This window comes from Dipteris shenzhenensis, chromosome 28 (genome assembly GCF_047967505.1).
Source record: "Dipteris shenzhenensis isolate YYH24624 ecotype China chromosome 28, Dip_SZ_1.0, whole genome shotgun sequence".
Classification (NCBI taxonomy): Eukaryota; Viridiplantae; Streptophyta; class Polypodiopsida; order Gleicheniales; family Dipteridaceae; genus Dipteris; species Dipteris shenzhenensis.
Window position 1 is genome coordinate 7,027,860 of NC_141623.1, and position 72,089 is coordinate 7,099,948.

Below are 72,089 nucleotides of genomic sequence, written 5' to 3' on the forward strand. Positions count from 1 at the left end.
GCGGGCCACATAATGTGACCATTAAGGATTAGGGTGGCTAGGTGACTTGAAGGGTTTCCACTTTTTTACCATTTTCCATGGCTTGGGAGGGGGTAGAACATCCTTTTTTACACACAAATTGGGAAATATGATCTAGTTCCCTAAGTATTTAGTTCTCAAAATCTTAAGACAAAACACCACACATGCCTTTTGCACATAATGGTGTGATCTGATCAAAAATTGGAGTTACTCATAAAAACTTTGTTTGCGGCTGACTTCAGGGTCATAGTGCATGTCACACTTTTTCACAAACAAACACTATGACACTAAATTCACAATTTCTCCCTTGTTAGGAAACTTGATAGGAAGTGTGTTTACATATGGTGGAACTTAACTTGATTTTTTAGAATTTTTTGAAAGGGTTATATAAAAATATTAATTTTTGCAAATTTATGAAGGACAAAAAAGGCACTTTTTTTTATAGTATTATGATTAATTTAAAAAATCCAATTTAATAGAGGGTTAGTGGACACAAAGGTTATGTGCTGGAATTGAAAGATTACAAATTTAACATTTGGATTTTGAGAGATCTGAGATTAATTTTTACTTTTACTTGTTAGATGAGTGGTAAATAAAAAATAAAATAAATATAATAATTTATGCACATAACTAATTATGTCAAAATTCACATATGTTAACCTCCTCCATGTGATGAATCCAAGGAAAAAATTTTGGTTAAAATTGACATAGGGAAGGGTCAATTTTGGCCTCCCATGTTAAAATCCCCCCTTTTAGGGAAAAGGGGCCAACCAAGCCTAATTAGGCTTGGAAAGGTAGGCTTGGTAGATCACTAATCCTAGTGGTCACCATTTGGGGGCTAGCATGGTGCACATGTGGAAGGCTAACTCATTAGACATCTCATCTAAATTGTGTCATCCTACCATGTAAGCAAGTTTGACTATGGTCACCCATGCCACCTCCCCACCTCTTGCCACCTCACACATCATCAATGTCCACATCATCAGCTCACCCTCTTCCACATCATCACATGAGCTACCACATCACCTCTTCCACATCATCACATGAGCTACCATATCACAATGATTTGCCAGCTCACCATTCTACAATTCTGCCACCTCAGCCACGTGTGCCACATCATAGGCATGGTTGGAGCCTAGTCATCAATTAGCCACCACCTCACTCTTCTACCTCATCTTTGCCAACTCATCATTGCCACCTCGTGCTGCCATGTCATAAAGCCATGTCACATGCTTGGTCACCTCAACTTGCCACCTTATGCATGATGACCTTAGAGGCATGACACATGATGTGCCACCTCAGCAGTAAGCATGGAGCCACATCACCCATTAACCATGCTCATGCATGCCCATACCAATCTTCAAATCGCATGGTTATGCCAATATTCATGGAATTTCCCACTCTAAAAAATATGCGTGGAATTTCCCCCGTCAAAAATTATGCGTGGAATTTGATTCAATAATTAGCATAGGTGAATTGTATTGCTACATAACTATACCAATACACCATTTTTAAAGCATAGGTTAACGTATAATATTTGCAACATAATCAAGATGTTAGTACATGGCATTAGGTTGATATGGAAATAAAATTAAGTGAAATCATAATACTTGCATAACATAATCAAAATGTTAGGACATACCATTAGGTTAATTTGGAAATAAATTAAAATTAAACTAATAATATACCATTATATTATGCAAACATTGAATCCGATAGGATTGGATTCCTTTAAAATTAGTGTAAAAAATTAAAATTATGTCAAATTAGAAGAGCCACTTATTTTGGCAAATCACCACAACCACTAGATTTAGCCAAACTAAATCCGATCAAATCCAATCAAGATTCAGATTAGAAGAGCCACCAAATCACCACAACCACTAGATTTAGCCAAACTACATCCAATGAAAGCCAATCAAATCCAATGAAGATCTTGTCCAACCTCTCTGCAAGAGACTACTTTTTTAGAACTCATTTCATGCATCCTTGTTTGGAGCCTCTCCATTCTTGCCTTCCCATCACTTGTCACTTTCTCCTACCTTCATTGAGATGGGTTCTCAAAGCCATAGATCTGATAGATGTGATAGAAGCAAGAAGCCCCCTACTCATACTCTCGTGGATGAGGAGAGGAAGAGGAAGGCACATCAGTGAAAGAGAGCCTCGAGAGTGAGAGCGAGAGCTCGTGCTGATGATGCACCCTTAACCCCACCTCCACCTCCACCCCCAACTCCCTCCCTCCCTCCTCCCCCCCCCACCACCTCCACCTCATCATCCCCTCCCCCCCCCCCCATCCCATGCATACTCTTTCCCCTCCCCCTTCCCCCCATACACTCTCCACCTCCTTACACCCCTTCACCTCTTCTCCCTCCACCCTTCCTCACCCCCCTCCCCCATCCACTTCCCTCCTTCACTCCACCGGTCTCCATTTGCCTTACATCCCTCCACCCCCCTTCTTGTTTCCCCCCTCCATTATTCCATCTAGCTCTTCCCCCTCCACTCTATCTCCCTCCCCTCCCCCCCCACCTCCCCCCTCTCGCTCTACTCCCTCCACTCTACCTCCCACTGAGTCCCTCCCCCCTCCCCCTCCCTCCTCACCTCCCCCTTGTGATGGATCATGACGTGACTTGCCTAGGACTACCATTCGTCATTGTGCTAGTAGGATAGTGGAGTCATTCTTTAGTGACATTACACCAGCTTCATAGTCAGCTCTACTATCTTGCTTGATCGATCACCTTTTCTTGGTGGAGTGTAGGAGGCTTGCTGGTCTTGTTGCATCCAGAGATAGGGCACTATGTAGCGAGGTCCTTTCTAGTGTTCATCGGTCCTATGCATCCATCAAGCATAGAAACACTGCAGATGCCTTGGCACCACGTCATGCCATTGTGGCTGCCATTACTAGACCACAAATGACTGGCCATGTACGGTGCGCACCACATCGCGTCTCCTTGACATTACATCGTGCACATTGCAAGCAAGTATGATTAGGAGGCAGAGTCTAGAGGACCATGATGTTGATGCTCTTTGGGCTTCGAGTGGTTGTCCACCTTGTAGCGATCGACTATTGGATGATCACACTTGGATGATCACACTAGATCCATCATATAGCAATTTTGGGAGGAGCATTACAGGGCATCTCCAGTGTTCAAGAAGGCAGTGCGAAAGATGTGTCATGTGGTGTGTACATTGAGCATGGTGCATGTTTTTTGGATTGTATCTAGACTGATTTGTACCATCAGTTTGTAGAGGTGCACACCGAGGTCAAGATTGGGCAAAGGTCATTTGAACAGTGTAGGCCATGGTTTGTGCGGTGCTCTAAAGAGTGTGACACGTTGTTGTTGTCACTATCATGTTGATTTTAGATTGATGTATGATGTATTTCATTCCCTTGATGGTCACAGGGGAGTGGTTCCTACTAGCCCTCGTGACTTCATTCATGCCATATTGTGTGTACGAGATGACAATTTGCACAGGTCCTAAACTCAATGGTTTCCATGCTCTTGTGAGGTAAAACTCCCATTCGACATCGGATGTGGGCACGACCAAGTGAGAGGGCCCCATTTTCACCCTATGCACCTCGTTGCATCTGTGAAGGATCAAAATAAGGAATGGGTCATTAGGATTTGCATGTCCATGTGTTTGATCAAGCTCAAAATTTGCAGAAGTCCTAAACCCAATGGTTTCCATGCTCTTGCAAAGTTTGAGTCCCATCTGACACTGGATGTGGGCATGGCAAGGTCAAAGGCCCCATTTTCACCCTATGCACCTCGTTGCATCAGTGAAGGAGCAAAATAAGGAATGGGTCATTGGGATTTGCATGTCCATGTGTCCGATCGGGCTCAAAATTTGCATAGGTCCTAAACCCTATGGTTTCCATGCTCTTGCAAAGTTTGAGTCCCATCCAACATCAAATGTGGGCATGGCGAGGTCAAAGGGCCCATTTTCACTCTATGCACCTCGTTGCATTAGTGAAGGAGCAAAATAAGGAATGGGTCATTAGGATTTGCATGTCCATGTGTCCGATCGGGCTCAAAATTTGCACAAGTCCTAAAACCAATGGTTTCCATGCTCTTGCAAAGTTTGAGTCCCATATGACACCATATGTGGGCATGGCGAGGTCAGAGGATGCATTTTCACCCTATGCACCTCGTTGCATCAGTGAAGGAGCAAAATAAGGAATCGGTCATTAGGATTTGCATGTCCATGTGTCCGATCAGGCTTAAAATTTGCACAAGTCCTAAACCTAATGGTTTCCATGCTCTTGCAAAGTTTGAGTCCCATCCGACATCGGATGTGGGCACGGCGATGTCAGAGGGCCCATTATCACCCTATGCACCTCGTTGCATCAATGAAGGAGCAAAATAAGGAATGGGTCATTGTGATTTACATGTCCATGTATCCGATCAGGCTCAAAATTTGCATAGGTCCTAAACCCTATGGTTTCCATGCTCTTGCAAAGTTTGAGTCCCATTCGACACCAGATGTGGGCATGGCGAGGTCAAAGGTCTTTCACTCTATGCACCTGGTTGCATGAGTGAAGGAGCAAAATAAGGAATGGGTCATTAGGATTTGCATGTCCATGTGTTCGATCGGGCTCAAAATTTGCACGTCCTAAAACCAATGGCTTGCATGTTCTTGCAAAGTTTGAGTCCCATACGACACCGTATGTGGGCACGGCGAGGTCAGAGGGCTCATTTTCACCCTATGCACCTGGTTGCATCAGTGAAGGAGCAAAATAAGGAATGGGTCATTGGTATTTGCATGTCCATGTGTCTGATTGGGCTCAAAATTTGCACAGGTCCTAAACCCTATGGTTTCCATGCTCTTGCAAAGTTTGAGTTCCATCTAACATCGGACGTGGGCATGGTGAGGTCAGAGGACCCATTTTCACTCTATGCACCTCGTTGCATCGGTGAAGGAGCAAAATAAGGAATGGGTTATTAGGATTTGCATGTCCATGTGTCCAATCGGGCTCAAAATTTGCAGAAGTCCTAAACCCAATAATTTCCATGCTCTTGCAATGTTCGAGTCCAATAATAATTTATTTGTGCTTAATAATATTAAAAGTATAGCTAGAATGGTAGAATTTCATCAAGTTGAACTCTCATTTGAAGAGTTGTTATGGGTCTTTCTTTTTGTTGTTTGGAGGAAACTTAAGTGCTTTTTGCATTGCTTTGCTGATTTTGTGTGCTAAGACAAGCAAAGAGGAGATAGATAAAAGTGAGCATGGAGCCTATGGGTCCCTATAACATGTCACATGAGGCTAGAGTGTGGACCATTAACAGTATAGAGTCCCTATGACTAATATTTTAATATTATTAGTGTGGACCATTAACAATATAGAGTCTTGAACTTAGATATTACAAATCTTGGTCCCTCCTAAACCATAGAGTCTCCTCTTTGCTACTTCAAACTCTCATCAAAGTAGTTTTGAGAATATTCTAGAACAACTTCTAGCATAGCGATCAAGCTTCAAACTTGTTCTAACTATAAACAAAAGCACAACTTCACTTTTTATTCATAAAATTCAAGCTCAAGTTGATATTGTGTTTATTAATAGTTGTCTCACAAGATAAACATATACTATTGGAACAGTTTGTGTATCGGAAGCCAAACATCTAGCTTGTTGTCCAAAACTTAATTAAATTGAAGAGTGTTGTAGTCATGGTGGTCCTTGTGCCATAAGTGCTGATGGTGTAGATACAATTGAGAGCAAACATATATATATATATTACCTTTGTTTCAAATTCAAATATTTAACTTCGTAAAGCATGTATACACATTGGCGAGGGATGTATGAACATACCATGATCGAGGTTTCCTTCACACACGTATGCATGTGAGGCATGAAGAACCATACCTCGATCAAGGTCCACATGCAACACCTATGCATGTGAAGGATCCATGAAATGACCACGATCGAGGTTTTCTCCGCCAACTCAGCATGCCAACTTACCTCAATCGAGGTACTTCTACGACCATGCAAGAATACCACATAGGATTTGCCTTGCCAAATGCTGAATATATGCCACATCAACATACCTCGTTCGAGGTAATTAGAATGCCAACTCACTGCCACAGGTGCAAGATGTGTCATCCATGCATACCACAATCAAGGTATGAAATACCATGATCAAGATATGAAATACCACGATCGAGGTATTAAATACCATGATCGAGGTAGGAAATACCACGATTGTGGTATGAAATACCTCGATCGTGGTATTTGACTTGCTAGCTCACTGGCACTAGTGCTGCCATGGGTGCCCAGAGTGTCGTGCCCAGATACCATGATCGAGGTTTTTGGATGCGCACGTAGGCTGCCACACACCTCGAATGAGGTAGGCATGTTGGATGACACATAATCATGTTCAAGGTCTATTTGTGCTAAGCTATGATTTATGCACAATACCATGATCAAGCTTATTGATCCTCCTGAACCTCCACTCGTCAACTCTGGAACCTCCACGTGTTGAAGCTCGATTGCATGCAATACCACGATCAAGGTAGTGCAATCCTTTGTATTTGCGAGTTGGGGGTGTTACACTTTGCCTGGAGTGGTCAAAAAGTGGACACCCTTATCTTGCTACCACCCAATGATCTCACTTCTTATTCTCTTTTGAACTTATGTTATATCTTAGAATACATGTCATGGTGGACTTCTTGCTTGGAGTGGAGGCGAAGGCATCGAGTTATGATGCATGAATTGTGTCTTGTTTACTTATCTTTATTGGTCAATCCCATGCAGAGGGATTGATGATTTGCAAGGTTATGTAGTGGATTTTATCCCCTCTAGAGAGGTTGTGAATATCTATGAAGACACATTGGATTGACATTGGGTTTTGTTATAGGATGACATCTCTAGTTAGGGACCATATTTAGATAGGGGTAGGAATGATTTCATGATAGTTTATCTACTTTATACAAGTGTTGAATTGAAGTATTATGTGTCTAGGTTGAAGTAGGTGCATATATAAAATTCATCAAGTTGCTAAGAAGATGTTTATATATGTGTACTTTGTTTATTGTAGTCCAACTTTTGAAGTCTTTGTTTCCTTTGGGTTGTCCCACAATATAAATGGATTGCTAATCCACCCCTTGTAAAGGATGGGAAGAGATTATATACAAAAAAGGGGGGATACAAAATTGCTACAAATTGTGGGTGTTTGTGGGAAAGACAAAGACTCAAGCTATAGCTTTTATTTGACAGATAAACTCATGTGCCATGCTTGAACCTTTAAGGTCCTTTTATTCCATAAAGAGAATGTTTTGCCTGTGAGGAAAAATTTAGGTTAAAGCTCCCCTAGTAAAGTGTTAAAGAAGATTTCCTTTCAAACTTTTTGAGAGTTTTCCTCTAGAAAAAGGAAGAAGAAACAACTAAAGGGCTAGACACCCTTGTCATTGAAGAAATGTACTCTCACCTTCACCATCTACTAAAGCTAGCTGAGACTTATTGTCAATCCCTAGAAAGGATTCACACAAAAAGAAAGAGCTCCATGAATATTGTGCCTAAACGACCATGGTATCAGAACAAAGGTAGTGGAAATGTTCTCTAAGGGAGTAGGATGCTCCCCTATGCACAATGCAGCTAATAATTCCTTAGAGTGGGCCACATAATGTGACCAAGGAGGATTAGGTTGGCCTCACCTTTAGATAAAGGTTGAGAGAGAAATGACTTTGTAGTCGATTTTCGGATTGTGGGCTACTCTTCTTCCTAAGGTGTGTAATGATCTCACTCCTTATTCTCTTTTGAACTTATAGAATACATGTTGTGATGGACTTCTTGCTTGGATTGTAGGCAAAGGCATCGAGTTACATGATGCATGAATTGTGGCTTGTTTACTTATCTCTGTTGGTAAATCCCATGCATGGGGATTGATTATTTGCAATGTCATATAGTGGATCCGATCCCCTTTAGAGAGGAGAGACTTGATTGTGGATCCGATCCCCTCTAGAGAGGAGAGACCTGATTGTGAACATTGTAAGAATTGGAAATTGTGTGATCTACTATGATATGGAAAGCAATAAATGAGTCAGTTGGTTGCACACAACAAGGAAAGAGGACACAAAACAATCTTTTTAATGACACAAAACCATTTATTCACATGGCATTTGAACATTAAACAACCAATCACAATTGAACATCTGCAAAGGCAAGAAGTATTTCTTATATTATGAAAATGCAACCTGCAACCAAAGGTACACCTTATACTACATCACCAAAACTAGCAGTTCTAACAAAAAGTTTCAGCATAATCTATCTACCTTAGACATCCAGAAAACATAATGGCACCACACACACAAGCAACCAATAAAAAACTCTTATACACAGTCAACATACGCACACCATGCATACCTAGCTAAGAAACACATTTTAACATAAAACAAGCGAGTACAAGTACTCGTGACGCACTGCCCTTAGTGGCTATTTTTAAAGTAAGTAGAATGTAATTGTGGTTTAACAACGAAGAATAACAATAAAAAATACAAATACACGAACAAACATGAGCAAGAAATTGAAATAGACATTGCATCGAAATAAAAACAATATGGCAAAGAGAGAGAGCAGGGCTAAGCACAAGCGAGTTGACATGTGGCACCAAGGTGAGTAATAAGGAGGCAACAACGTGTGATAAAAGTATTGGAGGGACACTTTTGAAAAAACGTGTAAGGAGAGCATTATGTGCAGGGAAGTGCTAATAAACTAAATAACCACTAAACTACATAAAAAATGCATGCAAACTTCCAAAAAATCAAACTTGTAGGCATACTTACCTCATGACTAACACTCGTTGATGCACCATCCCATCCCTTGAAACCTTGATGCTCAAAAAATGCTCAAAGTTGGCATTTCTCAATCAAGAAGCTCTCAAAGGAGAAATGTCTCCCTCGGGCATTTCCCTTAAAGCATACAATTGTGTTGTACAAACATAGAATGAGGTTCTGGCTTGCGTAATACATGTGCATGTCTACTGAGCAAGTTTGTCTATATCGGATGGAAGCTATTCACACGTATTGCATAGATGATGTTAGAAAACCCACGCTTTTGTTTGGAGTGTGGATATATGGTAACTTAACAAGATGATGTTAGAAAACCCACGCTTTTGTTTGGAGTGTGGATATATGGTAACTTTTGTTAAGAGTGGGCATACATGGTGGTAGGAAATAATTAGCTCTTTATAGTAATGCAGAGCGATTACAATTACGTTTAGTTTAGTGAGCTTTCGCTTCGCTTTTGCATTTTCAGTGAGCTTTCTATGCTTTTGTTGAAAAAGCTCACAAAAAATTGAGGGTTAGTCACCTCAAAATTGGGGACTATCGACTATAAAATGGTCCTCAACCTTCTTTGCCGCGTGAATCTCATCGCACTCTACTGATGAGCTCCTCAAATCTTGTTTTCTGGCCGCTACCGGCTTCCGATGATTTTGCCGACCTGCTCGATGACGAAGTAATTTTGCTTCAACCCCGAGATCCTCTCAGGATTAACGACGTAAGATCTACTTGCTGCTTACAATCGGAGAGTTTCCAGAAGTGACATTTTCGTTACGTTACTAAATGCATGCTTTGCGGAAGAGGATCTGCTATTAAAATTTACGTAAGATCTACGCGCTTTGACGTGGAAAGGAGTCTGCTATCTAAGATTTACGTGCTTTGTTGAAAGGAGTCTGCTGTTCAAATTTACGTAAGATTTACGTGGTTTGTGCTGTTCCAATTTTCAATTCCCCGATTACGCTTCCGTCTTGCAGAGCTGTCAAGTAATTGCACAAACCGGGGAATACCCTTCAGAATCCGGAAACGGGCCTTCCTGCCATAACAACCGCGGGCCAATGGCGAGTTCGCTGAATTGTCGCACTGGAGAAGCGCACACGGCTCTGATAGGGGCAGCTACAATATCCAGGAATATTGTAGAGGACGTCAATGCTGGAGTACTGAGGATAGGCTCAGGCAGAAGGAGGCGACTGTCCGAGTTTGAAAAAATTTGCAACTCGGATCCCAGCTCGTCGCAGGAGGATGAAACGAACATAATATACTCCAGGGAAGAAATGCTCCAATGGTGCAATAGTGTACTGCCGGAGCTGAACTTGGACGTCTCGGTTTTGAAATCAGATGAGTGTAATGACTGGTGGCATGGCCGACTCACAACAAAACAGAAATAAAACAAGGGCATGTCCAATTCTCATTTTTCGAAGAACAAAACTGTTGCTAGAGCATTATACATTCATCATAGGTGCACTATCAATTTGTAATGGAGAGGATCCTTGGGCTTTCTTGGGTATACTCACATCATCAACTAGAGATGAACAGTCTACATGTGTCGTTACATCACTACTTTCAATTGGACAAAAACCTTTTGCATTCATATCCTCCATCGTTGTTTTTGTTCTTTCGTACACTTACTTCTAGGTTCACAACATGATTTATGCTTTATGCCACAATAGTACAAATTTAATGTCACTTGTGCAAGCATGTGTTTTCTCGTCTCCATGAACAAATTTGCATGATCTTATATCACGTTAGTTGATCGCAACTTTGTTTGTTTTGAGGTACAAATGCCACATTTTGAAAATGAGATGGATTTGCAAAGTGACACTTGATTAAAAACTATTCTCCAAAACTAAGTGTAGAGTGTGAAACACTTTTGTATCCTGAAAATTGAAGGTGTGGTGTTGACTTCATGCAAACCTACTAAGTGTAGAGTGTGAAACACTTTTGTATACTGAAAATTGAAGGTGTGGTATTAACTTCATGCAAAATATATTTGCAGTTATATACACTTGCCAAAACATGCGGAGTATCGCAATCTTCATCAAATATTGATAATGTTCACAGTTCTACTAAGTACTTCTATGGGGCACAATCTTTGCATTTTAGCCCACATAGCCATCGATGATTGCTTTGGACATATCCATATAAGATACCTTGTTTTTAAATTTTATTATGATGGTAGGAAACGATAATACTTTGCACAATTCTTTGTTTTCTTCACAATGGTGCTCACAAGTAGTCCTTATAATTCCATGAAACTATTGGAGGGGAGGTCATTATTAGAGTTCTTTTGCAATCTTTCTTTATAGGGTGGTTGGGAATTCTTCCTACCTTTAATTATGATTTGTTTTACTTTTCCTTCCTTCCCTTAATTCAACTACCACTATTTGAATGGGAGGGTCAATCCATCTCCTATTTGTGCTTGTAAACATGTTATGGTGAAGGATTAGTTCTCTTTCTATTATTTCATACCTTAGTTTAATTTAATAGATGACCTCTTTTTCTAAAGTTTTTCACCCTTGTGGCTCGGGGGGAAGCATGACACTCCTAAAGGAAGAGATTGTGCTTTTATCTCGCTTTTATGAGCTCTTTCATTTCTGGATTATACTCATTTAAGCCTTTGTCTTTCAATGTACAACCCCAAACATCCCCATGTTGACTATGGACCATCTAATCACCCCCACCCTTTTGCTTAATTAGTACAGTCCCGAACTTACAATTAACATAGCAAGGTCGTAACTAACTCTTTCTTCCCTAAACCATGACATTTTGTTGGACATGTTTGTGTTGATCTATTGATGGAGACATGTGGCTAATCTCGCTAGTAACACTATGAATCTTAATACTTCACCACCCCAACCCAAAAAGAGGAAAGCCTACATAGTTAGCTATAAGCATATATTACCATCCCCATTATTGCATACTATAAAGAGCTTATGAATCTGATTGGTCTTTACATGGTGCAGGGGTTTACCCTCATCTTGAATTGCCCTCCATGTTCTAATTTCCCATGCAATCATGGGATCTTACAAAACACTTCTACATAGTCACAGGATTTTAGGTTTTCTTCTTTTTCCATGCATGATCACATTTCCTACACCTTTGATCGTCACTCTTTTGACCTTTATTTGTTTGGACCCTTTCCTCGATACATTATCTTCTTCGTTCATGAACCCAAAAAATGACCAAAATAATGGCCTTGAAAGGGACCCCCAAGCAATGTCTCTCTAAAATCACACACAAGTTTACGTAAATAATCAATTAATTAGAAAATGGACACCCATGATGCCTTGCACCAATAACACAAAGCTCCTTAATGAGTCTATGAATCGGTCACATCTCAGTGCAAGGAACCTTGTCAAAATAGAAAACAACCTCATATAAGCAATTGAATTTTAATTTCCATACAAAGGGTAAAAAAATAGTATAGTGAGGAATTCAAGACTAGAAAGTGGCTTGGCCCTATGTCAATTTTCCTTCTCTCTCTTGATCCCTTATGGGATGATGCCACCTAGCTGCCCTTATCCACCCTGAAGGAATTGGAGAGCAATTGACCATTTTAAGGAATGTTTGTCTTCTGAAGGCAAAGTTTGGATCTCACTCCTATAGGCTCCAAATGATCTTCCTCTTACTTTCTAATGCCCTAGGTCCCGTAGCATTTCTAGATCTTTATCAACTCTTCTATTCAGTTCTCTCCCTCTCATGATCTTGGTGCGAGGAGGGAGACTCATGTCATAAAGTTTTTATAGGGTAAGATCTCCTCTTTTGAATCATCTTATCTCATGCATATAGAATTATGGAGGGAGTGAGTTCCTTGATTATTTAGGTACGCCTTATATTATAGGGTACAAGGCATCTCTCCGTCTTGTCCACGTACTCCTAGTTGCATGTTGGCCTCACTTCAAGTGATTACAAGTCTACCCTTCCAAGTATGGGGCTTCTTTGACATTTGCATTTGTAACTTGGACCAATTGGACCATATATGTTACTAATTCCTTAGAAATTCAAAGAGTTAAAGGCACAAACTAATCCCTTGTTGACCCATGCCTTTTTCACTTTCTCTCTTTTCCATAAAGGCCTTTGAATGTTTTATTTCATGGGGGCGAGGGGGTTTTTAGTGAGCTAGAATGTTGCATTCACCTCCCTTTAGAAATGAGGATGTCCTCATCCTTGAAATGTGGGAAATTCCTTCTTCAATCGATCTTCCATTAGCCTAGTGTGGGTACTTTTCCATTCAATTATGTATTCACATGTTAGATAATTCCTCAAGAAGTTTTTTTAATATCAAGATACTTTGAGACAAGCTTAAAAGTACAAGCAACATTCACAACTCAACAGTTTTCAATGCATGGCTATTATCAAGGATATCTTTTTTCAATAGGCTCACATGGAGCATATCATGAGTTCTATTACCACCAAGTAGTAAGAGCATCTAGGAATTTTGGCACTTACCAAAGTGCCATTTTTAGAATTCTTGATATTAAAATCTTCTACCATTCTAGGGGGGGGGAAATAGTATAAAGATTTTCTTTAAGATGGACACACTTTTGGGAATAATGTACTTGCAATTGTCTATATTTTTAGTTTGCTTCACAAGGTTAAACCTAAAGAAACTACTTGATGATCAAACTCAAGTGACCAAACTCAAGTGTGTGCCTCTAATATGTGGAGTACAATGTGCAATGCTCCTTTTAAGGAACAAACTTAAGTTTGATCCTAAAAGAAAAGTAAATAAAAAAGATTAAAATATTTATTTAAACTTATTTCTTTATTGAAAAATAAAATTACCATTTCTACATATAAAACAACATTTTCCTCTCCACATACTGGCATTAATTCTTATCACAATAATGAACAATGAAAAATACATGAGTGATTTAATGCATTTAGAGCTGTAGAATCTTTGATTGATTAGAGGTGTATCCTTTTGCAATGGCAATCTTTTGACCATTTAACATTTTATTTTCCTTATGGCCTATGCAAAGTTTGTAATATCTAGGTGCATAGGGTATTAACCCTTAGTAATTTTGAATATTAACCAACCTAAGCATCTGACTAGCCAAGTGCCAAGGCACTGTGAATTGAGCATCCAAGTAGTGAGCGAGCAAGTGAATACCATGCAAACGAGTCCAATGAGTGAAAATGGCTAATATGATTGTTGAAAGCTTTTGAAAGAAAGTTAATATGAGCACCTGAGTTTGGATGCTTCTTTATATTATTAAAGTGTGATGGACCAATGCAAAAGGAAACAATTGTGTCTGAGTGCAAGTTTTGGAAGGCAGTTAATAGGAGCACCCGTATTGTTAAGCTAGTATCTCTCAAGGGAGAGAGATAGGTCAGTGGCTCAAGACAAGGTGTGTGTGACAGCTATTGCACCAACATCTTGTTGCACAAGCATGAATATTATAGGTATGGTTGTTTGTAATGAGTGATAATCCTCTTCTTTCTTATGGTAATACAAGTTGGTTAAGTTTCATACACATCTCTTTATATGTTTGAATTAAGTTGTTCCCTTATATCCATACAACTCTATCTACACTTTTAGTCACTAATTTAAACAATTCTCATCCCCCATAATCAGGCACCAATAGGACGTTATTGAGTGCCAAGCAATACATGGCAACTACATGAAACAAGTGCCCTTGCAAGCACCAAGCACTGTGTACTCACCAAGCACAAAGCACTGTCTACTCGGCCAAGCCCCAAGATACCATAGGTCAACTGTGGGGTGAGGGGAAAAGACTACCAACATGTGGAGATCCTATTGAGGATTGCTCTAGAAGGAGAAGAAGTCAGTGGAATGAGAAGTAGTAGTCATCAGGCATGAGTGCACAGTCACAAAGAGAAATAGTCGTGCTGATGTCCAACAAGTAGCAAGCAGTAGTAGTTGCTTGCAATAGCATATTATTATAAACAAGTGATCCAAGTGTCTAAATATGACTTGCATCTTTCTAAGACCTACACAAAAATAGGTTTCCAAATGGAGGATTATTCCCAAGTAGTCTATAGATTACTTCAAGGTCATCTAATTTCTAAGGCATGCTTGAAATGTCACCAAAGATACACATCCAGGTGAGAAGAGCACCCACATTGAGGTAGTAAAATTTGGTGGAATCCAACTAATCTAGGAGTTAGAATGAAGTTGGAGCTAGAGGATGGATGTCCAATGACAGAGAACAAGAATAGGAGATGGCCCATAGTAGTGGAAAGCACAAGGAATGAGAAGACCCAGCCATGCTCACGAAGAGATGGTGTCTAATTATAACATCAAGACCAGGAGTGAAGCAATCGAGATAGCTATGGAAGGGCCCTTGAGGTGGTTGCATGAACCCTTGAGGTGGTTGCATGAAGACTCCAAGCAGTCTTCCATAGAAAGCTAAGATTTCGACTACGAGTACCATTTTCATGGGTAGAAGCACACCGATGCATGTTTTCTACGCTTATGCATGATGGGTGGTCTAAAATAGGGAAATATGCATGATCCCAAGAAGTCCTATTAATAGAAGCATGCCGCCGTCATAAGGATGAGTAAATTGGGCCAATCCCACCTTAGGGGGTTCATCTCACAAAGTTTTAGTATACCACATGCATTCAAAAGGAGGGGTATTTTAATTCAACTTTTGGGGGAAAAAATTAACAAGATTGCAATAGCAAAAGGGGGTTTTCTAAATACCCCTTGAAGGCACGTGGTATGCAAGATTTCTTAGTAGTGCATCCCCAAAGAATGCCACTTGGGCTCGAGGGGCAAGGACCGATTTAATGCTTTTTTCGTAAGCACCTATTATTTCACTAATTCTTTTAGTATGTAATTTTGGAATGCTTAGTGTAAATCATTGAAACTAACACGTATTCTTATAAAGTTAGGAAATGAAAATAAACAGGCAGTGCATGGATGATGAGTACTCATATATGTATCAGAATGGTATGCAAGCTTACTCTCACAGAGAGCAGGGAATTTGTGCCGTTTATTAATGTAAGAACTTATTGCACTAATTTATTTTTCAAATGCTTGAATTGAACAACTATAAGACATACTAACCTCTAACACATGTGCTTGGATGCTGGAGATGGATACTTGGCACAAGCCCACCATGAGGATGCCCAAGCTAGAGAAGCAAGTGGATGGGACGATGGAAAGAGCGACAAAGAGGAGGATCGGAGCAGCGACTGTAACTAGAATCTTGTATATAGGATGTAGATGTGAATAGGCTAGAGTACATAGGAAGATTTGGTACTCAAACAAGAGATTATAGGAAATTTTATACTCACAACGTAAACCATATAAAATAGCCAATATATTGTAATATAGACCTTTATATAAAAGGAAAAATTAGGGCTTTGACCACAAGCCCTAATCTGCCCTAATTTTTTTTGCAAACAGACACCAGTATTGGATGCCACCTGAATGTTCTCTTTCCCATTAATGCCTGATAATTAGAGGTCCCTTCTTAGAACTAGTGACTAATCCTTGGAAATCGAGTGATTATATTGACGTCGGATACCTCCATTACCTCTGAGAGGGTTGCTTAACACTTTAGATCAATCTCTGATATTTTGGCATTGCTCTTGAGTAACTTGATGTGCTCCAATAAGAACTCGCATTCCATCTTGGTATGACCCTCTTTCTCACAAAAAAAACACTTGATCTTGGTGGACGTCAATCTTGGCATTGACCTTTGTTATCTTTTCCTTTTGTTTTTCCTTTTCCATAGCCCTTCATTAGCTATGGTGGATTGGCTTCCTGAGCGTAATTGACATTAGCTACGGTGGATTAGCACTCGTCTCTTGGATTGGCTTCTTGAGCCTATTGACATCCGTAGTGCATTTCTTGGAATAACAACACTCAAACTTGGTTCACTTGATCATGCTCAAACTTGCACACAACTCCATACTTGGTTTTGTATTTCTCCTTGGTGTGGTTGTAATCCCCAGTCGTTTAATGAGATGATCTATCTCCTCATGAGAAAGAACCTTGGTGAATAAGCCAACAACGTTTTCTCTTGTCAGACAATAAGCTCGCTCAATCAACTTGTCCATGATTAGCTCACTGATTAAGTGGCAGTGAACCTATATGTGCTTCATCCGAGCATAGAGCACTAGGTTCTTCGTGATCAGAATGCAACTCTAGTTGTTGCAGAACATCTGCACCAGTTCATCCTATATAACCCCCATATCTTCAAGGATCCACCTGAGCCATAAAGACTCGCATGATGCCATATAGGCTCTATACTCTACGTCCATAGATGAAAGAATGATTGTGGGTTGCTTCTTACTCAACCAAGAAATGACTACTGACCCAAGTAGAAAGTAGTAGCCAATCGTGGAATGTTGATTGTTCCTCTTGCTTCCTTGACAAATGTGGAAGTACATCCACCATGCCTGCCTTGCGGATCTCCTCCAGAATGGTGTAGCCAGTGTGTATGAACCTCTTGTGCCATAGCTAAGAAACCCCAGTGTCCCCTTGTACCATCATTGCACTAATTTTGTAGAGTCCTCCCTCTTGAACTCCTTCACCAATCATTTTATCTATTATCTTGTTAACCAATACATCCTCGTCAAAGACGGCACTCATCTTATACTTTATAACCTGGGTGACGAAAAGAAAACCTTACAAAGATCTAGACATATAAGCCATTTTCCAATACCTTGTCTCCACCCATGGTTGTTGTGAAAGAGATGCTCCCAGTGCCTTTATCAAGTAGCTCCAACTATCCCCCACACTAACGAATTAAACCGGCACTAACTCCACGAATTGAACCATCATATGCTTCGAGACTATGTCAAGTGATGAGCACTTCTCAATTACCCACTTGCTTAATAATTTTTCTTTTAAATTTCCATTTATTCTAAAATATTTAAGATAGTATGTTCTGCAAAAGAATGAAAATGTTTTCCTCCTATTCAATTAGGTCACAGGGGCTAGGTCTAGCATTTGAGGGTGGCCCCCTTGCTTGGGTTTATGGGCATTAGTGGCACGCAAGAGTGATGCCCTCTCTCAAGAGGGACATCAAAATCCACACCCCACCTGCATATCCGGGACCAATCAAATGCGCAGATTGTAGACCAATCTAGCAACCATCCAAGAGAATGTCTGAGGGCCTTGGGGGTGAACCGGGAAACATGCTAAGAGACATGAAGATAAAAGATAAGACGATAAATTAATAAACCTCTGAGTTGAGGTTAATCAAACTCAAAAATGGCTCTGGCGTAGCTCAATGTCTAGGGCTGCCTGCTAGAAACCTGCAGGTAAAGTGAGAATTCAATTCCAGCAAGTTTGAAATTTTAGGGGTTTTGTGGCACGCGGCAAGCTACAAAGGCTTAAGCTAGCAGTAGGGCTACCTAGCCCAGCCACTCGCCCATAGGAGGGAGCAAGTGGCAAAGAGGAGGACAAGTGTACGGATTAGCCCACCATTTGGTGGGCTAAAAGGGGCAAGTTTCCCTCTCCCTCATGGCACACATTTCCATGCCATTTCAGCTCCTCCTGCCTCTTTGGTGCAATAGCTCTCCTCGCTTCCCCATCTTGGTAAAGCCAGCTTTACTCTTAGGCCCTCTTAGTGATGCAACGGTCCTCTCTCCTCTGCCAGGCTTCTCTCTCTACAGCAGCCACTTTCTCCCTCTACAATTCCAGGCTTCTCTCTCTACAGATATCTCCGCCTCTCTTCACCTTTGGCAGCAGCAACACTCTCTCTCCATACCATTACTCCACGTTAAGGCTCTCTCTCTCTTCCCTGCATCACTTTTTCAGAGTCTCTCTGCAGCCCCAAGATCTCACCCATCCAAGCAAGAGGAGCTGCAGTTATACCAAGGACTCCATAACCAAGGGAGCAAAAGTGGAAGGGAGTCTGCATCTGAGAATTGCTTCTTTGCAGTACATTTACACAAGTACATTTACACATTGTGATTTTCCTAGAGATCTAGTGCATGCGCCTAATGTGAGATGAAGTTGTGATTATGCAAGCATCTTCCTTGCGGATTGAGGTGTCCATGGAGTTATGTTCCTACTAGTATCAGCTTTTGAGTCATTCTTGGTGTATAGCTCCACTTGTCCTGCAACTGTAACTAAGTCCTTTGACTACGTCCTTGTCAAGAGTTTGAGTCCAAGTTTGTAAGGCGCATTGCACCTGTGTCTTGTACCTCCATTTGAGCAATAAAAAGAACCTGGATAAGGGTAGGGGCATCTTAACCCCTCAACCTAAGTACAAATTCAAAGAAATGCCAAATTGTGTATATCTCTTGTTATTACTCTCTATTGAGCAATTTATCAAGTTACTGCAAACTCTCAATTATGCAATCTCCATTCCAACATGCACCTATGAGCATCTTGAAAAAGTCTGTAAAATAAATCCGTCAATTCCATTTGTCCAAGTTGTTAAAGAGAACAGAGTGGTTTCATTTTCACCATGAAGAGTTTCTCTATGATGAGATTGTCTTCTCCCTCCAACTTGTCAGCTTTCTTGCACTTTCGAGCCGCCTTCTTTTTCCGGTAGGCTTTGACAAAATGCCCCAACTTCTCACAATAGAAACACTCCTTTTTCTTCTTGGGGTCATTTGACTTGTCTTCCTTGGAGTCTCCATCACCTATGGCTTACCCTTGAAGTGTTTGCCATTTGCTTCCTCTTCACGAGAAAGGCTTTGTCGCTGGATCCATCGAACTTCTTTCCTCTTCATGAGAAGGCTTTGTCACTGGATCCATCGAGCTAGTTCACCCAGGATTCTTCCTACAGGAGAACGAGCACTAGTTCTTCAAAAAAGACTGGCACCGGCCGTTGCCCTGCAATCATGGTCATTAACTCTTGTAGCTTCCGTGAAGCATGCCAAGCAAGAGCCTAGAAATTCGGGCAGAATCCATCTGTTGTCCAACTGCGGGGACTTGATCTCTTACCACCTTCATCTAGTTGATATGCTCATGAACAGAGTCCCCCTCATCCATATGCATATTGTAGAGCTCTGTCTCGATTTCAAGGCTCGTCACAGTGTTGTTGATCTCGTACATGTCTTTGAAGATGGTCCATGCTTGAAAAGCAATGTCTGCAAGCTGAATATGCATGAGGACGTGCCAATAATCCTCTGCATCATGAAGTACCCAATTCTTCACTACAACGACATCTGCCGGTGTCACTACAGCCCCCCTGCATGATTCCACTCCCGTTATGATTTCCCCAACTCGTCCATTACCACAAGGTGGCTTCGGATTTTCATCTTCCAGAGGGGATAATTCGTCCGTCAAGCTTTCCCAAGTCCCCAAAGGCTGGAATGGATCTGCTTGCCATCACAAGGATCTGAAAGGCTTAGGAGGGGGGGGAGAGCGTCTTTTCTGTGCTGAAAACAAAATAATTCTTCTTCCTGAAACATGGTCGCCTCTTTTTCGGGAGGGGCACCTTCCTTCAGGCTGAGGGGTATCAAAAAAGTTGTTGACAAGTGATACCATGCCATGATTTCTGGAGTTATGGCGTGCCTCTGTGCACAGTGGAATATGTAGAAAGCAACTCTCTCCAATACTCACAGCATACACACTTTAAAAATTATCGCTTTGAGGGTGGTTCTTGTCTCTCAAGGTGAAGCATGACCTAAATATTAATCTCAACATAGGATTTTGTTGGCTTCTCCCATGCAACTGCATGTCTTCTCACAGTTTCTACTTTTTCTGCATCCTCCGGCATGCTAGCCTGCGCATAGATGCTAGACATAAGCACATACCCAGTTGCGTTCCCCGGATCCATTGTTACTACATAATCAAAGCATCGCCTTCCTTGATCCATGCTGACAAGTTTTCTGCAGGAATTAAGCAAAGCCGTCCAACCAACTATATTAAGTCCATAAGGAAGAGTCTCCAGTAGGTCTTCTGCTTCATTCAGGTGTCCTACACGGCCAAGAAGGTCGACTACAGAGTTAAAATGTTCTAGTGTTGGCGAAATACCATGATCCTCCATCATTGACTTCAGATGTAGAAAGCCTTCATCTACTAGACCCCCATGACTGCATGCTGAAAGAAGACAAACAAATGCCACATTATCTGGCTTCAAGCCTGCTTGTTGCATTCCTTGGAAATATTGAAAAGCTGATAAATAATCACTATGCTGAGCATGTCCTGCTATCAATGAGCTCCATGTGATTATGTCTCGCTTTGGCAATTTTTCAAAGACAATACTTGCATCCTTGAGGCTCCCACATTTGGTATACATGTCAATGAGTGTGCTGCTTATATAAACATCCAACTCCAGCCCACAATTGACAATGCAACTGTGAATCTGCCTGCCTTGCTGTAAGGCCATTAGACTTGAACTTGCTTTCAAAATGAAAATAAATGTAGACTGGTCTGGTACCATGCCCTCCTGCTGCATCTGCTTGAAGAGACACAAAGCCTCCTGACCATATCCATGCTGGGCATACCCTGCAATCAATGAGTTCCACGTGACTGTGTCTTTCTCTAACAATGTGTCAAACACCATGCGTGCATCATGGAGGCTCCCACCTTTGGCATACATGTCAATGAGAGTGTTGCCAATAATTATGTCTGATTCCAAACCATTTTCAATAATGCAGCCATGAATCAGCTTGCCCTGCTGGACAGCTGCTATGCTAGAACATGCTTTCAGGATACAAATATAAGTGACTTGATTTGCCTCCATGCTCTCCTGTTGCATCTGCTGGAAAAGATATAGAGCCTCCTCTCCAAAACCAAGCTCTACATATCCTGCAATCAATGCACTCCATGTGACCACATCTCGATTTGGCAATCTATTGAACACCAAGCATGCCCCTTGGAGGCTCTCACATTTAGCATACATATCAATGAGAGAGTTGCCAACCAAAGTTCCCATTTCAAGCCCATTTTCAATGATGCCAACCTGAATCAGTTTGCCCTGCTCTAAGGCAGAACATGCCTTCAAAATACCAACAAATGTGACCTGATTAGGTTCTATGCCATCCTTTTGCATCCACTCAAGAAGTTGAAAAGCCTTCAGACAGTGACCATACTGTGCATAACCTAAAATCAATGCACTGCATGTGACAACATCTTGCTTTGGTAATCTGTTAAAAGCCAATTGTGCTTCTTGAAGGTTCCCACATTTGACATACATATCAATGAGTGAACTGCCAATAGACAACTCGAATGCGAAACCACTTTCAATGATGCAGGCATGGATCTGCTTTCCTTGCTCCAAAGCCAATCTGCTTGCACATGATTTTAAAATATAGACAAAAGAGAGCTGGTCCAGTTTAACATGCTGCTGTCGCATCCGCTGGCAGAGATGGAGAACATCCAGATCATGCCCATGCTGGGCATAGCCAGCAATCAGCACATTCCAGGAGACCACATCTCGAATTGGCATATTATCAAACACGGTGCTTGCATCTTGGAGGCTCCCACATTTGGCATACATATCTATCAGGGCACTACTTATAAATACATCTGATTCCCATCCTCTTTCAATAATGCATGTGTGAATATGTGTCCCTTGCACTGCAGCTCCTATTCTGGCACATGCTTTCAAAAGGCATGAAAACGTAAACTGATCTGGCTCTGTGCCCTCATCTTGCATTTGCCTGAAAAGATTAAGAGCCTGTTGAGCATGCCCATGTTGAGTACACCCTGCAATCAATGAACTCCAAGTGATTACATTTCTCTTTGGCAACCTTTCGAACACTAAGAGTGCTTTTTCAGGGCTCCCACATTTTGCATATGTATCAACAAGAGTGTTTCCAATGACAATATCCAAGTCCAATCCACTTTCAATGATGTACATGTGGACCCTCTTTCCCTCCTCTAGGGCTGTTATGCGGGAGCAAGCTTTCAGTATGCAGATGAGTATGACCCCATTCGGCTCTAAGCCTTCCTGTTGCATCGTTCGGAAAAGTTTGAGAACCTCCTTACCACACCCATGCTGGGTGAACCCTGCAATCAATGCACTCCACATAATCACATTTTCACTTGGCAATCTGTCAAATATCATAAGGGCATCTTCAAGGCTTCCACATTTGCTATACATGTCAATGAGGGTGCTCCCAATAAATGCATCTAACTCAAGCCCACTAGCAATGACATGGGCATGAATCTGCTTGCCCTGTGCAACGTCTGCTGAAGTGGCACATGCTTTAAGAACAGCAACATAGACATGCCCATCTGGTTCCATGCTTGACTTGAGCATTTCATAATACAGCTTGACAGCCCGATCAGTCTGCCTAAGCTTAGCATGCGCTAAAATGATTGCACTCCATGCAAACAAATCTGGTTGGAGCAGTCTGCTGAAAACTTGGTTTGCTTCCCACAAATTCTCAAACAAAGCATACATCCGAATCAGCTGGGTTCCCAAAAAAGCATCCGTCTCATAACCATTCTTCACAATAAGACGATGCACTTCAGACCCTGCAGCTAGGTCTTTCTGGCTGATGCACCTCTGTAAAAGACGAAAGAGCATGTAGGAGGAAACATAAACAGTTTCCCAGTCAACATGGTCCACAGTGTGAACTTCCATGCCTCCATGATAAGAATGAGTGCACTGAACATCAATCTGCAAGGCCTCCACTGTGGTACTGTGCTTGGCTCCATGATTGATGTCAGTGCAAGAACCATGAATCCACAAGGCATCTGCTGTGGTACTTTGCGGATGATAACAATGCCTTGATTTTCTGTGATAGACCAAAAATGCAGAACTCAGAACTCACAGACACTAGACAGTAACTACAGAAACCCAAGTACTCAATGCTACCATACATTCATACTTTGACCAAAATCTTTATCACTCCAAACAGCACCACTCTCCACACACCAAGACCGCAAATCAGGTGAGACATCTCGCCGTGCATGTCCGTAGCAATACACAACTTGACAGTGGCATGATAACCAGATGTTGAGTACTTTGTTTTAGCGCTCAAAGCAGGGCATTCGTCCCGAAACACACCAGTAAACGAAATGCAGCTCAATAGCTGGCCATGAGAGAGGACGCTCCTGTGAGAGTGGAGTGCATTGCAGAAGCCTGCATGAGAGAGAGAGAGAGAGAGAGAGAGAGAGAGAGAGACTGCACAGATAAAGGCAATGGCAACTGTATGTATAGCAGGGGAATACAACCATTGACCAAAGAGGAGGAGTGAAATTCTTATCGCTCATTCAAATGTTATTGTCATTGTGTTATTCTCTTGGTTAAGACAATTAGACAATCATAAAAAAGTGGATGCTTTTGGAAATCTGATTGTGTTGATTCTGAAACATCTCGAAGCATCAAAGAAAGCATCGATTTTGGAATTAGGTAGAAACACAGAAATTAACATAATTGGGAAAATTTGCAATCTTGTGGAGCTGCTTTTCTAAAAGCAAATGATCGTGGCAACAACTTGTAATTTCACTTATTTTAGTTGTAACTTGTTTCGAAAAATCAATCAAGAAGTATTATTGAACCTTATGGATTCAGCAATGGGCTATTAGAAATATGCTATTTTACCTTTCTGTGGCATCTCTTGATAGTGTAGAAGATCTTCCTGTTTGACATGCTGGAAAGTGGATACCTCGTTTTCCCTGGAGCGGTGCCCACGAACCACCAGCGTAGACGTGGGTATTGGCCACCCGAGTACTGCGCCATCTTGGAGAAACTAGATGAGGGAGCATTGTGTAGTCCCAAGGATATTGCCATCCAATTCAAAAAACTCCACCAATTGACAACAATGACAAACAAGCAGATACAAGCAAAAGTTTATAGAATTCGTGGTGGAAAACAGAGGGCAACTGGGCCGATTACTCCACGGAAGTGTAACCCCATGGGGGATGTGTCGCACCCTCAAGGAAGCTTGAAGTATTTCAAGATTATCACTGACACCCCTTTTAATTCTTGCACTAGTTGTGAGAATCTGTACTTCAAAAAACAACTGCAAGCGCCAAATCCATTGCGATTGCCATGCTCAGAGCCGTGTCCTTTACGATCGGTGAAGAATTGCGCCAAGAAGAATTGAAGCTTTGCTCCAAATGTGCGAAGTCCCTCAACGCAAGCAAATTGCCACACCAGATCGCAAACCAGACGATCCATCTCAACTGCCTGACCAAGTATGTGTCGAAGCTGAACGTAGTCGAGTCGCGGTTGGTGTCCATTAGGATACCTTTTGCACAAATCAGAGAATTGAACTATGAGGGATAATGCGGCCTACGAGGGACGGTGGTTAATGTAATGGCAACGTCGAGAAAGCCCAATGAGTATTGCCTCAATTCTTAAGCAACAATGCTTTGCTGTTAGTAGGCATTAAGCTTAAGCTAGACTATATCCATTGCTACATGAGCAGAATGGTTCGTCCAATGCTAACAATGAAAGCTCTCCATGAGCTTATCCCAACTTCGTTGTACGTGCAAAGCAATGTAATCCTTAGGGATGAGTGGCTTGCACACATTAATTCGTTGCATGACTTGCTAGGAGAGGAAGTGATCCCTGAGATGTCCGCGATGACCCGATAGCCGATGATGCGCTAAACACAGGCACATTGTTACATGGGATATACACGTCGCAACAAGTTGTTGACTTAGCACATATTGCACCATCAAAGGATAACCATCCCCTGGGTCTTCGTGAGGAGAGGTGCTTCCGACGTTATTCATTGGCGAGCAATGGAGGTACTACGAGCTATGCGAGCGCAGTTACCAAACAATTGCAAAGTGGGAACTGCCACATGGAGATAGAAGATTCGCGCATAGCATAGAAAATATTTTCTAAGATATTGGTACTTAAAGCATTGTCATCAACTTGGGTGCGGTTACACAAGGCAAAGCTGCAAGGGAAGCACCTCTACACAAAGGATGTTTGCCAAAGCACAAACATTGAAAAAAATTTGAACTCAAGAATAGGCTACATGACTTCAAGGTGCTTCATACATCGTCGAGCTACAAGCACAAACTTAAGAAGAATATATTCTCCATGATACAGCAACTAGGCCCCCCAACGTTCTTTGTAACCTTTTCTTGTGGTGAGAGACCCTGGCCAAGCCTCCTACAATGCGTGCAAAAACTAAATCCACAAATACAACTCTCATCAAACAAGGATGAAGCCTTGCATGTATGCCACCTGTTTCGATCGGAACCAATCACGTCTGCACAATACTACGTCCACCGTTTCCAAGCAATCAAAATTGAATTGAAGAGGAACAGGCGAATTTTAGGGTATTCTTGAGTTGATGGAAGTCTTGCCATTTTTGCAAGAACATATTTATTGCATCCTTGTTGCGTTCTTTCTCCTCCCCATTAAAAATTAGAGATTTCAAGTCTTGTGAAGAGAGGAGGAGTTCGGGTGGACGAGATCTAGTATAAGAAGAAGCATGTGTTGCTTGCTGACATAACTTCCTTCATTAATACATATATTTGTGCAGATGGTTGCCTGTAAAGAATAAGGGAGAGAGATAGGAGACTCAAGTTCAGCTTTCTTCACAACACACAAAAGAGAGAGGACACAAGGTTGGAGGGTGAAGCCTTTTTCACTTTTGCACACAGCAACAATACAATAGAAGAGGGAAATACCCTATATGTCAAACCCTAGAATACGTGGTTCATATGTGAACCCAAACCAAAAGCATACGTGGTAGTCTAACTACACCACGAGTACAACTAACATAGGCGGTGACATAAATGATAGTCATCCAGGAGATATATCGGGGGTAGAGCTTGATATCTCAACACTCCCCCTCAAGCTCAAATCCATCTCACGTACACCAAGCAAGCTCCTAAATCTGCGAAGCTTCTCGGTACCCAATGCCTTCGTAAAAATATCAGCCACCTGCTCCTCAGTGCTGACATAGACAAGATCAATCTCACCAGCTAGAACCTTCTCTCTCACAAAGTGATAATGCACCTCAATGTGCTTCGTTCTAGCATGATAAACTGGGTTATTAGCAAGCATGATGCTGCTAATGTTGTCATAATGAATGACAACTGCTCCATGAATTGACTGTCCCATATCTGCAAGTAGCTTCCGTAACCAAGCTACCTCACATGCAGCCATTGCTGCACCCCTGTACTCAGCCTCTGTGCTCGACAAGGCAACTGTTGGCTGCTTCTTGCTGCTCCAACTGATGGCACCACTCCCAAGGGAAAACATAAAACCACTAGTAGATCTCCTGTCTGAGACACTACTAGCCCAGTCAGCATCTGTGTATCCATGTACCTGTAATGCACACCCAGCTTCATAAAACAGTCCATAATGCAATGTGGACTTCACATACCGCAGTATGCGCCTAGCCGCATCCAAATGTGGCTTCCTCGGTGCCTGCATAAACTGACTCACCAGCCCCACAGCATAGCTCAGTAGTCATGTAAATCAAGCTACCTACTATGCAGGCGCCTGTACATAGTAATATCTTCAAGAAGCTCATCTGTCTCTGCATTGAGCTTCACATTCTGCTCCAATGGAACAGAGATAGGCTTACAGCCTGTCATCCCATATTTGGACAGCATGTCCAAACCGTATTGCCTTTGCAACAGCCATATCCCACTCGGGGATCTAATAACCTCAATGCCCAAGAAGTAACGCAGCTCTCCCAAATCCTTCATCTCAAATTTCTGCTTCAACAGCAGCTTCACTTCATTAATGTCTGCATCACTATCACCTGTAATAATCAAGTCATCAACATAGATGACTATAAGCACAATCCCTCTGTTTGTCCTTTTCACATAAAGTGAAAAATCTGAATTGGAAATCTGAAATCCAATAGTGACAAGATATTGCCCTATCTTGTCTGACCATGCCCTCGGCGCCTGTTTTAAGCCATACAAGGCTTTGCGCAACCTGCATACAAAATCGGGGTGTGAATTATCCTCATAACCTTCTGGCTGCATCATATAAACCTCTTCCTGCAAATCACCATGCAAGAAGGCATTTTTCACATCCATCTGATGCAAAGACCATCCCTTTGCAGCAGCCATAGCAATTACTGCTCTCACGGTTGCCATCCTTGCAACTGGGCTGAAAGTTTCCTCATAGTCAATGCCATATGTCTGCGCAAAACCTTTGGCAACCAATCTTGCCTTGTACCTGCTAATAGACCCATCAGCATTGTGCTTTACTTTGTAAACCCACTTGCAGCCAATAGCCTTCTTATCATGAGGCAAAGGCATCAAATCCCAAGTGTGGTTTGCATCCAAGGCAGCCATCTCTTCATCCATAGCTGCTTCCCAATTTTTATGCCATGCTGCATCCTCAAAACATGTGGGCTCTGGCTCCTCTAGAACCTTGACCATATAAGCATAGTGATGTGCTGTATACCCATCATATCTCAGCCTGTCAACTGGATACTTAATACGAGTGGACCTCCGTACAACTGGATCAGTTGCAGGAGTCTTTAAATCATGCCTGCTTTTCCTTGCACCAGGTGTAACAACAGAAGGAATCCCAAGTTCCTCATCAAGGCTCATTTCAGAGCCGCTTGACTCTCCATCAACATGAGAGCTACCAGCAGACACATCAAACACTGGAGCATGGTCTACTTTTTCTTTTCCCTTATGTGATACCTGCACAACACTATCAGGGCTGCCATGTGACGATTCACTAGATCTCAATCTCCCTGCCCATGCATTAGATCCACTAGTAGAGGTCTCTCTGGGTCCACTCAAGACTTGAGATTGCTGCTCTGCATTTATTGCAGCATTCCCATTTCCTGCATCTGCATCTCCTACCATAACAGTTGGTGCATACCAGCTGCTCATTTCATCAAAAACAACATCTCTGCTCACTTGCATTTTGTGGGTGGAAGGGTTATAACAGCGATACCCTTTCTGGTGCAGAGCATATCCAATAAAGATGCATTTTTCTGCCTTTGGATCCAGCTTTGTTCTCTTCTCATCAGGAACATGAACATAAGCTATGCAACCAAATACCTTCAAGTGAGAAATATCTGGTTTTTGGCCTGTATACATTTCTTCAGGCGTCATGCCATGGACAGCTGTAGTGGGGGTTCTGTTCATAATATAAACAGCAGTTGCTACTGCTTCAGCCCAAAAATAATCAGGCATGTTTTTCTCATTTAGGATCGCCCGTCCTACTTCTGCAATATGCCTGTTCTTCCTTTCTGCAACCCCATTCTGCTGAGGGGTAGACCTGCATGAGTACTTCCTTTGAATTCCCTGTTCTTTCAGATATTCACAAAATTCTTCTGAAAAGTACTCTCCCCCTCCATCAGATCTTAGCACTTTAATATGCACACCTTTCTCTTTTTCAACCATGGCCTTAAAGGCCTTGAAATGGCTGAACACTTCACTTTTGTGCTTCATAAAATAAATCCACACCTTCCTAGTGTAGTCATCAATAAACGTCACATAATAATGGCATCCACCAATAGAAGCAGTTTTGGTTGTCCAAACATCTGAATGGATCACTTCCAAAGGTCTTCTGCTCACCTTAGCATTTTTGGGAAATGCATGTCTGGCCTGCTTACCCATTTGGCATGCTTCACATACCTTTTGCATTCCCTCAACTCTGAATTTAGGCAAACCTGCAACAATGTTTTTCGTTTGCATAGATTTCAGCCTTTGTATATTCACGTGCCCAATGCGCTTGTGCCATATCTCAATATCTGCAATGACACCTCTCCCATGCGCAAACATAGCAGCTTTCACCTCAGGCATATCAACATCCAAGGTGAACATTCTGCCATTTTTGTTGCCTTTCGCAACCAAGCGGCACTTATTTTTCAAGTCCTCAACAAAGCATCCATCAGGGTTAAATCTAACCTGCAGACCTTGCTCAACCATCTGGCCAACTGAAACCAGGTTCTTAGTGATTTTTGGAACATGAAGTACATCTGCCAAGTACTTCGTTTTGCCATCCTGCATAGCCAATGGCACTTTACCAACCTGCGTAATTGGGTGCGCAGTATCATCACCTGTTTCAACATAACCTGGCTTATCCAAATTTCTAACATCATGAAACCACTCACCATGACTGGTCATGTGGTTAGAGGCACCTGAATCAACATACCAAACATCATTGCAAGCTACATCATCTCCTGACATGGAGTTAACCATATGCTGCATCACAAAAAGGTGCTCATTTCTATCGTCACCATGCCCACTTGATGATGCATAGTTGCTTTGCTGCAACTTCCCACTTTTGATGTCATTCTGCTTTTTATAGCATGTATTCTCCTTGTGTCCAGGCTTTCCACAATAATAGCATTCTGTGCTGCTATTTACTTGTTGGTTCCTTTGCCATGAACCACGGCCTCTTTGGCTCCCCCTGCCTCTAGAACTACCACGTCCTCCTCCATAGGACTGGTTTTCCTGTTGTTGCTGTTGGTTCTGATTTCTTGCACGGCCACCAAAACGGCCTCTTCCTCTACCCCTGCCTCTACCTGTATTCGAGTAGAAAGCAGTCTCTTGAGAAGTTGAGGTGGCTGAACCACCATTCCTTTGCTCTTCACTCAGCAAGAGAGCAATAAGTTCCTGAAAATCAAGAAATGTTTCACGGACTCCAATGGATGTCCGAAACTGTGCATAATCTTTCCCAAGACCATTCAAGGTCACGGACACTAAGTCCTCATCATCAACAGGTGCTCCAATGGAGGCAAGAGAATCTGCAAGGCCTTTCACCTTTAGGGAATACTCATTTATATTCAGATTTTTCCTTTGCACATTGTGCAACTCCTGCTTTAGCTGCATCTTTCGTGCTTTGGTATTTGTGCTATACAGCTTCACCAATGTATCCCATGCCTCCTTAGGCATCTCTACATCCTGTATATGCACAATCATAGAATCTGAAATGCTAACAGACAGCCAATACAGGCATTTTCTGGCTTTTTCATGCCATTCTTTAAAGGCCTTCAATTCAGCAGGAGTGGGAGCAGCACCCAAAACTGGTTCTGCAGTTTCACCACTGATGTACTCCCAAACTCCCTTTCCCATAAGGAAGTTTGTCATCCTAAACTTCCATGCTTGGAAGTTGTTCTTGTCAAGCTTCTCACTGACAATGGTAGACAGATTCTCAGACATTTTACAAATCACGAATTGCAACAGCAACCTGTAAACACAGCAAATGCCTCACAAGGGCAAATAGCAAAACTTCTGCAAAAAACCTCACAGGGGCAGATCTGCAACACTGACGAAAGTGGTATTTCACCACACAGTCACTTCCTAGCTTCGCCCTTTCCCGCAGCATATACTGCGCTCTCGCCACACCGGGAAGGGCCTCTCAATCTGAAACAGTGCACTCCTGCACTTCTGGCTGTGCTACCTGCAGAGATTTGCTCCCAAACTCGAAATAGGAAAGCAACACTGGTCCTCTTACCAGGACACCACAAACTTGGCTTGCTTTCTTGAGCTCCTTACCACGAACAAGGCTCTGATACCATGTAAAGAATAAGGGAGAGAGATAGGAGACTCAAGTTCAGCTTTCTTCACAACACACAAAAGAGAGAGGACACAAGGTTGGAGGGTGAAGCCTTTCTTCACTTTTGCACACAGCAACAATACAATAGAAGAGGGAAATACCCTATATGTCAAACCCTAGAATACGTGGTTCATATGTGAACCCAAACCAAAAGCATACGTGGTAGTCTAACTACACCACGAGTACAACTAACATAGGCGGTGACATAAATGATAGTCATCCAGGAGATATATCGGGGGTAGAGCTTGATATCTCAACATTGCCTACTTGAGGAGTCTTTGCACAACAGCGAGATGTACCACCATCGCAGGGGCTGCAAGTAGGCGAGAAAAGATGCAGGTACGGCTTCCCTAGGCTGTTGTCTTGATGCACTTGTGTACTACTCCCACTGGAAGCGGATGAGCACTTATGCAACATTGATCTGAAAGCACTAGCAAAGAAAATTGGCATGGCATTGAACGACTTGGAGCATAGTACTACCATTCTGTTCGACCGACTGTCTAGTGCTTTTGGCCGTAACTAAGGAAGAATACATGGAGGCATTGCGATATTCCGTTAAGAAACCACTGATTCTGCTAAGGAGAGAACCCAAGGACACTTCAACCCCACTCGCAATGTTTTGGGATGCAAACACTGACATATAATTCATTTTGAATCCCCATGGTGTAGCAGCATATTGCACATCTTACATGATGAAAACTGACACAACCACAACGAAAGCACTGAAAGAAGCATTCAACTACATGACCAAGAACAACCTCAACACGTTTGAGCATTTGCGAAAGATTGACAACACACTAATAAACACTCAAGAATTGAGCTCCCAGTAGGCTGCTTACATGGCACTGTCTCTACCTCTGACAATGTGCTCCCGACAATTTGCATTCATAAACACTAACTTCAAAGAGGACAGAACACTCCTACTAAAAAGAAAACACTAACTTTGCAAACTCTTGGTGACCACGATACAAAAATTTTATTTGAAGACATCATTCAAAAGTACTTGAAGCGACAACAAGCATTGCGAGACATCTGCCAAACAGAATATGCAAGCAAATACAAAACAATCAAAGGAAAGCAACTCAATGCAAAAAAAGAACAAATAATACGATTAGTTCACTTCAATCAACATAAAGACCGAAGCGACAACAAGCATTGTGCTACATTTGCCTGGCAGAATATGCAAGCAATACAAAACCATCAAAGGAAAACAAATCAAAGCCAAAAAAGAATAAATAATACGATTCGTTCACTTCAACCAACATAAAGACCCTTCACGATTCTACCATGAACAATGCCTTCTTTACATCCCCTTGCAACTATCAAAGGATTCCATCGTGGTAGCTGGCAAAACATGGGCAGAAGCATATCATGAACACATAGAAACTATCAAGGAGAACAGGGAAAATTTTAGCAAAAATTTACTTGAAACAAGTATAAGCAACACCTCATCTCGAGCATCCAGATTGACTACGTCCACCCACTACAACTACAACATCAGAGCGGACATAATCCAACCGATGCACAATCATGTTTTGCACAAAACATATAACCGAATGCCAAACAATGAGTACCATGACAGACTAAATGCAAAACAGCATATCGTACACAACAACATCATGCTCCAAAAGATATTGAATCCTACAGAAGCGATTTATCTCTTCCTCACAGGGGCGTTGGCACTGGCAAAACAATTACCCTCCATATGATAGTCCAAGGGCTCCTCCGTCACTATGCACGAGTGATTGAGGCCGACATTGAGCTACCAATGACACTATTGATTGCGTACATAGGTAGAGTAGCATTTCATGCAAGTGGGACAACAATCCATTCAGCATAGCATTTGTCACTTGTAACCCACTATGCTACAAACCTCGCTCGAGAAACCCTTGACAATCTTAGCGCAAGATACAAAGAAACCCTTGACAATCTCAGCACAAGATACAAAATCCTATGGGGCTGGTCGTATTCGACAAAGCATCCCTTATCGGCCAAACTATGCTAAACTTGATAGACACATGCCTTCAATCAATAAAGCACAACCATTCAGACCCTTTCAGTGGACTCGACGTCATATTCTACGGAGATCTATGCCAGGAAAGCCCATTTAGAGGTGCTTGGATTTTTTATAAACCCAAGACTTCAACCACCCTATTGCAACTCTCATTTAGGAAGAGAAGATCCATTGCTATGAGCTAGAAGAGATAATGCACCAAAAAGCCAACAATTCATTGAGACACTAAACAGAATCAGGACCAGCGGACAACATAGCGATAGAGACTTGTAGTACTTGAACAGTACGTCCCTCAACCAACCACTAGACATTGTAGATGTCCCTCATCTTTTCTACACAAATGCAAAGGAGAAGCACAACCAAGATGTCTTCGACTACTTGACGGGAACTGCCCACGTTCTCGTCGCAATCTATAAAAGGAGCAAAACATGTAGCAAACAAGTCAAATGGCCCACAAATCCCCAATCAACTGCTGGCTTGCCTGCAGCTTTATCGCTCAAAGAAGGTATGATAGTCGAGATCTGTAGCAAGAACATAGACATACCCGATGGGTTGGTCAATGGTACTAATGGCACATTCTAGCATGTCAGCACTAATGGGCAATAAACACTAGTATGGATAGAATTCCAGAGTGAGAACGTCGGTCTGAAAGCATGATATGAAAATCAGCACCTGTACTCTGATGCAATTTCGCCAAGGTGGACACCAATACAACAGATTGCAAAAGAACTCCAAGTTGGGAAGAATTATTTGAACACAATGATGAGAGGCAATTCTCGATAAAGGCCGCCAATGCAAGAACAATATATAGATCCTAAGGTTTAACAATGGCAAGTGGCGCTTTCAACCCACATAACATACGATCCCATGGTCTCGCATACATTGTCCTGCATTTTGTCCACCAAAAACTTACTTACTTAGCCAACTAGAAAGGAAGCATATCAAGGTAGACGCCAATGTCTTGAAGGAGATTGAGCACTTGTAAACACATGCAAGATGGCGCTACCTACAAAAAGACTTATATGCTTGTAGCGGCACCCACACAATCATCCAATCGCTCAACATAGTTTCACTGAATGTACACTTGGATGATATGCTGCACGACATCAATATCATGGCTGTTGACATCATATGCCTATAGGAGATTAGGCAGCATTCTCTAAACACTCCATGTTTGCCTGCATTCGACTAGATATCATGCTACGGTGGCCATGGCCTCTCGCTACTATATAAGAAGACACAAACCCTGATTTTGCACACTATCAATGCCCAAACAATGCCGAACTAATAAGAGCACCTTTTCACAACGAAATACACAACGAATTGCATGTAGTGGCAACATACAAGTCGCCAATAGCAAGCATCTATCACTTCATCCAAATCTTGGAGGAAGCTTTGGCAGTTATGAACATGAACAACCTGATAAATTTGCTCAAAGACAAGAACATCGACTGGCTCAAACCAACATACGCAACAAGGATTCTAGCAAGCACACTAGCAAAAGCATCGCTCTCTCAAGCAATCAACCAAGCAACAACAATTGATCAATTAGCTTTGGACCACATCTGGACCAATGTCAAAAATCAAGAGATGCTAACCGGAACAAACCATTGCTACTAGTCCGATCACTGCAGCACCTACATTCTATTGTCAAAAATAGCCACTAGCTAAGAAGGTCAGCAAGAAGCTGACATCATCCCGAAGCCAACTACAACCTCTCGCAACATAGCGGACAATGCACGCCGTTCCAAGCATGATGGATCAAATATTCTTTGGCACCCAATGAGCACCAACCTTCCAACGGCCTCCCGTCAATGTTGGTAGGAAGGAATGATGCCCTCCCCCACGTGGAGCTATGCGACACCCTTTGGCATGACTAGTGAAATTTTCACCTTGTTTATTTCTGAAATCGATCGAGCCATTAGCTTGATTCATTCCGAGTGGTGACATACCAAATAGGTGTGCAATGCATTCAAAAAATAGGTATTAGTAATACTTGTGGAAGGAGTGGTTAATTAGAGTAAAGATGGGATAGGTTAGTGGGGTATTCGTGCAGAAATAGTGGCATTGCAAAGGAGGCTAAGTTTTTGTTTTTCTATCGTGGAGATCTCGGTGTTGTTTGTGGTGTTATGCATGTGGTGTATTGTTTGATATTTGTGTGTGTTTTTGCAGGTGCACAAGAGCCAAAGGCAAACCACCAACTTCTGGTCACTAGATCTATAGATGGTTCAAACCATACTATACATTGTCTTTCTTTGGTAAGGGAGGGACCAAGAACACAACATCTCAAAAAAATCATTAGGGTTTGCATTTGGAGGTAAGGAGGTGGTTTCTAAATCTAACATGATGAAAAACCTTCAAGTGGGTAAATCTACCCCTAGTGCTATTACACAAGTTCTTAACCAATCCCACATTTGCACAACACAACAATTCTTCTAAAATTCAATCCCACCTTAAGCATTATTATACTAGCACGTTAGCATAACAATAGCATGTGAGGGGGTACAAGGGGCAATGTAAGAGTACCCAAGACTAAGCTTTTGTTGGGCCCTCTAGGCCCACATGTGCCATCTTCATTTTCTATTTGCCACTCTTGTAAAGGTTGGAAGTAGATCTTTATACCCTCCACAATATCAAATGGATGTGCATAAAAAAGCTATTGAGCTCCTAGAATTGCTTCAACATGAAACATTCTATATTGACCCAGAAATGTCTATAACTTTCTCTTGGTGGACTTTACAAGTGAGTTGTTCTTTCTCCTCACTAGTTGTTGTTGAGCTTTACCTTTCAAAGGATTTGTGGCATGCAATGTTTTAAAACATGCTTATTACATGGTTTAAAACGAGCTTATTACAATGGGTTATTCTTTCTCCTTATCGGTTGTTGTTGAGCTTCACCTTCCAAAGGCTTTGTGGTGTGTGATGCTTTAAGATGTGCTTATTACATGGTTCAAGTGTGGAGTGTCCTCTACTACAGGTTATTGCCCTATCTATTCTACTTGGACCACCACCACACTTCATGAAATAATTGAACCAAGAAAGATAGGAGCTCAAGGTTAATCGATATAATTCTAATATATTCAAATCAAAATGACTTTAGAATTATACAAATTTTGGGATGATTCATAAATCTTTTGCAAAGATGATACTCCTATCATTGAACATTCCTCCAAACCTTTTTTAAGTGGATCAAACATGACTTCCACAAAAGACTTGTTAGATCTAAAGAGTGGAAGGATTTTTTTTTTATATAGCAAAGAACACCTTTTTCAATGTGCTTTTTGGTCGGCTTTATTGGAGCAATTTGGGTCTTTCATTACTCTCTCTTGCTCATTCATTATTCTCTCTTGATTTGGGTCTTTCATACTTCCCTTTTAAAGCATTTGTCAGAATTCCCAAAAAAAAATTGATAAATTTTGTCCAATGAAAAGACTTCTATTAAGTAGGAAAAAAGTGCCAAGAGCGAGTACATCATGCATAGCATGAAAAACAAAATACCTTGAGTGGGTAAGAAACATGCTCATCATGAGCCAAGTAAAGCTCCAAGGTTGCGGCTAAAAATGCCAGCTGATTTTTTCCTTTTCTTTCCTATTTCAATGAACAGACTGCTATTAACTAGGAAAAGGACCCAAAACCAAAATCTCATGCCAAGAGTACAACATCATGCATAGCATGGAAAACAAAACACCCTGAGTGGGTCAAAAAATCTAATCATCAAGAAGAGTCAATAAAGCTCCAAGGTTGAGGCTAAAAATGCCACCTCAAACCTATGGTGAATTCCAAGGAGAAAGGGTCTCTGGCCCCTGAGGAAAATAGTCCTCATAGAAGAGACCATCTGAGAAGACCCTTGCATGCTCAACATATGGCCATAAGGGTGTGTACAATGTCTATCCAAATACAGGCCAATGTGTGAGGAGGATGGGCTTGCAAGCCATCAAGTGCCTTTGTGCATTTGAATCTACAGATTATGCCACACTGAGATGCTTTATTGTGATGTACCCTTATGTTTGTAGTTTGATTTTTACATGACTTGGATAATAGAATCCCATTCAAATCTAGAAGAATTCTTTTTTATGGAAATTTGGTGTACCTAAATCTATGGACAATGTGCTTTTACATATTATACCTCTCTTATATCACATGTAACAACATTCATTTAACATTTTAGAAAGTAATTGATTGCAAGTGGTGGGAAAATTGAGCATTATTTTAAAGAAGTCATAAAACCTACAACAAAAGAGGCATTGCAAATGGTGGCCAATTGCACAGCTATAGCTTAAAGGAGTTGCATTACGTTGTGGCCTATAGCAACAAGGTATATTTTAAGGTTGAAACAATCCATTGACAAGGAGAAGCTCAAGCTATTTGGGAAGCAAGTAGCTCGAGGAGGGAGGGGAGGGGGGGGGCCTTGATAACAAATCCTTGATAAGTGAGTCCTTTGATAACAAGATTGAGAGAGAGAAAATCATTTATACATGTTCAACATAGAGAGAGGAATTCAAGAATATCTATAAATATATCATAATGTATTGAATACCACTTTTTGGGGCTCAATATTCAGCTCACATTTTGTGTTCAAGTGCATCTTCCCCCACCAAAGTAGGACCCTTACAAATCAACGGCCTTTTTGTAATGGGACAACTTCATGTAATTCAAAATATTGTTTAAATTGGGCCAACTTTTGGTCTATAAGTAGTTTGGTCTATAAGCAACATAAATGTTAAAAGTAATTTTTGTTCCAATTATTTAATTGTTACAAGCCTTTAACTATCATACATTGCTATTTAGCATACATTAACATATTGTTAACTCGTACTACTAAAATGAAACTAACATTTATATTGCTAAAATGAACCTAACATACCTTTAATTAGCATACTATTAACATGCTACTCATTAGCATATAGTTAACATACTACTACCTAGCATACTATTAGCATTCTGCTAACTAATATATCAATCACTAGCATACTATCTACTAACTAGCATATTGTTAGCATTTTGCTAACTAGTATATTGTTAACATGCTAGTCACTAGCATATTGTTAACATACTAGTCATGAGCGTATTGTTAACATACCAGTCACTAACATATTGTCAACATACTACTAACTAGGTAACTAACAAACAAGGCAACAAAAGAAGTAGGTTAACATTAAGAAGTTATAGATCACATCCAAAGGGTGGAAATTATAGACACATAGCTTAAGGATTGCTACAGCATAGTTAAACACATAACTTAATGATTGCAAGTACATAAAACATGCTACATGGTTTCTTTTACGGTTTGTATTTTTGAAAAGTGTGTAGCTTAGTTGCATCACCCCTACTATTAAGGGCCAATGTACACACATAACTTTTGTATTTTATTGTTTCACAGCTCCGCAAGTGTTGTCATGAGTCTGAAGATTGCAAACTGTTCAGGTTCATATGTTGGGTTGCTAAAAAATATCCAAAGATTGGTCAACATGCTCCTCCTTTTGAACTCTTACGATGGAGATTTCAATATGTGGTCTTGTGGTTATGAGCAGAGTATTAATCATATGGTTTCTTAATTCCATTTGTTTTCTTGAAAAATACCAACTTGATGATTCTCTTCTCGTATACTTTCATAGCAAAATTACAATTGTTTGTGTAGAAGAAAAATAAAAAATATATATTCTTGGCAAAATTTTCCAAAAGGAAAAAAACCATCAAATGCTATTAAGGAGTAGCACATTATTTAAATGCTATATATGAAATGTGACTACTATGTAGCATATGCAGAAGTAATCCATAGCACAAGCACAAAGGGTATAACATATGTTTTATTGTGTATCACAAGCAAACGACATGAAAAGGTAACAATTGAACATACAATGTGCATCATTTGCCTGTGCAGTATCATCATGTCTTGCCTATGCATCATCAACCCACCCTACCCATACATCATCACCCTATGTAGCATCAAACTACCTTGAATGTGCATCATGAGACTATGCATTATCAAGCTTCCCTACAGGGGCCTCATTTTAGCAATGTGCTAATCTAATGTATACATCAAATGTTATTTTTAATATAAGCTATTTGATCCAATCAATACAACAAGCATTAATTTGTTATCTAAGCTATATACCAAACATTATTTTTTATATATAGCATATATATGATAGATAGCACACATCTTCATGAAATAAAACATCGTATAAGTAACATACCTTTGCATCATCAACCTTTCTCTACAATTTTGCAATGGCAATCTTTGTAACACTTGCAAAAGTCATTGTCAAATGATTAAAATGAAACTAACATTCTATTCACATATAGGCTCAAAAAAGTTAACATACAACTAACTCGCATATAGTTAACATAACACTCATTAGCATCATGTAGAGAGAGAGAGAGAGAGAGAGAGAGAGAGAGAGAGAGAGAGAGAGAGATGTTCTAGACCATATTTTTAGTGCATGTTAACATGCTTACAGCTAGGGGTGAGCTGGTTTTCTTTCAAATTTTTGGTCAAGCTCTTCAATGTCTTCTGCAAAGGATTTTCCACCTCATGGACTATGAGGATTTTCCACCTCATGGACCATGACAAACAAATACTAGCATACTTATTCATAAGGCAGGGAATCCCATGAAAGTAAACAACTACCAAGCTAACATGGTTGGCAAGTCACTTATTACACCTTTAATAGGCTAATAATGAATCTATGAAAACAAGGAAAAAAACTCCCATGTGTTGAAGTTTTTTCATGCCAATCCATGTGTTGCACGCACTCTGCTTTTGACTCTCATACAAAGCCATGACCACCTAGGTGACATTGTCTTGTGATGCTGAATCAAAAGTCCAATGTTTGGCTTCCTTTATGATGGCTCTATGGGCAAAGATAGGACTCCAATGGGGGTTGATCTTGTTTGAAATAATCAATCACATGCATGTTCCTTTAGTGCACTCATTGATATGTACATCAAGAGCTGATCCAAGGTGTGTACTCAAAATCTTCATTTTTTGTCTCATGCTTTTTTTGGCCCTCTCTCTCTCTCTCTCTCTCTCTCTCTCTCTCTCTCTTTATAGACTTCTTGCAAAGCAATATCATAGTGACACAATGATTGAGGTAAAATAATCATTGATATATAACAATTCAGATTTCATTATTTCAAGTGGACCAACAATAACTCAACATATACTCTTGCACAAATATCAAATTATTCATGGGATCGTTGTTCAACTCAACTTCCAAGTCACATTATCAAGTATATTTTAGCTTAAAAGGAATCATACATTTGAATTTTCATCATTAATTTTCGATAGATTGTTCATCTATGAACAATCTATATTTTAGCTTTAAATGACCCACGAAAGTAAGCAACTACCAAGCTAACATGGTTGGCAAGTCACTTATTGCACCTCTAATAGGCTAATAATGAATCTATGAAAACAAGGAAAAAAACTCCCATGTGTTGAAGTTTTTTCTTGCCAATCCATGTGTTGCACGCACTCTGCTTTTGACTCTCATACAAAGCCACAGCCACCTAGGTGACATTGTCTTGTGATGCTGAATCAAAAGTCCAATGTTTGGCTTCCTTTATGATGGCTCTATGGGCAAAGATAGGACTCCAATGGGGGCTGATCTTGTTTGAAATAATCAATCACATGCATGTTCCTTTAGTGCACTCATTGATATGTACATCAAGAGCTGATCCAAGGTGTGTACTCAAAATGTTCATTTTTTGTCTCATGCTTTTTTTGGCCCTCTCTCTCTCTCTCTCTCTCTCTCTCTCTCTCTCTCTCTTTTTAGACTTCTTGCAAAGCAATATCATAGTGACACAATGATTGAGGTTTATAATAATTGATATATAACAATTCAGATTTCATTATTTCAAGTGGACCAACAATAACTCAATATATACTCTTGCACAAATATCAAATTATTCATGGGATCGTTGTTCAACTCAACTTCCAAGTCACATTATCAGGTATATTTTAGCTTAAAAGGAATCATACATTTGAATTTTCATCATTAATTTTAGATAGAACATTTGAATTTTCATCATTAATTTTAGATAGATTGTTCATCTATGAACAATCTATATTTTAGCTTTAAATGACTCATACATTTGAAATGAATCATACATTATCAGCTATACTTTAACTTTTAATGAACCGCACATTTGAAATTTCCATCAGTTAATTTCTGAGAGAATAAACCCTCCATCACCCGTGCTTTGTAAGCATGTCTTCTTGTTTTCCCATTTCCATCATGACCCTCATCTTTTAGAGATTGTGTGCCACAAGTAGCTACTGCATTTGTTGGTGTCGTCTATGTGCGCACTGTGTGACTTTATGGAGACAATACAATGTACTCTCTATACTTAAAGCTTGCAAACTTCCTTCTCCCTCTTCCCCCCTCCCCTTCTTCATGCCTTTGTAGAGGCTTCAGTGGAAGTGATGAGGCGACTGAGGAGGTTGACTGCCCACCTACCCCACAGCCATCTGTCAATCAAACCGACCAGCCAGGTCTAGGGGTGACCAAACAGCCCTTCCTGCTGTTGCCACATAGGGCCCCTAGCTAGATCTAAGCAGACCTCTAGCCTGCCTATAACAGCCCTGGCATGCAGCAAGCATACCAGCCCCATTGCTGGTTCAAAACACTGCCGAAATGTCCATAACACTGCTCATACGGCAGTCCAATGGCAGCGCCCCATATGGGCCATGCTCATTTCCATGGGCTGCATGCAATGCACAGAGCATGTAGTGCCCATAAAAACCCTAAGAAGGATATCCCTGAGTCAAGCCCATTCCTCTGATATGGGGGCTCAGGTAGGGCATTGACCCTTATATTTTGACACTGGGCCAGCCAGTCAGACTGGAGCTTTGTTGCTAGCTATACTGGGACAGAAAGTCGCTATCACCCACCCACAGTTGGTGCCACCTAGACAATAGATTGACCTATCCTCTCAAGCTAGCTAAACCTAGATTCCTACTCTCTCATGCTGGGCTTATATTTCTTATGCCAATTGGCTGTCACATAATTGCAGTGGCTATCTTATATTGCAGTTCACTGTGGGCCACGGCTTATGATGCAGCATGATCTCAAATGCCATTGTGGATTTCCGTACAAGCCTTGGGATCTCGCGGCTGCGGCTATGGTTGAGCATGCAACATTCTGAGATTCAAAATGCAACATATGTGGCACAAAGCGAAACCTGGCTGCACATGGGTGATGGGTTGGGACTAAGAATTATCTACTCGCCTCCTTTTTTGAAGGGCAAGCCTTCTCTTTTAGCAACCCGCTTCATGAATCATTGCGCACTACAAAATGAACCTTTATGCTGAAAGATAAAGAATACCTATCTCCGGTTAATTTACTCGTATTCTAAATGAAGTGCATATTCTTGTTGACTTCCGAATTGTTTACATGTTTTTGGATAAATTGCAAATCTTGTTGATCCTACAAGAGATTGTAAGTCTCGAAGAGACTTTTATGTAAAGGACAGTAAGACAATAACAGCAAATGGCATCCTTTCCTCACTTTTCCATATTATTAAATACTCTCTGGATTCAAGGTCTATAATATATTATCAAAAAACACGTTTCTGCAAAACATCCTTTTTATGTAGTCTGGAACTAACATTCACAAACTTAAAGAACAGATCCCATCTACACAGCACCATTTCCAGCAAAGACAAATCCAAAAATGTTCAACTAGAAAGATCATATTGCTGCCAGTCCACAACGAGACTTGGATAAGAAAATTTTGTCACTTTGACAACAGCATTTTCACAAACTCGTTATAATTGACCTGACCGTCCCTATCTATGCCAGCTTCAATGATCATTTCATCCACTTCTTCATCTGTTAATTTCTCTCCAAGGTTTGTCATTACATGCCGCAGCTGCATTGAAATTTCAAAACATTTATCACTCAAGAACAAAGGGTCTAGGTATGAAGCAGTTAATCAAAGAAGAACTCTGTTCTCCCCATATGTCATTCCCAATGTGACAAGAATTTTGAGTTACCTCTGCAGTAGATATAAAGCCATTTTGGTTTTTGTCAAAAACCTTAAAAGCCTCTTTCAGCTCTTCCTCTGAGTCTGTATCCTGTTACACGTTATTCTCATATCAATCCCAATGCATCCACCTAATCAGTTGCTTCATCCTTCTACTAGGTACACAAATAGACAATATAACAGCCTTTTGAAATTTGCATTTGAATCTTGTGGTGTGCAAGCCATTAATAGAAGTAAGACAGATAAGTCGTTTCATTAAAAACGGAAGCTCCATTCATGTACAAAACAGACAGATTTGTTACTTCAAAAGGGTCTCCTTCCTCCCCCCCCCCCCCTTCCCTCTCTCTCTCTCTCTCTCTCTCTCTCTCTCTCTCTCTCTCTAGGTGTCCTCAACTTTGAGACCAGAGCTATTCCAAAAGTATTGTATAACATATACCTAGCTCCGAGGTCGCCCTTGCAAATTCTCTAGTTTGAAGCAAGGGGCCAGTCCCGATATTGCGAATGGATAGAGATATACATAGCTCTTTCCCAGAGTTTGAAACTCTAAATTATAAAGTTGCATTCGACCATTACATTAACTGAGAAATACCTTCATTTTTCGAGCCATAAGCGTCAAAAACACTGCAAAGTTGACTTTTCCTTTTCCATCTGCGTCCACTTCGTTGATCATATCTTGCAACTCGGCTTCTGTGGGATTTTGTCCCAGTGACCGCATAACCGTGCCAAGCTCGTGAGTTGTGATGGAGCCTGCATGACATCCGTGAAAAGGGCTGACCAAAGCATGCTACATTTCAGTTTCGCGAAACGACGTCAAGAAGTAGAAAATGCTCGAGAAACATTGTAACCAGCTTGAAGCGCTAAGTGGAGAAAAATAAATGGATCAACAAGACAAAAACAAGCATCGAGGAAGTCAGCTTTTCGATCAATGCTACAAGCTGTCCGGACTGATTGCATGGTCACATTAATTACAGCACATTACATCACCACACTAAATACAGCATGGTACATTGGCCAACAGAGGAAATGACTGCGGCCATGCGCGTATGGAAAAAAGAGTACAGCATGATCCAGAAGTGGGAAAAGAGGAATGAAGGAGGGAAAAACGACGCTAAAAACGGAGGAAGGAGAGGGGGGAACACCATCTCGAGCTTTGTCGAAAAGGTCGAAAGCCTCTTTGAACTCGTGGATCTGCTCCTGGGAGAGGCCTTCTGCCATGGCAAAACAGGCGAAGAAAGGATGAAGTGGCTATGGCAATGGCTAAAGGCAGAGTAGTAGAGAAGAGAGCAAGAGCAGGTTGGGAAAACCGCTTTGGTGGTTCTAGAAACCGCTTGCTTGACCGTTTTTGAAATCCCAGAGCGGTTTTCCCATCTCTTTGGTTTTAGCTCTAACGGAATTGTTACTATCTATTCTCATGGCTCCCATCACTTTGTGGATTTCTCTCACCTTAGCCTTCAACCTAGGATGTCACCTCACCTCCCCAAATGGCAACCAATAGCTTGCAACTCATTTGAACCAGCCAATCTCTTCAAACTTTAAGGGAATTGCCAAAACCTACACTTGTTCTTCCCACGAGCAAATCGAGATCCTCACGTCGACTGTTTCTAACGACTCTGGACCTAGGCGACCAATGGTTGTCAGGTCGAACCTCAGCCCTTTCCAAGGCATCAAGGTCTCCGTTACACACATTTAACGCTGATAGGCAACATATTCTGCCAATATGAAAAGCAACCAACTTACGGTTTCGACGAGAAATGGTCAAGCTGTCATAGAACAGATACACTACCCGCCTCAACGTGCATTAAAAACTCGAAGTGCACATTATCAGGCACCCCCTTTAGAGACTACCCAAAGAGAGGCAATGGAGCAGCACTATAATGGTTCCACTCAATAGGAAAGAAAAAGATTAGCTCAAATAATTGATGCCCATCCATGGGCAGCCAACATTGACTACTCTTAATGGGCAGATGGAGGGCTTGACCTGGGAGCCACATCAGCTACATGAATATATGTCGAGCAAGCGATTTGTTAAGCACTCACTGCCTACCATTATTCTTAATTATTTTATTTATTTATTTATTTATTTTCTTTTTATCGCCCCTCCCAAACTAGTCAACTTTGATATTATTTAGAAAGGGTCAAAAGATACAAAACACAGTCGAATTTTCAGGTAGTACACTGCCTTACAACACGCATACTGCCTAATACCTCTGACATAAATGCCAGTTCAGTGTCACTCAGAGTGTAATGCTCTTTAATCCAACCCCTATGCTTCCAATTAGCCTTTCTCTGATCCCATATGTGTAGTAAATATCTCAACCCTTTATTATCCATACTTCTTGCTCTCGTGACAACTGCACAGGCCAGGCCACTAGATTTTCATTCAAAGTAAGAGCCCAACTCTCAACCAAACACTTTCATATGTTATTTTAACAGGATACCATGAGCAAATCACTTCATACCACAACAAATCTCTACATCTTCCGATCCCTCTACCTTGCTCTATTCTGCAAATCACTTAGTACATACCACCTATGGGGCATCACAACCAAAAAGCTTTGGCAACCATTTAGCCAGTAATGACAAATTCTTCTTGTCCACATCAAGGATGCCTTAGGTGCCTTCATCTTCTTCTATTTCCCTCCTCCAACTGCTAAACATCTTCTCTATATCCTACTAGTGAGAGTTTTTGAAGCGCCAAATCAAAGCCAATAGCAGGCAGTATATGTTTAATCACTAAAACCCGAGCATTCCACCCCAAATTCATTCCACACCAATGCTTCAGTTTCAACTTCATTTTGTCTCTAAACCAGAGAAATCCCTACCCCCAAGGGCACCCCAAGATCCTTATTACTTCACCTCTCTCTACGATGGACAAAGAATTCGCACAACCATTCCGGCTTCTCACTTGCATCCAACCGCATCGAAAATTACTTATTCTAAATATACTACAAGCATGACACAGCACAAAATTTATCCAGCACCACACTTAGTTTGTTAATGGAATCCTAACCTATCATCCTATCATGTCGCTATCATGCACAACCATTCTAGCTTCTCAATTGCATCCCTCTGTATCAAAAATGACTTATTCTAGCTACACAACGAGCCTGACATTGCACAAAATTTATCCAGCACCACACTCAGGTTGTTAAGAAAATCCTGACACTCTTTTGTAGCATGTCATTTGCAAAACATTGTCGCTATCATGGCACAGCCATTCCTGCTTCTCATCTACATCCGACCGCATCAAAAATGATTTATTCTAGCTACACAACGAGCCTAACACATCACAAAACTCATCCCCCACCACACTTAGGTTGCTAACGGAATCTTGACACTTGCCATCATGTCATCTGTAAAAAAATGTGAGTAGAATTGCTCCCCTAGAGGCCAGCCTCAAGCCCTTGATTAGACCCTTGTCCATCCATCTCTTGATTCCAGCAATCAAAGGCACTATTCCAACTGCAAATAATAGTAGCACTAAAGGACAACCTTGCCTAACTAATTTGCACAAGTCAAATCTGCCTACTACCCTACCATTGAGGCACTCACAAATAGAGTATTGACCATTCTACAAAACCCTAAGCCAAACTCCAACTTCTCGAGCAACTTAAAGAGATAGTCCCACCAAAGCCGGTCATAGGCCTTATCAAAATCAAAGCCCAATAAGACTGATTTATTTTGTGACTTCATGGCAAAGCCCAAGACAACAACCACAGTTATAGTATTCTCAAAAATATATCTTCCTCTAATAAAACCCTTCTGCACCCTGTCCACAACTTTGAGCATGTATCCCTAATTTGACATGCCAAGGCCTTGGCAAATATTTTATATGAAGTGCTTAAAATTGTTATCAGCCTCCAATCCCGCACCTTCAGTCGATTCTTCATCTTGAAAAGAGTTTCATAAATCCTACATTCACATCCTATGAGAGAGCCCCTCTACAAAATGCAGCCTCCACTAGCTCAACATAGTCCCCTTTAATCACTTCCCAAAATGCCCAGTAAAATTCATCCTTGAATCCATTCGGCCTTGGGGCCTTTTCCTTCTCCAAACAATCCAAAGATTCCTTTAATTCCTCCTCAATGAACTGTCATTCCAGACAAACTCTCTACGCATGGGAGACTCTTCACCTTAGATCCTGTAGAAAGTCCTCCATTTGCCTCTTCCAAACTAGCATCACTTATCCCAGGGTTCCCCATAATGCTGAATAGCTCACACCGAAATACCTCTGCTATGTGCCAGAATTATGTCTCCGCCATCCCCTTTGCATCCATCACTCTATCAATCCTCTTCGTAGATTGATTTTTCTTAATGGATTGGAAAAAGAACTTTGTAGAATGGCCAGCGAGGTTTTCCTGCTTTGGACCCTTTCCTTCTCTGCCCTTTCTAACTCTAGATTTTGGATGCATTCCTCAACTTCTATCAACATCTGAAGACTCAACAATAGCCAATGTCAAACTATGCCAACACCCGGTCACCTGCTGATTTAAACACTTTCTCTACCCACCTCTATGAAATGGCTAACACAGCTCTGATTGCAGCATCTCACATGACATAGGGATCTAGCACACCCACAATAGCTTCTTTCCTGAACCTTTCCACCTCCTTACAATACCCATCCAACTTCGGGAGCTTTTGAGCGAATTTGTAGGGTATGTCCAGTGATCTCCCAACAACTGTAGGGATGGCAAAGCTTCATTTCATCGGGATGTGGTCGGAGACACCTCCATGTGCTTGCCACCTTCCACCCATAGGGGCACATACCCACCAAGCATCATCCGACACAAAACATCAATTAAGGTGTCTGGCCCTGAAATCGTGACCCTTTCTTTTGTCGTTCCAAGGAAAACCTCCCAATTCCTAGGGCTCAAGGTTTATGCAGCTACTAATATTTTACCCATGCAGAAGGCATCCCACACATCAGCTTCCTCCCTAACCATTTTCCAACTAGATCGAGATCTATCTATTAGGGACTTTACCATATTATAGTTACCTCCCAAGATCCATCTCCCTCCATTTAAACTATCATACAAAGAAACACCCATCATTGCGTTCTCTCCAAGGAAGTGTTCAGGGCATACAAATTAGCTATCTCGAACTTGAAACCCGAGATCTCTACCTCAAACCCTACCATGTAGCCCTGATCATCCTTAAAGACTTTCCAACAAGCTATAGGCTGCTTCACCGATAGTGCCACCTGACATCAAGCTATTTATTAAAACAAAAAATCCCATTTTGTTGAGGGCTAGCCAGAACCGTCCTTTGAGACACATTTCACTTCTTGTAAGAGCATAACAGATCACCGACATGCACACTCTTTGCTTAGATTTATCAAACACCCCCCCCCCCCCCCCCCCCCCCGTGCACCTTGATGTTCTTGGAGACTACAGACACCATTTGGATATCCTTCCCCCCAGTGCATCACTATGCCAAAATTTTATAGGCATTCTGTAAGAAGGTGAAAGATTTTTCCTTTCCCCCCTGACTGAAATTCGGAGCCATATTCTTGATTTTCTTCAAGACTTCCCTATGCAGCTTAATTTGGTTTGAGTTTCGGTGATTGGCCTCCGGCAACTCATCATCACCCTCACTTGGGACTACATGCATGACACCGTTTGGATATCCTTCCCCCCAGTGCATCACTATGCCAAAAATTTATAGGCATTCTGTAAGAAGGTGAAAGATTTTTCCTTTCCCCCATGACTGAAATTCTGAGCCATATACTTAATTTTCTTCGAGACTTCCCTATGCAGCTTAACTTGGTTTTTCTCTTCCAATGGGAGTTTCGATGTTCACTTGTCTTCAAGCACTCTTTTTTGGTGATTGGCCTCCGGCAACTCATCATCACCCTCACTTGGGACTACATGCATGACACCACCATCTCCTTGCGTGATTGTTCCCCAACTATCTAAACTAAGGTAGTTGAAACAAGCTTACCTTTCTTCCCCACCACGTACGACTCAGCCCTGATCCATCGAGGCAACAACATTTTTGGCTCCCCCTTCAAAGTAAGGATAGAACTACCATCATTTGTTGTTGTACGTATAGCATCACCCCCCTTACGGACACCTTGTACACCTTCCGTAGACATAACTCGATTAATGCCACGAGGCTCTCCATGCACAACAGGTAAACCACCAAACCTAGGAGGATCCAACGAGCTTCATAACACCACTTCACTAGACTCGACAGCAACTGCCTCTTTTTGGGAATCATCACGTTTGGGTATCGCAACTCCCACACCTTGGTCTTTCCTGTTTCCCATCCCATCCTTCCCATCACCACAAGCAAGTCTTGTATTTTCCTCCCTGGTCAAGCAGTTTTTTGCAATGCCCAAACTTTCTACATAGATAGAACGAGTTTGAAAATGGACCAAAGTTAACCTTCTGAGTGACACAAACTTAATCTGATAGATGGACTTTGACGTAGTTTGGAGTATCCTTGATCTTGCCCCATAAGAGCAAGGAGCTCACAAACGAGGGAGCATGACTTGTAAAGAAGACATACATATGTTCATTGGCCATCTTTTCCAACTCCTTCTTGATCACATTGAACTTTAACCTACAAACCACCTTGTGCATGACTCCACACTCTCGCAGGACCCAAGTCCTTCTTTGAGGATGTGCTTCCCTACCAGCGACATCGATGCACAACACGTTCCATACTTCTTCATGAGAGAGTTTGGAAAAGCTGCTTCTATGCTTCTTGGCTAACATTTTTGTGTATGTCAGAGGGGCAAACGCACAACCCTTGCCCTAACCACTAGCTTTCTTCCCTCATTGCTCTAGTCCCAAAGCAGCCCCCCCCCCCCTCCCGCGACCTCCCTTCTCGCACAAAATCCAACAAAGTCTGATAGACCACCTCCCCCACTTTGACTAACCGGCTATTCATTAGGATATCCTTGGACAGATCCCAAAGTGACTCCTCACACCTCCTCTTCTACGAGTTGACAATGGAAGAAAAAGACAAGAGAGAGTGAGAGCCAAAGAGGAACACACAGATTTGTGGGTGTTGAACCCTCTTATCTTCTGTACAATTAATATATATGTTGAGTATTGTGTACATAACCAAGGTTAAGGCACAGTGGCCTTTAATCCCCACAACCTCCCACTTAAAGGACAATGTGCCTTTAAGGGAGAGCAACTAGTGGTCATACTATCCAATGCCTATCAAGATATGGCAATACTCAAACCAAAGAAACCTTGGCCATCATGGCCCTCTCCTCATCTGATTTGGGACTATCTGCCTGACTCAGTTTCACATATGGAGGCAATGGAGTACTTACTGCCTTCCCTCGCTCCATATTGAAATGTTGCAATACTTTTCTAACATACTCCTTCTGTGAAAGCCAAAGGAGTTTCCTACTCCATTCATGCGTGATGCGCATACCAAGAATATTACCTGTAGGTCCCAAATCCTTCATGTCAAAGGCCTCATGCAACTTGGCCTTCAATGCATCTAGCTCATAAGTGTTCTTGCTAGCCAATAGTATATCATCCACATAAAGTGCCAGGAGTATCAAACTATTATCCTTAGCCCTTTTAATGTAGAGGCAGTTATCAATTTCACTCCTTCTGAAACTCTAGGACTGAGTGAAAGCATCAAACTTTTGATACCATTCTCTAGGAGCTTGCTTAAGGCCATAGAGACTCTTTTTCAGCTTGCAAACCAAATGCTCTTTGCCCTTTTCTTCAAAGCCTTCCAGCTACACTATGTAAATTTCCTCATGCATATCCCCATGTAAGAAAGTTGTCTTGACATCCATCATCCATCTACATAAGCTACATATCCTCTGCTACCACAAGTCCAAGTCCTCATCTAAGTGTCGTCATCTTCACAACCAGAGACAAGATCTCATCAAAGTCCACACCCTTATCTTGCTTGAATCCTCTAGCAACCAAACGGGCCTTATACTTAGGCACATCATCACCTGTGACTGTCATCTTGTAGATCCATTTACATGGCAATTCTTTCTTTCCATGTGGCAAAGAAACCAAGTCCCAAGTCTTATTCTTCATGAGTGAACTCATCTCTGATTGCATAGCATACTCCCACTCACGCTGATCCTCATGCATCATAGCCTCTTTATAGTAGCAAGAAGGCTCCCTACAATTAGTAAGCATCACCTAGTCTGCCCCCAGAACATGCCTATCATGTGGTCTAGACACTCTAGCTGATCTTCTCAATGGCATTTTAGCTTGTTGTCCCACCTATATATCAGCCACATTTGGCTCATTTTTTCCACCGATAGATGATCCATCATCTGCCTTTGATTGTGTACCTGGTGGTACCATTTTTTACACATACAGGGCATGGATAGCTTGATGTCTATCAACTTATGTGGATGGATTCGCATCCTAGAAAGTGATTCTCCTCATTTCCACATCCCTCATAGGTGTTGTATGCATCTTCTTCTCATTGAAGACCACATCATGGCTGTGTATGATCTTCTTTGCTTCTGGATCCCAGAGACGATAACCCATCTCTCCACTTTCACTAGAACCCAAAAAAATGCATTTCCTAGACTTAGAATCCAGCTTCTTTCGAAGCTCTTTTGGCACATGTGCATATGCCTCACACCCAAATATACGCAAATGAGAGTAAGAGGGCTTCTTGCCACTCCATGCCTCTTCAGGAATACCACCATCCAAACTCTTACTAAGTGTTCTATTGATCACATGCACTATAGTCTTCATTGCCTCAGCCCAAAAACCACGAGAAAGACTTGCATTGGAAAGCATACATTGCAACCTTTTTTGAGTAGTGCAGTTCATCTTTTCTACAACTCAATTTTTCTCTAGAATACAAGGGGACTTAAGATCCCTCTTGATCCTACATGTATCATAGAAATGTTGAAAGTCATGAGAGAGATACTCTTTGCTATTGTCAGTCCATATGCATTTAAGTATTCTACCTAACTGATTTTCAACCAAAGCCAGCCATTTCTAAAATACCTAGAATACATCGCTCTTTCGAGCCATAGCATAAGCCCACACTTTCCTAATTGCATCATCAATGAATGTCACATAGTATTTATCCCCACCTAATGACTGTGTAGGCATGGGACCACATACGTCTCAATGCACCAAATCAAGGTTTTCCATCTCTATCTTTCCCCTTATTTTATGGTCTGATTTAGTCTACTTCCCATAAAGACAATGCTCACAAAATTTAAAGTAAAAAAAACTCAAATGCGGTACATAACCCAAATGGCATAAGAGTTTCATTCCATTCAGGCTCATGTGCCCTAACCGATAATGCCACAAAGAAGTACTTGTCTTCTAGTTATTGCTATAACATGATCAGACACCTTGAAACATGTAAGGGACGCAATGTCCCACACTTGGCACCCCTTGCCAAAACCATAGCCTTTCTTAATTTTCCAACTCTGAAATCCAAAGATGGTCTGAAAACCAACATCATCTAGCTGACCCCCTAAAGTATCTCTCTTGGTTAGCTTAGGCACATGTCTCACATTTTTCAAAACAAATGCAAACCCATTTGCAAAATAAAACTTTATGTCACCTGCTCCCACTGGGCTCTTACTATGTCACATGCATAGTTATTTCCAAGATGCACATAACCTATCTTTCCAGGTGGACTAGACATGAAGAGAATGTCATTGTCACTATAATCAATGACTGCATTGATCTCCTTGATCTTCACTTTTCCTTTGTCCTCCCTTGGACTCACTTTCTTCTTATTTACACCCCAATTTGCATTATTTTTCTTCTCTCTTTTCAACTTGTAGCAATCCTTTTTCATGTGGCCCTTCTTGCCACAATGGTAACAGTCAATGTTTTGTGCCCTATATTTGCTACATATTTAAGGCTGTATCCTACTTGTTGCCCTCAATAGACTTCTATCTAATCTCCTCAGCCAACAAGCTACTCACAACATCTTTAAACTTCAGCACTCTGCTAGGTGTAGAGTTGCTGATAGCTATTTGAAAGGTATCCCATGAAGGTGGCAATGAACATAAAAGAAATATTGCATTTGTCTCCATCTCAAAATTCAACTTCTGAGCCTAAAGCTGGCTAAAAATAATGTGGGATTCATTTAGGTAAGAAGCAATGGAGACACCTTCCTTCAACTATAGCTCAAACAACCTCTTCATGAGGTAAACTTTATTAGAGGCAGTTTCCTTCTCATAAGTGGCATATAATTTCTTCCACAATCTTCTATAGTCTTCTCATCTACTACTGTGAAATAAACCAACTCTACAAGATGGAGTCTAACTATAGACTTTGCTAATGCATCCAACGCATTCCAATCGTCTACAGACATGGTTGCAGGCCTAGCTACAATCCCTTCCAAAGGTTTAACTTGCTTCTTTTGAATAAGCACATCCCTTATCTGTTCTTTCCGCAGAGAAAGTTTTGTCCCATCAAACTTTTAAATGCTAAAAAGCTCCTTTTTAGGCATGGAAGAGGATTCCATGATGCAAATAAAGCAAAATCCCAAATGCTAGTGCCTGCAAGAAGAATTACACCAAATACCAGGTGCATCCAAATGTGTATGCCACAATAGCAAGTAATATCACCAAAACTAAAAGCTCAAAGCATCAAAAAAATGCAACTAACTCATGTGCATATACTATGCATCCATATGAGAAAATTTGACCCAAAAGAAAATGCCAGCTGCAATGGCAATCCAAATGCCATTAAGTGTCAAATACCTCATTGCAATGTGTCAAAGCTATCCCTCAGCATACAATAGCATCCATGTGCAAAGCTTCCATCAAAATAGCATCCCACAAGGCAATCTGGGCCTATCATGCATCCAACAAGGACCACAATGCATCCAAATGGCCTGTAAAGCATCCACTGTGACCCAATCCAAACCACAAATGAGCACACATGGCTCAAACTGCAACTAGAGTGATCTAGAGAAGGTATGCCCAAAATCACACTCTTATAGCAATGACCGATGCTGCAAAATAAATCATGATATGCCTCAAAACATGAATGCTATAGCATATTCGAACTCAGTGGCACAATCTACACACTTTTCCCTTCTGTCGCAACTCCAAAATCTCATCCAGTGAGGGAGTAAGAGCCAGTCAATCCTTGCAAACCATGCATTTGACTTGCAAATATAACCTTAGGCAATAATCATAAGGGGGTACTCTTAGCTACCAGGTGGCAGCCAATCGGAACCTCGAAGAACTTTGGAGAAATTTTTTTAATAGAGAAGACGAAACAATTACTTAGAGAATCACCAAGGCATCAATCCTGCATAGACTCAAGAGTGGGTTTGCAGATAGACATTTAAAACCAATGAATAAAAATGAATATATATAGAAGATTGCTTGGCTCTAAGGCTTATTCACACCCATATAGTCCATAAGGACACTTTTTCCAGTATGCATTTACATATGCATAAGTGGATGTTGATATTTCTCTTCAATAGAATAGACCTAATGACAGGAGTGCATAATGTAGTGCTAAAGGAGGGGGGATACACTTGGATATATTGGCCAATGTACCACAATATATACCCAATATATATCAATAAAAGATGGCAAAGAAAGGGTGAACACTATTGCATGAAAAATGGATAATATTGCAAATAAATGAGAACTAAATGGAATATTCCTTTATAAAGATAAATATTTGAGAATTATCATCTCAAAGGCAAGGCAAAAGAGTTGACCAAAGGGTCCTTACGACTCAACTTATCCATTAAACTAGCTAAGTCTTAGTTGCAAACTAAGCCATGTGAAAGAATGGATGTCTGGCATGAGAGCATTCATGTTTGATGATGAGTTAGAGAATAAAGATATATGGGGAGGAGTAGCATGAAAATGAAAGATAATTAAGGTATAATAGCAAAATGAGGAAAGGGGAGGCACTACTAGAAGCAAAATAATAAGGCTCAACATTTGACAAAGTTGTAGAGAGAGGAGTCAAGCACAATGGAAGGAAAACGAAATTGGTGCATGAAGAGAATAAGCACCCATTACAACCAATGAAAAATAAAGTTATTTTTAATATTATGTGCCCCATAGTCCTAACCTACTCTAATCACCCTCTTAAATAATAGTGGCCTAACTAACCATGCCCAAAACAATCCCCTAGTAGGGCGATAAGGATAGTAATGAAGACATCTTGTGCTTCTTTTTCAGAATGATCCTAAGATAAGGGGTTAAATTCTACCAATGGTTTCATTGATTTATATATGAAACATGATTGGCATACTAATGGACAAATTGAGTGATCGACTTTTTCATAGCTCTTTGTTGGTTGTACCCAATACTTGTTGGTATATTGCACAAAGCAAGTATTTTTTTGTGAGAGATCAAATGGGACAACTTTACTACATTTAAATTGAGAACATGGGGCGGAGATGTTTCTACCCCAAAGGGCTTCAAGGCTTGCTACTTTAATCTATTAAACATTGAAACGACATAATGAATGCTAAGGTAAAGGGAGGAAAGCTATGTGTCTTTACCTCTTTCCTCATTCACATCTCTCGTCAATGGCAACTTGTTTAACAAGTACATTTTAGAATACAAGTTGCAACTTCTTGCATTTATAGCTCTTTGATGCTCAAACCGTTTAACCCACTTCTAATTATAGCTTTAGTCACAAAAGTAAAAACTTTTGGACATTAAACCCCATATACCATGCAGTCATGTAATGTGTGCATCTTGCTTTTCTCTCAAAACCTCTTATTGATATGTAATAAAAAATTTATAGATTGTCTTTATGCTAGCAGGATCTTTGATTTTTCCCTTCGATGGTTAATGCATGTAGCATGGCTAAACTGCTACACCTTGGATATATGATAAGAATTTTGCCTATGATTTGTATCAATAATTTTTAATAAAAGCTTACAATGTCTTTCTTAATGAGAGAAGTCTTCCCATGGATGACATATTGGGTACGAGAAACATTTTTATGGAAGTGAGACGCTATGAGAAGTACCTAGTGTCAATTTTCTTCTTTTGCTACTACTAGATGCTTGTTTTGTAGATGTGACAAAAATTTATTGGCAATCAAGCCTAGTGACACATCTATTGTCAAGCCTAGCAACACAAAAATGAAAAGCGTTTATCATTAGTCAAGCCTAAAGACACAAAAAGGATTTGAGAAGAAGGAATTAATAGCTTTATAACTATAAAAAGAGTCAAAATAAGAGAGCTAAGACAAGCTCTAACCATACACATGTTGATGGAAAGAAAAAATATGTTCTACATGGTACATTGGCCTTTGAAATGTTTTGATACGACATTTTTTTTGGTGCTTGATGAGAGAAACCAAAAAACAATGGAAATACAAGCTATTGTAGAAGAAAGAAATGGAAAGGGTTCGAGAAAAAGGAGTGCACACAAGATGACTAACTTACACTATGTATTCCAAAGAAACTAGAATATACACATTTTTTCCCTTCAGGGTTAGGATAAGGGTTTGTCCCATGAACTGTATCTCTATGGTGCAATTTGCACCCTAGTACCCCCTCTTAAGTTGCATTGGGATAAGCAGAGTGTACTACACAAAAGAAGCTCTTCATTTTTTGAAAGTTGCATTAGAGCAACAAAGGTGTTAGAAAGTAAAAGTAAAAAATTATGCACAAAGTTCAAAAAGTGATAAGAGTGCAATGGAAAGAGTGTGTACAACTCTATACAACTTAACCACTACTCCCCCTCTTCAGCTATAGTTACTTCTAAAGAATACCAAGATATGGATGTATGTCATGATATAAATCAATAAATATACACTACTTTTTTATGCCCCAAAAAAAAAAAACCAAGATATTGTTGAAATTTGTTGAAATGGTGAGGTAAAACGGTTTGGTGAAGATATCTACAACTTGTCCCTACATCAAAACAAGAACAAGATACAAGGCAGACTAGCTGCTATCCATGTGGTAGCCACCCGACATTTTTTCCTTCTAGGTTTGATGCCCACATGGCAATCTAAGTGTTGCCCATGTGGCAACCCTAACCCTCAGTCCATCTCCCCAATTCACTCGTGATTTTGGGGGCTTACAAATGGGGAGGTGACTTCTCCAACATAGCTCTACTTTGCAAAGATAGAATAAATTTATTATTGTTGCTATTTATTATTATACTATATGATTAAAGGGTAGAGTCATCAAGAAATATGATGCTAAGGGCACTACAAAGTTTTTCTTAGAGCAAGTAACGAGCAAGTAACATGCTGGTTTGGTAGCCCAATAGAATTGATATCAAATAGAGGTACACATATTATGAATGACCTAGGTGAGCATATCACAAATTATTTGAGCATTGAACATTACAAATTTTTTGCAAATGGTCAAGTTGAGAGATCAAGCAAGTGATTGGAAGCCATTCTCAAGAAGATAGCAACATCCCTCAATTATGTGCACCCATATGGGCATATAAAACCACTTATTGATGAGAAGCGAACGGTGAGACTCTCTTTGCATTGGTATATGGTCAAGAAAATGTCCTACCTATCCAACATGAGATTGCTTTGCTTTGGTTCTTACATGTACATAATCTACCCATAGAGGAGTCTTTACACGAGTGGTTAATCACTACTTAGAAGAATAGCAAATCAAAACATTGTTTCATCAAGAGGTTTGCAAAGAAGAAGCAAACATTGCAACATAACAAGAAGGCAAATGTTTTTGGGTTTAGTGGTCAACCCTCACATCTTCTAACATTTTTTGTTTTGTAGATGATGTTGCCTTATTTTTGAAGATGTAGTTTGAGGCTACCAATCATAGTTCACAAAGGAATGGAGCTCTTGGTGTTGTTATGAAGAGCCTAGTGGTGAAGTCATACTGATTAGAGCTAACCTTGGGAGGGATTCAAGAATTGCATGGTAGAATACCAAGTCCTATTGATCAGTTTAAGAGCATTAGGTCGGATTTATGCTTTACATATTGAACCCTTGATGATTCACAATTGGTGATTGAACGTGTACACATCATTAAAATCATCAAGCCAAGGAATTGTTGTTGTCATTTAAAGAGGCCAAGTTACAATGCATTTCAAAAGCACAAAACTCTATGGCAAATTATTACAAATATGGCTTTTTAAAGTGGCTCTTTCACTCAGAATATTAATCAAAAGGAGATGGAGACACCTTAGTCAGCATCATTGCAAATACGGACTTTTATGCAAATTCTTAAAATATTTGGGATCATGAACATTGGAGTATTTAACCTCTTCTTGAGCACCAACAAAGAAGCATATAATCAAATTATCTTGTAACTAACAACATACCTTATGATCATGAAAGAAGTCAAATTTGAAATAGTGGATTGTGTACACTAATCATGCAACTCTAACAACTATTGCCCAATGGATAAAGCACCAACCTCAATTGAAAATATGGATCTATCATTAAGCGACTAGCTTACCAACACTTGCACCACTGTTACTTTTTTTTGGACTGAGTAAAATCACTTCGCACTAAGGGAAATCTATACCCCAATCCCATTAAAAGCAATGAAGTCTGACATCTTTCACCAAATAATTGTACTTGTTATATGTTATCATTCTAACTACCTACAATTCCATAGTTTGATTGTATTGTGTCTTCTATACTTTTGAGATCAAACACTTATAAATTAAGAGAATGAACAAAGAGCTTGCACACGCATTCATTATTTGCATTATCAAATAGTGAATTTAAAAAAGAGATTACAAAAACAAAGAAAATGCACACAAAGTAAAGCAGACATTCAAGTCTTTTCAAAGTTTGCATAAGTTGCTGCTGCCAGAATTGGACCATTATTTTTCCAAAAAAACAGGATTTTATATTATGGCAAAGAAAATGGATATCAAATATACAGTTGTTCCTTTCATATGTATGAGACCATCAATGCATAGAGAAGCTATTTTTCCTCGTTTCGGATAGACATGTCAAAACGAAAGATGACACAAACTACTATGGTAGTGGTTGGAGAGGGTCATCTGTACATCTCTTGGCACTGCGGTAAGCACAGGTTCACGGAGAGGCTTGGGGGTATCTAAAAGCAAGGCACTGAGCAGGTGATGGCTTTGCATGTGGCTCTCCATTTGAACTTTGTGTGTAGCACTTCAAGGATCTGATGTAGGAACAGGGTGCTTGTATTGAACTTGTGGGATGCTCCCCTCAGGAGTGATATGAGATGTAGTCGGTTTAGTTAAATGGGGTGTTGAGAGTTCACACTCAACATCATGTGATCATGTGTGCATAGCACCATCACGTGATCATATGTGCATAGCACTAACCTTATAGTGTGCTATAAAGGAAAGGGTTAGATCCCCTAACCCTAACCCTAAATGAGTTTGTATATATTCTATTTTTTCAACTAAATCTAGTGTACAGTTAGTCATTTGTGGTGTGCTCTCTAGCTGTGCCCTCTCTCCTCATCTCCACTCTTCTCCTCTCCCCTCTTCATATTTTGTCATGGTATCAGAGCTGCCTTGCCTTCCGCCGAGGCATTACGATCCGTATGAGAGAGTGTGATTGATTGAGAGATCAAGAGATTGAGTGTTCTATTCCGTTGAGAGAACTTCTTCTTTGATAGAGAAATTCTGTCCATTTGAGAGGAATTCCGTCCATTCATCTCCTTCGAGAGTTCTTTGAGAGATCTACCTTGTGAGAGAGATTGAGTGATTGAGAGATTGAGCGATCGAGTGTTTTTCATTCTTTCATTCCCTTGATGAGAGAAAATTCAGTTCATTGCGTGAAGGAAATTTTTGTTCATTCTTGCTTGAGAGAATTCTGTTCGAAAGATTTTCGAGAGAGAAAGAGTCCATGCTTTCTTCAAGGAACAAGAAGGCAACCAATCCGCACGTTGATGCCAAGCAGTCCTTCAATATCAGCTACTCACGGTTGACTACTCCATGAGCTTCAGCCTTCAACAAGCTCCTATAGAGTGGCGACCAATTCCATCAAGATAAACGGCTTCTACGAGTATGCAAGGCACCGCACGACCATGGACCTAGTGCAATAACCCCTCACACAATGACCTTTGCTAAAGCTCTTACAATCAAAATGACTACAGCCATCTTGCACTCAGCTCTACTACAGCCACGCCTGGCATACTCGACTGCAAATGACTTAAGCTTCATCAACGACCAGCGATGGCTCCTACGTGAAGAAAGCAAAGCACAAAGCATACAAATTGTATGATCCCATCAACCGCAAGGTCATTATCTCCAGAGATGTAATCTTTGATGAGGAATCAAAATGGAAAACCTCACCTACATAGGAGATAGAAGCATCGACTTCACAGTCATCTATAGAACAGGTTGATGAAGAAGAGCAAGAATTGCCAGAAACACCCTAAGCAAAGCCACAGCAGCTCAGACGGTCTACTAGGGAAAGCAGACCTCCAGCCAGATTGACATATGCTCAAAAAGGCAAAGCAATTCAGGTTGAAACCACCAACTATGCTCTTATGACTACCATCATGGCTGTAGAAGAGCCAGTGTATTTCGAAGATGCAGTAGACAAGCCAGAATGGCAAACTGCTATGAATGAAGAAATGGATGCTTTGTATAAGAATAATACTTGGGAATTATGCGACCTTCCACCAGGAAAGAAGGCCATAGCAAACAAATGGGTATACATAGTGAAGTACAATCCAGATGGAAGTATTCAAAGATACAAAGCCAGACTAGTTGCAAAAGGATTTGCACAGCAATATGGTCAGGACTATGATGAGACTTATGCTCCAGTAGCAAAGATGGATTCCATATGGTTCTTGATATCACTAGCGACACTCAGCAAATGGAATGTGTATCAGCTCGATGTCAAGAATGCATTTCTCAATGGTTATCTAGACGAGGAAGCCTACATGCAATAACCAACAGGTTATGTTGAACCAAGAAAGGAGAATAAGGTTTGCCCTCTTAAGAAAAGGCTCTACGGCTTAAAGCAAGCACCTAGAAGTTGGTACAGCAGAATTGACAAGTATTTTGCTAATCTGGGATACATGAAGTCCAATGCAGATCATACACTCTACTACAAAGTTCAAGGGGAAGACATTACTATTGCACTTTTGTACATAGATGATCTGATTGTGACAAGAAGCAAGGATAGCTTCATCAGAAAACTAAAACAAGACTTACCTGCAGAGTTCGACATGAAATATCTTGGACTGATGCACTATTGTCTTGGAATTGAGTTCTGGAAGGATTCAGATAGCACATTCATGAGTCAGCTCAAGTATGTTGATAGTCTCTTGAAGAAGTTTCATATGGCAGATTGTAAGATTGGAGCCACTCCCATGGAACAGAGTTTAAAACTTACTAAAGATTTAGAAAAGCCTACAATCAATGACAGATACTACAAGTAGCTCATTGGATCTCTTATATATCTGACAATCACACGGCCAGATATTTGTTATACAGTAAGCTCACTAGCACAGTTTATGGCAAATCCAAAACAGTCTCACTGGAATGCAGCCAAAAGAGTCTTAAGATACATCAGAGGTACAAGACAATTTGTGATAGAATACAGAGGAAGTCATCCACGGTTGCATGGATACTATGACAGTGACTATGTCAAAGATCATGAGACCAGGAGATCGATGCAGGGATATGCATTTTTCCTTGGTCAAGGTGCTATATCATGGTTGTCAAACAGCCAATTATTTCTTTGTCTTCGACTGAAGCAGAATATAGAGCACTCACTACAGGTGCATGTGAGGCTATATGGCTCAGAAGACTATTGTCAGAAACAGATTACTTTGATGAGTCAAAGCCAACAACAATATACTGTGATAATCAATCGACTCAAGCATTTGCCAAGAATCCAGTATATCACTCCAGGACAAAGAACATTGATGTCAAAGAGCACTTCATTAGAGAAAGAGTGTTACTTGGTGACATCACACTGAGCATTATGATAGCAAAGAGAATGTTGCAAACATCTTTACCAAACCACTCAGTAAAGAGCTATTCGAGAAACACCGACTAGCTCTTGGTTTGACGTAGAGGAAGGACATTCCCATTAAAGGGGTGTGATGGAATGTAATGCTCAGTCCCTAGAATCATCATCTTGAGGGAAGGCCTACTTCATGATGTTGATCTTGAGGGAAGGTGTTGAGAGTTCACGGTCAACATCATGTGATCATGTGTGCATAGCACCATCACGTGATCATATGTGCATAGCACTAACCTTATAGAGTGCTATAAAGGAAAGGGTTAGATCCCCTAACCCTAACCCTAAATGGGTTTGTATATATTCTATTTTTTCAACTAAATCTAGTGTACAGTTAGTCATTTGTGGTGTGCTCTCTAGCTGTGCCCTCTCTCCTCATCTCCACTCTTCTCCTCTCCCCTCTTCATATTTTGTCATGGGGGACCATAGAAGGTTCTATGGAGAGCGGATTTGTTGTCTTCTGGATGAGTCTCCACCCATTTGGGAAAGTTCCTACATATTTTCCCGCTCCTACAACTCTTCAACGTATGTCGCCTTGAATTCGTGTGCTTTCCTCATGAGATGTTTTTATTGGACCGCTAGGATATGCTCCTTTTTAAAGCCCACCTTAGCATCTTTGGTTAGCCTATCCAATGCCTCCTAGTTCTTTCTTCAATCCTATGTTCATCCACCAAGTTAGTAGCATAAGAGGAGAATCAATAACATTATTTCAAAAAAGAATAGAACACCTTTGGTACCCTATTAACCACAGCGCTTGCACTCTCATGATAGGCTCATGACTCCCGGTGCTCTGGAAGAAGTATCTCCCAGAAGAAGGTAGGCATAATGCATAGGTACTGCCATCATTCGGCTATGAGTAAGACTCCAAGCACTGATAGAGTGTCTCTAGTTCATGAACGGATGCAGGATGTCCTCTGAATCCCTTTTGCATCTTGTACATTTCCCATCGCCAAGCCCAATTATCCATGCTTTACTAGCTGTCCATACCCCTTTGTGAACAATGAGCCAGAGTAGGCAAGACTACTCCGGGATTTCCTTGTCCCACATCTTCTCAAACTGTCTCTCCCACTTCATGGCCGAGTCGCACCTCAGCCATTTCCTAATGAGATGCGATACTAGATCATCTTGGTGCTCCATGATGATAGGAATAGGGAAGAGCTGGTTTTGCCCCGCCCATCTGAATTCTCTGAGCGTCAATTTGGCTCATCCTCCCATCCACATCAAGGATTCCTGGTCCCATAGGCTATGTCTCTCCTTAATTAGTATCATGTCGAAGCGGTTAAGCCTAAATTCTAAGGAGATTTCTTCTTCACTCTTCCACCTAGATTGCACCTGGCAATTGGTTGACCATAAATTCCTAAGTTTTGTGTTGTAGCTATCGGGTACATATAATGACACGGTATCGATCATAATAATATAGTGTCAAGGATAGCTATTTCTATAGTTTTATAGTATCAATAAGGTGAAGAGTGAGATGAACCTCAAAGAAGATGGGACAAAGGAATGGCTAAAAAAGGACACATATATGAAACTCAACAATAGTCCTTGATCTGTGAAATTCGACAAAGATGAAGCTTCAAAACTAGCTACATCACAAAGTGCATGAAGCAAGCAAAGTCATTTTTTCATTGCAAAGCACATGATCAGGCAAAACTTAGGCTAGCAACCCATATTTATTTGCCTCATTTGACAAAGATAGATTGGTTTTAAAACCAAGGTTCATGCAAGATCTTGGTATCTTTCATAAATTTACTCAAGGAAGATGTGGCATCACTAAGATTGCACTTGGGTAATGGTTGAGGACAATTTCCTAAATTAGCTATTGGGTAGGAACAAAGACACGGTATCGATTGTAATAACATAGTGCCAAGGATAGCTATTCATATCATCAATAAGGTGCAGTGAGAAAGACTCGAAGAAGACGGTAGAAAAGAATGGCTTAAAAAGCCACATATACCAGACTCGACAATAATAACTTTATTCTTTGACTTGTGAAATTTGACAAAGATGAAGCTTCAAAAGTAGCTACATCATGAAGTGCATGGAGCAAGCAAAGTCATGCTTTGAGTGCAAAGCACATGATTAGGTAAAACTTAGGCTAGTAGCCCATATTTCTTTGCCTAATTTCACAAAGATGCATTGGTTTTTAAAATCAAGATTCATGCACGATCTTGGTATCTTTCATAAATTTATAATCTCCTTAGATATGCAGGGTTAAATTTAGCTACTGTAGCCTTCAATTGTACAATTGGCAAAGATGGAACTTCCAGACTACCTATGTGATGGACCCATCTTTCTTTTAACCTTCTAGTTCATACATCAAACTTCAAAGAGTTTGTGATGCCAAACTTAGTTGATCCTTACATGAAACTCGTCATCTCCTTCAAAATAAAACCGACATCCGGCCCTTTTCAAAGTTTACATAGGTTGTTGCTACCAGGATTGGAGCATGATTGACCAAATTGTCATTGAGTATTTCTTCATAATATATAATAAGAAACCAACACACTAGTTATTTTGCACTTTATCTTGTATGAAATTTGGTACTTGCGAGGAAAAGGGTGTTTATTTGAATATATCTTGCTTGATGTCTAGACCTCTACAAATGCATCCTAGCATGTTATTCAACAGTTTGTGGAATTCTCCTGGGAACAAAGGAAAATGTGACATCATTAAGATTGCACCTGGCAATTGGTTCACCATGAATTCCTAAGTTTTGCGTTGTAGATACCAGCTAGGAATAATGACACAGTATCAAGTGTAATAACATAGTGTCAAGGATAGCTATTTCTATAGTTTCATTGTATCAGTAAGTTGAATATTGAGAAGGACTCGAAGAAGAGGGGGAAAAGAATGGCTTAAAAATTCCACATATACGAGACTCAACAATAAAAAATTTAGTCTTTGACGTAGATGAAGCTTCAAAACTAGCTACATCACTAAGTGCATGGAGCAAGCTAAGTCATACTTGCATGTGATTAGGCAAAACTTATAGGCTACTACTAGTAGCCCATATTTCTCCATCTAATTTGATAAAGATGGATTAGCTTTTAAAACCAAGATTCATACAAGTTCATGGCATCTTCATAAACGTATTGTCTGCTTAGAAGCCACAGTTGTACAATTGGCATTGGCAAAGATAGAACTTCAAGACTACCTCTGTGATGGACCCATCTTTCTTTGGACCTCCTTGTTCATAAATCAAACTTTAAAGAAATTGTGATGCCAAATGTAGTCAATCATTTCGTGGAGTTTGTCATCTCCTTCAAATCCACATTTAGGAGTGTTACGGAATTGTATTTCCAATATTTTCTTGCTATGGAAATTATTTTATTTTAGTCAAGTGTGATGGCAAAGTATTCCATAGGAGCACATCGGACGCGAAGGGGGTCCTAGTGGATGCTTTGCAAGGTTTAGTTGGGGACGCCTAACTACCTGTGTTTTGCTAAGCTAGATGGTTAGTATTGTGGGTGATTCCATGTTAATACTAATGTCTCTAGTGTTACTAGTGTTATTGCAATTGGTCACAAGGTGTGTGTTTTGATGTCCGTATATCAAGTGTACAATTGTGTTGGGATTAGTTGGTGTGATGATTCATAAATTGATTGTAATAACTAACACAATTGGCGGCTTGAGTATAGATGATGAGTTGGATAACGAGGAACGGAGATGGTGAAGGTGATTTGGATTAATCGAAGTATCTAATGGCTGTCAAAGGCCATGGGCCATATTGTGAAGTAATGAATTTGAAGCCGTGGGCTAATTTATTTTAATTAATTGTGGATGAGGAGGGCATATTAAGCCCTTGATATTTTAAGCTCGTGGAGCTATGTTGAGCAATCCCTCTAATTATGGACGTACTATTATTGGCTCTTTGCTTTTGGATGTACTATTATTGGCTCTTTGCTTTTTGGAAAGCCACCATCTATCTAGGGGGGGCAGATTGGACCCCATGCAGTGTCGCTCTCTTCTCTTCTCTTCCCCACTTGTTTCCTTGTTCTTGGTTTCTATGGTTTTGGTAAATCTTGAATTTGTAAGGATGTTCATTTTGAATTTTCGTAACAGATATTGCGTACGGATAAAATTCAACCAAATATGGAACTTTAGAAATAGCTAGCTATATGTTAATGAGTTAAATGATTGCCCCACCATCAAAGTATGCTTGTTTGCTACAGCAAACAATAGACGAGCCAAGAGAGGAAGTTATTTCAACTTGCATAAATGTTTTAAGAGGCACTACTTTAAAGGACAATCAAACACACAACGTGCATATAGTATGTATCAAAACCCTTTCTAAGAGTCAAATCAAATTTAGGGCACCTATAATATTGGATATAAGTTGTTTTAATCCACACACACCACCATCACACACATGAGGGAGGGCATAGGCGTAGCCTTGGAAACAGCATTGGCTGAGTCATTCCCTAGGGGATTTGAACACATGCTAAAAAAAGCCACATGGGTGACTTTAACTTATGCAATCCGACAAAGATGAAAAATAGAAACTAGCTACATCACAAAGTGCTTGGAGCAAGCGAAGCCATGCTTTCATGTGATTAGGAAAACTTAGGCTAGTGGCCCATATTTTTGTTTTTGTGCACCCGCACCATGGACCCTTGCCATATTTACCAACTTGTACACAGTACCGTCTCTACATCAACACAACGAGCAAAGACAACAAAGATGGATCTTCAAGATTACCTATGTGATTGATTGACCCATCTTTCTTTGGATCTTATTGTGCATAAATCAAAATTTAAAGAGTCAAACTGAGTCAATCTTTTCATGAAATTCATCTCTTGTAAATCCACATTTGGATGAGATTGCATAAGAATAATAAATTCAACCAAACATTCAACTTTAGAACTAGTTATATGTGAACTAGTAAAATGATAGCTCAGATTTCTTAAATGCTATAACCTAGGCCACCATATAAAAATACGCCTTATTGCAACATCACTAATTTAGAGGACAATCAAACACACAAGGTACATATAGTATGTATCAAAAACCTTAAATCAAATTTAAGAGATTTATTATATTGAAAGTGAGTTTTTTTAACTCACACACAAGACCCTCACACAAGTGTAGCCCTAGAAAAAGCATTGGCTGAGTCATTCCCCAAGGGGTTAAGAGCCCTGGAAATAGCATTGGCTTGGTCACCCCTAAAAGATTTTAACCCTGCCTGTAGGTATATTGGAGGGAATAGGGTGTGCCAAAACATGTGTTAATGAAAAGAATAAATAAATAATTAAATATTTATTTGAAATTAAATGGGTACGGACGGCATATCCGGTTCTTCACGTCGGAAAATGAAGTGCTTGTTGAGTGTGTCTGGTACCCTCTTCACACAACCGGAGTCACGAGGGCTCCAAGAAACTACCCGGCTTGTTTTCACACTCGGGAGCATTTTCCGTTTCGCCACCAAACTATCGCCACCTCCCTCGGGCCACCTGCCGCTTTCTGCTACCTCCGGGCTCCGGAATTCCATCCCCGACGTTTCGAAGGATACCTTGTCACTAGACGCAGCTATGGTCTGCAGTTGCCGCATCAGCTGCTCATGAGCAACGCCTCCATGGCCCGTTGTTGCTGCAGCAGCAGCAGCAGCAGGAGGAGGAGGAGGAGGAGGAGGAGAGGCGGCGATGGCTTTGGCGGGGCTAATTATTGGAGGAGTGGGGAAGCGCTGGAAGAAATGTTTACTGTCGTGGACGAGGGATTCGAGGCACTGGTAAAGAGCGGCGGTGGATTTGGGGTTTTGGGAGCGGGAAAGGGAGGGGGCGGCAGAGAGGGGGGGAGGAGAGGCGAGGGGGGCGGGTTTGAGGCGGGTTTTGGAGGGGGTGAGGCCGGAGCGGGAGGGGTAGCCGGAGCGAGGGGCGGCGAATTTCTTGGAGGAGGAGGGAGGAGGCGGAGTGGAGGAGGAGGAGGAGGGGGGCGGGGGATCAGAAGGGCGGGAGCGCTTTTTGGAGGACGCGGGGGCGGCGGCGGGGCGGGCGGAAGAGGAGTCGGGGGAGCGGGCGTAGCGGCTGGAGATGATACGAGCGAGAGGCGCAGCTTTTGGGGTGAGAGGGCGGGAGGGGCTGGGCTTGGCGCAATTCAAGCTCAATCTCCGAAAAACCTTGGCGGCGGGAGGCGGCGGAGTGGGATTTCCGCCATTCTCCGTCCTCTTTATTGAACGTCTCATCTCCGACAGTTTGCCGGCGCTGCTGCAGCTGGCGCGGACCGGCAACTTCCTGGCCGGCGTAAGGGGGCTGCTGCCGTCTCTACCGCAGGGCGTCGCTGCGCCCAAGCTCAAGCTCCGCCTCGAAAACTGGGGCGACGCCACCGCTCCGCCGCGGGCAGAGCGCCCTTGCCATTCAAGAAACTTGGCCGCCACCGCCCGCCCGGCCTTCCTCTCCGCCGCCATAGCCTCCGCCTTCTTCCCAACTCCGCCGCTTGCCCGCTGCTTGGCCGCCACCGCCTCCTGCTCCGCCTGCCTCTTCGCCGCCACCGCCTCGCGCTTCCGCACCTGCAATTCCTCCAAACGATGCTTCAGCTGCTGGATTTCGCGCTCGATGTCCTCCATGCCGGAGAAATCCACCTCCGTCTCTGCAGCAGCCGGAACAGAAGGATGTTCGTCCATTTTCGTCCTCGCCGTTTCATCGCCTACGTCCGTCTTCTCCGTTTCATCTTTCTTCTTCTTCATCTCTGCACCTTTCGCCATAGCTTCTTCTCCGATCATCAGCTTCTTCTCCATCCATCTCGCCAATTCCTCCTCCTTGCCTTCTTCCCTGTACGCCTGCATTTTGGCTTCTGCAGTTTCTCCTCCATTTGCTCCTCGCTCTGTTTTTCGTCGCTCGCTTCCAAACAAAACCTTCCTTGCCGCCGGATGATAGCTTGTCGCCTCCCCTTCTCCGTCGTCCCCTCCGTATCCTTTCATCCCAACCGCTCCCTCCCCCTCGTTCTCCCCTTCCCTGCCGTCGACCTTGGCCTCTTTCTCTACCTGCTCGGCAGCGGCGGCCTCCCACCGTCGCTGACTTTGAGACTCCCGCTTGTCTTCTCTGTAGCTCGTCTCCCGATCTCCAAACCGAATATTGTCTTTCCTGTTGCATCCATCATCGTTACGCAATCTCGCGCTGACAGCCGGGCTTGAACCGGCGTCTGTGCTGTAATCCTCCTGAGCCTCGCAACGTGTATTGCGATCCCCACTGTGTGCAGCGCGTGCATTCGATGGAGAGGGGGATAATCGCCATTTTGAGTTTGCAGACGCCGATGACGAACTGCTGGAGGCGCTGGCATCTTTGTTAAAGTAAATTCTCTCGCCCAGGACGGATCCCGGATGAAATGTGGCATTACTCCATGCAACGACTCGTTTCTTGCTTCCGGAAGACGGTGACGAAAGAATCTCCGGTGAAGATGGGCATGATCCTGCAGGAGTGCCCGAATTGATAATGTTGCTCATGATCCTTGCAGCAAGCACACTCAATATCTTCAAAGATAACGAAGACTTTACCTTCCGTCAATCCATCATCTTCTTCCTTCAGAATCTCCTTCTTCAATCCCGCATCTGTAGAACTCACGCGAAGGAGTCAGTTAACAGGCCTCACACCGAAGGCATGTGGAAGCTCAAAAATTGTACGGTATTTTACAAAATGTCGTGCTCCTCGCGAAAACCTAAGACTTACCGGAGTCCATGGCGTGCCCCTGCCCTTCCCTCGATGATGCTTGATTGTGACCAGCTCCGTCATTCTTTGATGAGGAATTCTGCTTACGCGACAGGCTGGTCGTCTCCGCTGAAGACCTTTTTTCGCCGGATTTTCGCTCCCCTAGATGATCAACTCCAGTAGTGATCGCATTCACACAAATCGGAGAAAGTGCAAGCTCAACGGCCTTGCTTCCATGCTCTCTTTGCTGGATCGTTGCGGAAGAATTCTCTGAAGCATCTTCGTTCTTGCCGGGGACAATGATAAAGCCTTGCTTGGTCAGGTTCCAATTCAGAGTCTTCCTGCTCCTCGGTTGGCGCCGAGGGTCGCCTACATCTTGAAACCCATCCACGTGCATAGGGCGAACAGGGCTGACCTCCAATGAGCGTGGCGTTCTTGGTGTTCCCTCTAGCTCAGCCCCTCTTTTCGTTTTGTTTCCTACGGGTGTTTTCACCTGGCGTTTGGAAGCCCTCATGCCTTCTCACGAGAATCAACAGTGTCTTGCCAAGCCTCGTGTTCAATGGAGAACATGCATCGCGTGCTAGAGCAATCCAACGCTGTAGTTTGGCGTCTAACAACTTAGCTCCTTAAGTCTCGCTAGAAGTGAAGCTTTATCAAACTGCACAAGATGAAGAGACTCAGTTAATCTGTCGAAGAACTCAATAAAGATGACACAATCCATCCCCATGTCGACGTACGCAATAAAGATGACAAAATCCAGCCTCGTCGAAAAGATTAACAGAATGTGCAAGGGGAGCTCGCATATTCCTTTGCCTCGCGAAAGCAAATCAATGTGACACCAGGAACGTTCTGATCTGAACGCAGAGCAGGTATGGGCATCACGCGTGTACTGGCTGCATTGAGAGAGGCACAATTTGCAGAAATATTTTGGAGGCGACAAATGTCGGTAATAAACTCCGTTTTTTATCATCGGCGACTCGGCGTCGTGTTAAATTTGTTTCGGTGCATAAACAGCAAATGCCCCAACAAATCCCGGGAGCAGAGAGAAACATTGATAGAGTCTCTAACCTAACGACAAAATTCGTTGACTAAAACGAAGGGACGGATCTTACCCTCACTGTGCAGTGTGCACGAACCTGGACAATTGCTTCAACAAATGGGAGTATGCACATTCAGAATGCAATTCTATATTGACATTGCATATCCATGAAAGAACCGGGCTTCGTGGAGTTCACGCAAAAATTGGTGAAAGCGCAACAAGTCTGGTGCGTTCACCAGACCTTTTGAGTGAACTCCGTCGCCGGTTTTTACTCGTGGATATAGCGTGCACCAGCTGCACGAATCAAGCCGTTTCCCGTAATCAATCGAGCTCAAGCCGTCAAAATCTACGCACACTCAAGCGAGAGAATCGTTTCCCGCAATTTGAGCTCAGCTCAAGCCCTCCCGCTGCCATGTCCACAGGTGATCTAAACGAGGGAAAGAGGCAAAAGAAGCAGCGGGCAACAAACGTGAGACAATGCGAAATGCAAATTGAGTGGAGAGGCAGGGAGAAGGTTACCTAGATTTGTGGAGATTGGAATGTCGAAAACCAAGCGATGAGGAAGAGAAGCTATGGCGGAGGAATGGATTGGAAGAGATCTGGGAGTGCTGCTGCTGCCGGCTCTACAAATGCCTCTAGAGCTATGAAAAATGTAATGTAGAAGACGATGTTGTCGATGAAGAAGAAGATGATTTACTCGACAATAACCTTTTCTTATTTCTTCTCTAATTCATTCTCTTTTCCAATTTAATTCAATATTAATCTATTCCCCCACCGCTTCATCCAACGGCCATCATCGCTTGTCTGTTGCTCCCATCAACGGTCAGTTTCTTCGTACTTCTAGCCGTTGCATTCCTTGACACGTGTCGCACATTATGTTGCCAATTTCCCCACGAAATAAAGTGTGTTTCTTATTATTTATTCTAAATTCCTAACGTCGTTAACCAAGTGCGGGGTGAAAAACGATGAAAGCTTGAATTCCAAGGATGAGCGCTTCATAGCACTTTTTAACAAAAGTGGAAGTAAAGAGCACTCCCTAGATGGCACTACTCAATAAAAGCATGTTCATAGGGTCCCGACCAAGAGCACTTTCATGCCTACTAGGGTAGAGGAGCCACTAATACAAATTTGTAATGAAGCCTGAAAACATTTTTGCCCAACTTTGACAAATTTGTAATGGAGCGCTATGATGTAAGCCTTACAACATTTCTGCCCAACTTCCACAGCTCTCCCGTACTCCCTTACTAGTTAGGCGATTTAAATTCCTAAATGCTTCACATCGTGCCAAAAATCAACGGACGGCCAATCCTATTGCTTTCAATGGAGGGCCAATACTACTGCTTTTTAGCATTTTTCATTAAATTATGGAGCTCCATGATTGTAAATTTTATCATATTTAA

The 72,089-nt window shown here is 41.4% G+C and overlaps 3 protein-coding genes across 5 annotated transcripts; all 3 read right to left on the reverse strand.

The window, feature by feature from the left end:
• Positions 1 to 18,769: 18,769 nt before the first annotated feature.
• On the reverse strand, positions 18,770 to 24,990 carry LOC147883115 (pentatricopeptide repeat-containing protein At2g33680-like). The gene is made up of 2 exons (XM_087399711.1): positions 24,222 to 24,990; positions 18,770 to 23,412 (listed from the first exon to the last, which is right to left on the reverse strand). Exons 1-2 carry the CDS (start codon positions 24,383 to 24,385, stop codon positions 20,349 to 20,351), a joined length of 3,228 nt encoding a protein of 1,075 aa, XP_087255837.1. The 5' UTR covers positions 24,386 to 24,990; the 3' UTR covers positions 18,770 to 20,348.
• A 17,831-nt stretch (positions 24,991 to 42,821) lies between these two features.
• On the reverse strand, positions 42,822 to 44,480 carry LOC147883116 (calmodulin-like). Of its 2 annotated transcripts, none has more exons than XM_087400127.1 (4): positions 44,272 to 44,480; positions 43,722 to 43,902; positions 43,143 to 43,223; positions 42,822 to 43,018 (listed from the first exon to the last, which is right to left on the reverse strand). In XM_087400127.1, exons 2-4 carry the CDS (start codon positions 43,845 to 43,847, stop codon positions 42,884 to 42,886), a joined length of 342 nt encoding a protein of 113 aa, XP_087256253.1. In that variant the 5' UTR covers positions 43,848 to 43,902; positions 44,272 to 44,480; the 3' UTR covers positions 42,822 to 42,883. The 2 variants fall into 2 exon arrangements, with proteins under 2 accessions (XP_087256253.1, XP_087256252.1); XM_087400126.1 differs by having other exon boundaries at positions 43,722 to 43,879; positions 44,272 to 44,421.
• A 22,597-nt stretch (positions 44,481 to 67,077) lies between these two features.
• LOC147883117 (uncharacterized) lies at positions 67,078 to 71,368 on the reverse strand. Of its 2 annotated transcripts, none has more exons than XM_087400144.1 (4): positions 71,209 to 71,368; positions 69,672 to 70,308; positions 69,500 to 69,553; positions 67,078 to 69,414 (listed from the first exon to the last, which is right to left on the reverse strand). In XM_087400144.1, the coding sequence occupies exons 2-4, from the start codon at positions 70,162 to 70,164 to the stop codon at positions 67,280 to 67,282; spliced, it is 2,682 nt and encodes an 893-aa protein (XP_087256270.1). In that variant the 5' UTR covers positions 70,165 to 70,308; positions 71,209 to 71,368; the 3' UTR covers positions 67,078 to 67,279. The 2 variants fall into 2 exon arrangements, with proteins under 2 accessions (XP_087256270.1, XP_087256271.1); XM_087400145.1 differs by lacking the exon at positions 71,209 to 71,368 and adding an exon at positions 70,388 to 70,494.
• Positions 71,369 to 72,089: the final 721 nt, after the last annotated feature.

Bases quoted from the DNA above. Each gene is read 5' to 3' on its own strand.
- LOC147883115 (XM_087399711.1), bottom strand. From the start codon at position 24,385: ATGCTCCCTCATCTAGTTTCTCCAAGATGGCGCAGTACTCGGGTGGCC. The intron at 23,413-24,221 runs GTAAAATAGCAT...GGTCTATCACAG, and splicing joins TCAAGAGATGCCACAGAAAG to AAAATCAAGGCATTGTTATC.
- LOC147883116 (XM_087400126.1), bottom strand. From the start codon at position 44,347: ATGGCAGAAGGCCTCTCCCAGGAGCAGATCCACGAGTTCAAAGAGGCT. The intron at 43,880-44,271 runs GTGTTCCCCCCT...GATGTCATGCAG, and splicing joins TTTCGACAAAGCTCGAGATG to GCTCCATCACAACTCACGAG. The intron at 43,019-43,142 runs GTAACTCAAAAT...ATTTCAATGCAG, and splicing joins GCTTTATATCTACTGCAGAG to CTGCGGCATGTAATGACAAA.
- LOC147883117 (XM_087400144.1), bottom strand. From the start codon at position 70,164: ATGAGGGCTTCCAAACGCCAGGTGAAAACACCCGTAGGAAACAAAACG. The intron at 69,554-69,671 runs GTAAGTCTTAGG...TGAGTTCTACAG, and splicing joins GGGGCACGCCATGGACTCCG to ATGCGGGATTGAAGAAGGAG. The intron at 69,415-69,499 runs GTAAAGTCTTCG...GCACTCCTGCAG, and splicing joins AGATGATGGATTGACGGAAG to GATCATGCCCATCTTCACCG.